This window comes from Oncorhynchus nerka, linkage group LG19 (assembly GCF_034236695.1).
Source record: "Oncorhynchus nerka isolate Pitt River linkage group LG19, Oner_Uvic_2.0, whole genome shotgun sequence".
NCBI lineage: Eukaryota > Metazoa > Chordata > Actinopteri > Salmoniformes > Salmonidae > Oncorhynchus > Oncorhynchus nerka.
In genome coordinates, this window is record NC_088414.1 from 38,618,266 (window position 1) to 38,690,354 (window position 72,089).

At 44.0% G+C, this 72,089-nt stretch overlaps 1 protein-coding gene across 2 annotated transcripts; it reads left to right on the plus strand.

Moving 5' to 3' along the window:
- Positions 1–4,861: 4,861 nt before the first annotated feature.
- Positions 4,862–44,076, plus strand: LOC115146862 (globoside alpha-1,3-N-acetylgalactosaminyltransferase 1-like). Of its 2 annotated transcripts, XM_029688879.2 has the most exons (11): positions 4,862–5,103; positions 17,556–17,610; positions 17,705–17,740; positions 21,768–21,839; positions 22,128–22,163; positions 27,362–27,496; positions 32,583–32,634; positions 39,901–40,056; positions 41,279–41,403; positions 42,631–42,793; positions 43,010–44,076. In XM_029688879.2, exons 1-11 carry the CDS (start codon positions 5,094–5,096, stop codon positions 43,208–43,210), a joined length of 1,041 nt encoding a protein of 346 aa, XP_029544739.1. In that variant the 5' UTR covers positions 4,862–5,093; the 3' UTR covers positions 43,211–44,076. The 2 variants fall into 2 exon arrangements, with proteins under 2 accessions (XP_029544739.1, XP_064861003.1); XM_065004931.1 differs by lacking the exon at positions 17,705–17,740.
- Positions 44,077–72,089: the final 28,013 nt, after the last annotated feature.

Here is a 72,089-nt window from a genome sequence, read left to right on the forward strand (position 1 = left end):
TCACATACTATGAACTTACTAATACTTTTCAATGTATAACAGGCTATGAATATGTCCTTTAACCTGTCACACTCTCCCCGACAAAATAAATGTTGTCCCAACATTACCAACATTGTCTTCTTCAACAGTTCGTATGCACTGGACCTAGAAAATCCTCTTCTGTAAGGTAGTACTTGAGCAGAAGTCACGGGTCACAGTTCAAATATAACTAACAAGTTATATTCACAGTCCATATCTGTTGACCAGCTATATAACATAAGCAGTATTTTCTCATACTATTGATCAACAGTCCATCAATTTTAATGATCTATATGCATAGTCTGTAAATTGTCTCTTTTGACAGTCTGTGAAATCTGACAGTAGTCCATGGTCAAACATGTCAACTCTGTAGCCTCATGTTTGCTGAAGCCCATACATGTAAGGTGGCTGAAAGTAACATTGCTGTAGTGATGGCAGCCATGGAACCAGTCCTGGTGCAGAGTAGACAGGGAACAACTGTGGCTGTGGCTGTATACTGTAGCAGGAAGGGATACCAAGCTGATCATAGGTGATACGTCTTGGAGGGTGTCTCTCTCTTTGTGGCAGCTGGTAGGCTGGTTCCTCAGGTTCAGCAGCATCAGTATATGAAGGAAAGGCACTTGGTGGACGATCATCAGGCAAATTTTCAGCAGGCAAGTTCATCTCCTCAGCAGGTAGGTCTTTAACTGTTGTCTCCTCCAGCCGCTTTTCAACAAGAGGCTGTGCTGGTAGTGTATAAGGGACTGGCACTGAAACTGTCTGTTTCACTGTTGGGGGTCTGTGTTCCCACTCTCTCGCTGGTTCAGCATTCCTCTCCTCAGGTACTGTAGGAGATGTGGGAACCTGTAGCGGATCATGATGAAGGTCATATTCATCCCCACTGTCTTCATCAGAATCTAGAGTCTGTGATGCAGGCTGGTGTCTCCTCGTTTTCTGACTTTTGTCCACTTTGGTCATTTCTGGTTGTGTCTCAAAAGGTAAGTGGTCACAGGACATGAGCAGATTTCTGTGCAGGACCCTGGAGCGTCCCCTACCCTTTTCTGGTCTCAATTCATAAATCGGCAGGTCTGAACCCATTTGTCTCACCACTGTGTGAATTGTATCTTCCCAATAGTTACGGAGTTTTCCTGGTCCTCCTCTTGGTGTCAGGTTTTTAATCAGAACTCGCTCGCCAGGCTGTAGCACTGAACTCCTAACTTTAGTGTCATAGTACTTCTTACTTCTTTCAGCGGCTTTCTGAGCATTTTCATTTGCAATGGCGTATGCTTCTTCCATCCCTCGTTTCCAGTTCTCCACGTATTCTCGCTGGTTACTGGAACCTGCCTCTGTGCACAATCCAAAGAGCATATCAACTGGAAGCCTGGGTGATCTCCCAAACAGAAGATAAAATGGTGAATAGCCAGTCACTTCGCAACGGGTGCAGTTATAGGCATAAACCAGTTTGTTCAGAGACTCCTTCCAATTTGACTTTTGTGTCTCAGTTAGTGTCTTTAACATTTGCAACAATGTTCTGTTCATGCGTTCCGCTTGACCGTTTCCCATCGGGTGATAGGGTGTTGTCCTGGACCCCGCCATGCCACTGAGTTTCTTTAACTGATGGAACAACTGATTTTCAAATTCTCCCCTTGGTCATGGTGGATGCGGGACGGAACCCAAACTTCAGGGCAAAATCATTGAAGATGAGATTTGCAGCAGTTTTACCTGACTTTGATGTGGTGGCGTAGGCTTGAGTGAAACGTGTAAAATGATCAACAATCACGAGGATGTACTCATATCCTCCTTTGCATCTGTCGAGATGAAGGAAGTCTATACATACCAGTTCAAATGGCTGTGTTGTCACAATGTTTGTCAGAGGAGCTCTTGTTGCATGGGCTGGCCTTTTCTGCTTGACACAGCTACAAGTTTTAGTCACATAGTGCTCGATGTCAGATTGCATATATGGCCAGAAGAAGCGGTCACGTACTAGTGATACAGTGCGGTCAGTACCTTGGTGTCCCATGTTATTGTGCAACTCTTCCATCACTTTACCTTTGTACTGCTCTGGTAGAACTAACTGCTTGCGGGCTGTAGTGATTCTGTACAAAATGCAATCACTGTCTATTGTCAATTTGTCCCATTCTCTGAATAGGCATTTTGTCTTTGGACTGAATTTCTTTTGCTCTTTAACTGGCGGTTTGGAACCCGACAGTTTGAAATTGAGCACAGGACGGATGACTGGATCAGATTCTTGTGCTTCTCTAATCCCATCTTTTGGGATCGAGCTGGTTGTTGCAGTGGTTGTCTCACCTTCAGCTGATACTGACATAGATGCAGCTGAAAATGACCAAGGTACAACAGCCTCTTTCTGTACCTCAACTGCTTGTATCGTGGCGGCGATGGTGTCTGGTGGAAGCTCCTCAGAACATTCTCTCATCAGTGACTCTACATCCAGTGGCATCCTTGACAAAGCATCTGCATCACCGTTCTCTCTGCCTGGCCTGTACTTTATTGTAAAGTGGAAATCAGCCAAGTCTGCAACCCACCTGGAAGTGGTTGCGTTCAGTTTTGCAGTAGACAGAATGTAGCAGAGCGGGTTGTTATCGCTGTATACAGTGAAGGTGGGAGCATAGTACAAATAGTCATGGAACTTATCAGTGATTGCCCATTTTAGAGCTAGAAATTCTAGCTTGCTCGAGTGGTAGTGATAGTTCTTCTCAGCTGCTGTTAAGGTTCGAGAGCCATAAGCAATGACCCTAAGCTTCCCCTCTTGCTTTTGATAAAGAACTGCTCCCAAGCCTTGGTGTGACGCATCAGTGTGTACAACAAATGGCTGAGTGAAATCAGGGAAACCTAAAACTGGTGGGTGAAGCAAACACTCAATCAGCTGTTCAAGTGCCTGTTGATGCTGGTCAGTCCACAGGATTGGCTTGTTTGAGGGCACCACATGACTTACTTTCTTTGTTTTTGTTTTCCGTGGGTGGTCAGGTAATTTCTCTGAATCTGCTTTCAGGAGGTCATACAGGCAGCTGGCACTCCTAGAAAAGTCTTTGATGTACTGTCTGTAGTACGTGAGTAAACCAAGCATTTTTCTGAGCTGGCCCACAGTCTCTGGTCTGATTTCTTTCAATGCTCTTACTGCTTCAAAATCAGCTGGGTCAACTCGGCTGCCCTCTGCAGACACTATTCTGCCCAAATAACGGACCTGGGGTTTAAAGAGATCACACTTACTTGGTTTGAGTTTAATGCCATACTCTCTGAGACGCTGCAAAACTTTTCGCACATCATTCACATGGCTGTTTTTTAACACCAACCACTATATGAAGAAGTTTAAGGAAAACAAACAAACTCAAATTGTACATTTTGTAATGACCACCCAGAAACGGTGTTGCATCTTTTTTGGCATTGTATTCATGTAAGGAAACTGTGGCAAGACTCAGTAGATTTATAATTGAACACATTTATGACGATTTTACACTATTGTGGGGAGATGTACTGCTTGGATTCTTTACCTATGATCGAAATATGCTGAAAATGTATGTAATTCATTTCATTATTCTTTTGGCCAAATTTCACATTCACAAATGTAAATTTACAAACAAAACACCACATTGTCTTTCCTTACAAAAATAAATTGAACTATTTTAGTATTTATCCTAACAAAAGAGCTGTTAGAATAATACGTGTATGTATGGTCCTTGTGTCACGTGATATTGTACCCCCTAGCCCAATTGTCCTTTGTATAATATTGTAGCGACCCGCACAGACAGCTGTGTGTTATGTGCTAGGCTAGGAGGTGGTTGTGTTGTACTGACCAGTACCCGGTGTTCGCGGGGTCCGACATGTCAATCAACCTGCTATCTGCCAATCACGGGAATGCCTGGAATGTTCTGATGCCAGGCATCCTGGTGGTTGGCGGAGTGGCGTGGAGGGGGGTTGGGCATTGGAAGTTAAGACCAGGGCATTGGAAGTTAAGACCAGGTTCAGCCTTTGTTCTCTCTCTCTTACGTCTGGGCTTCACAAGAGAAGGTCACGATTGGCTTGTGGGTTATCTGTCATCTATTTGGCGTGTGCTACGGCCCAAACAGTAGCCTGTGTAAAGTTGGTTTAATAAACCGTCAATTCGCAAACTTAAGCCTCTGTCTGGACAATTGTTCATTTATGATCTAGTCAGGTCATTACAATATTTATATATAACAAATATTTGTTGATATTATTTTCAAGTAAAAAAAGCGACGAGGAAGGAATGATTTTGGTAGGAAATTCGTCACTCAATTCAATCTGCGATGACTGTTTTCAGCCATCGGTAGCTTGTGGGCTCTATGTGCTACAGTCAATTATGAGTGCATGTCTACTTATATTAAATATATAATGTATGATAGCTAGCAAATTAATTAGCGAACTGACGTTAGCCTGCCTAGCTGGAACTTCTGATGAAGGAAAATGTTTTATTTCTACAATTTCCAAAAGATAACCAAACAATTGCTTTTTACGTAGTAGCAACATTTTAATTTATTTGCATTCGTTTTTACTTACACTTGTATGTTGTCTTCTCCATTGATGTAGTTTTTAAGTTTTCGCTGACTTTTCTTACGGGGAGTTTCAGGCCTCTGAGTGAACATGATTGTACACTCGCAAAGCCGACTAAAAACTAGGGCTGAGGGGCTTACGTTGCAAATTTCTCTTGCTTGGCTAATCATTTGGACCACCCTCCAAGATGGCGACGGGGATTCCCCAAGGGCATAAGGTGAGGGTAAGTGGACGAGGTTGTCTTTTAAGTGTTTGGACCGTAAGCATAAGACCGCACCATAGGCTCTATAACGACATTCTATCCTTTTGCACACGCCCCCCCCCTCCTCCTTTTAAATGAACTGAATGGTGTGAGAGTTGAGGAGTATGGTGGAACCTTCCTCCAGCCATGCTTTCACTAATCCAATGTTTCTAAATGCATAACGGGGCGTGAACAAGTGCACACTCCTGGAGACCGTGGGCGCTCAATGGAAATATAGAGTTTGTGTAAAGTGAGGTATAGATAGCTATATGCACCTTAAACTATACAGACAACTGGGACCAGGTGATTCTCAGGAGCATCAGTAAAAATGATACGAAGTGAGTACAAATTAATTGAAAAAATAAATATTTAATGTCCTTACATGTAGATATGATACGTTTGAGTAGATAAGTTTAATGAGTGAGTGTTTATCTATTTAATTGAATGTATTTTGTTAAATCTATATTACATTCATGTATTGAGGTCAGTGAATTTCAGAAATCCATGTCTGTTAACCCTATTGTCTGCTAATTAGGTATCAATAACACGTATATTATTAAATGTATATAATATGTACATAATACAATTGAGATATTATACAAGAAAATAGATTTCAGGTTTGGTGCAAATAGGAACCATCTGGGTGTAAACCCTTTAATGAGCTACACCTGAGCGTATAGCCTATTCTACGCTTAGTCGGGATCAGGCGTAGGGTGATGGGCACAGAAAATAATAGCAATCTATATTTTCAAAAGTATTTAAGTCTTGTGTTAATAATTCACATCCTCCGGGGCTTTTCGAGTTGCCGATACGCAAATCAATAGTAAAATAATACACTTGATATATGCTACATATAGCATGCTAAATGTGTCTGATCAGTGATGCATTAGCAAACGAATAGATTGGCTACCTCGTACTTCCACTTATTTGCCCAGCCAGAGATCAAATAACGAAATATACCGACGAGACTGATTCAGTTAAACAAAATCACATTGATTGATGATTAGACAGGTGAAGGGCTTTTGGTCGGGATAGGCTACTACGTGAGAAGGGCAAAATAATCCACACAGCCTGGTAAAGGTCGCTGGCAATCAACCATGATTATGAAGCATCAAATCTCACGAACGTGCATTGTTTACACCAGATTTAGCCACGACCAGAGTCATACAGTGAGTTCCAAAAGTATTGGGACTGTAGGTAGGTTTCCATCCAATTGGCAACATATTTTCATACGAATATTCTAAATTCCGCATACGTTTGTTCTTTTCATTATACCACTAGTGGTGTGTTTCCACCAAATGGACTTGTTGCGGATATAAATCGGTGCTTGATGACGTGGCACACAACATGTAGCCTACAGAATAAAAATCTTAAATTCAATGGGTTTCCGTCGCATTTGAATTTCTATTGAATTAAGTAGCAAATGTGCTCACGCTGGTCTTGGCACATGGCTAGAGTGCAACAGTTTGCAGATACAGTGTGGGTAGACTAGTCTACATGATGATATTATTATGGATAAGTGTCAAACGGCAGTCAAGCACTGACCATCATGTCACAATATGTCACCCTCGATATTAATTGGAAAGGAGCATCAAGATCACCGTGCACTTTTCCCGCCTTGTAAAGTTCATCATAACTATTTGATCTGTAGCCTAATAAACTGCATGTTTTCCCGAGTCATAGTGGGAGGAGCAAATACCGTATCATCGCGTGACTCCAAGTTTACTTCGATATTTTATTTGATTTAACTAGGCAAGAACAAATTCTTATTTACAATGTTGGCCTAGGAACAGCGAGTTAACTGCCTTGTTTAGGGGCAGAACGACAATGTTTACCTTTCGTTTACTGGCCTAACACCCTAACCACTAGGCTACCAGCCGCCCCTATAATGATATGATGGTATCAATATTCGATGCGTGAATAAACAGTGTGCCTATTCGAAAATAATGTGTAATTACCAGCGGTTGGATTGATCAGTCCATATATCATAAAGACACGTTTTGGATCTATCTAAAATTGCATCAGGGACCTGATTATAATACGCCCCTAGGATCAAAGGAAAATAACCGAAATCCAATATTATTTTGTTAAATTGAAGGAAGAAGTCTGGGTCCTCTTCATTCGGAGGATAAATATTTCCATATATAATATTTTGTCCCGAAACCTTTCCAAGTAAAATCAAGACTGGCCCCTATTTGTCTTAACTCTTTTTCAACGTGAACATGTATACTTTTGGAAAATAGAATACACCTCTTTTTTTTGTTAGGTATGCAGTACTTACTATAAAACATATGTCTCCCTCCCACGAAGCCTCCTTTTCTAACAGGCGGGTATCTTGGAGCATACTTACGTTTGAGTGTTTTTAAGATAATTCAATACCTTCCGTCTTTTAGAACATGAACCCAATCCGTTCACATTCTACTAGGTCATTTTACTTACATTGTCTGAAATCTTTTAAATATACTATGACCAAAACGTGACGGACCTGTCAGAATATTTTAAATCAATGCGTTTCGTATAGTCTTTGCTTATCAAATCAAAGAAAGTTAACGGCTGGTAGAGCACCCCAAATAGAACGCTAAACTTTAGAACAAATATGTCATAAACGTATTCCAACCCCACATGATCAAATAAAAAAAAATCTCCCTCCTCCCTAAACCAGACCTTCATCCGTGTGAAGTGTCCCGAAGTCCTTCCGAGCACTGACGCTCCAACCAGAATAAGAACGTTTTACCAACACCAAATATAGGCATGACCATATACATTTTGATACGACAGCGATGACATGTCATAAATGACAGAGCAACCAAAAACATCCAAGACAGGCTGATCATTATACTCGTAAAGAGAAGAGGTGACCTTTTCTCATGAACTGTCTAATTCCACAAAGCAGGAATATATGCAGAGAACAAACACCAAAGGGAGACCGTTTGTCATCATTATTATGACTTATACCAAAGTAACACTTTGAGTTGTGCCCATCACGCATCGCACGAACACACCTGTTGAGGCCTATATTGACCAACTATTGCGGTTATAAAAGTGAAAACAGAATGATAAACTTGGACTATAAATCTGCTCAATCTAGGACGATAATGATATTAACTGTAAACCAGAAAGATAAATTGTAGGCAACATTTGTAGCATAAACACTCAGTGAGACTGTCACTCACAACATAGGAAGTTTTATTAGCTTAGAGAAATGGTCTATCCGTGATCACCGCCATCATGTGGATCCTCCATAGCCTACCACACTACTCAGATTGTTTGGCCTCATTGCTGTCCGCAACACACTTCTTTGGGTCTCTGAATCGATGTAGTGAACCTCACAGTAATCCAGAACGCGGCAGGGTATTGCAAGGAGTATTTCAGTCACCGTTTCATGCACATGTCTCACCTCCGTGAATGCACTACTATTGTCCTGAACCTCATTGGAAAAGTCAGGGAAAACTCCACCTTTGTCCCTTTCCAGTGAAAAGTCTTAAATTAACTCATTAATCTCCCTGTCAGTGTATGGTAAGAATTTAATCAGGACAATCGGGGGGTTGCGTGGGGCTGGTACTGGGCGCATTGTCCGTTGTGTTCTCTCAATGGTCATGTTGTTAACATTCTCTGGCGTGTCCTAAAATAGGTTGCGTAAAATGTCTTTCACACAATCCACTGTCTTTATGTGGATTTCAATTTTGTCAAGTTTCGTTTAGGCGGGTGTTCTTGTCCTCCAATGTTGATATCCTCTCTTCGGCGTTTGTCGAGTGTCCACTTTTGTTTTCAGGCCCACTGTTTTATTTCAGCCCACTTTCGCAACTTTCTCTTCTAGATTTTTGTTAATTTTGAAAATCTCCTTTAGAAGTGGGTCATCATCAGGCTGTTATTCTCCGCCATTTTCCTAGCTAGCAGAAGCTGCAGGCATAAACAATGTTTTCGTTAAAAGTGTCTGCTTTTGTGCGTTTCTAAGTCGTTTTCCATGTAACCGATATCTTGGACAATTAGTTAATTAACAAAATGTGTAACTAGGCGTTGAATAGTTAAAATCTGTTAAAATCGGGTTGGAGCTACACAGCCTCGTTAGTTTGCTGCTCCTCCACATCGTCACCGGAACTCCTGTATGATTTTACTTTTATAAAGACTAAAAACAGTTACAGACGCACAAATATAATACCCCCAAGACATGCTAACCTCTAAGCATTATAACAGGGGAGGGTAGCATTTTTGGGGGGAGGGGGATGATATTTGTGTATCTAACTTTCTCACTCATCAGTATTAACGATTCATTCAGGACTATCCATAATGATGGTGGCATAGACATGAATACAGAAGTGTTTAGAAACATATTCTTATTTACAATAAGTGACTCCAAAATGACACGACACTATTTACGATAATAACCCGAAACACAAGCAAAACAGACAGCAAATGGATCTAACAAGTTTGTAGAGTCACAAGCTTGATGTAGTCATTGCATGCTAGAAATATGGGACCAAATACTAAACTTTTGACTACTTTAATACACAGAGTACCAGTCACAAGTTTGGACACACCTACAGAACTCATTCCAGGATTTCTTTATTTTGACTATTTTATACATTGTAGAATAATAGTGAAGACATCAAAGCTATGAAATAACATATATGAAATCATGTAGTAACCAAAACAGTGTTAAACAAATCAAAATGTATTTGAGATTATTCAAAGTAGAAATCCTTTGTCTTGACGAAAGCTTTATCTCCTGTCATTCTTTCAACAAGATTGATGAGGTAGTCACTTGGAATGCATTTCAATTAACAGACGTGCCTTGTTTGTGGAATTTCTTTCCTTCTTAATGCATTTGAACCAATCATTTGTGTTGTGACAAGGAAGTGTTGGTGTACAGAAGAGAGCCCTATTTGGTAGGAGACAAAATCCATATTATGACAAGAACAGCTCAAATAAGCAAAGAGAAATGACAGTCCATTATTTTAGACATGATGGTAAGTCAATGTGGAAAATGTCAAGAACTTGGAGTTTCTTCAAGTACAGATGCAAAAACCATCAAGCGCTATGAAGAAACTGGCTCTCATGAGGACCGCCACAGGAAAGGAAGACCCAGAGTTACCTCTGCTGCAGAGGATACGTTCATTAGAGTTACCAGCCTCAGAAATTGCAATCCAAATGATTGGTTCACAGAGTTCAAGTAACAGACACATCTCAACATCAACTGTTCAGAGGAGACTGGTTTTTGCTTAATAATGGTGCAGAAGGATATGGTCACCGTTTTACGATCCCGTAACTAATTATGCTAATGTGTACGTTTTTTGCGCGTTATTTGTAACTCATTTTGTACATAATGTTTCTGCCACCGTGTTTTATGACCGAAAAGATTTTCTTGATATCAGGGCAGCGATTACTCACCCCGTACTGGAGGAATTCTTCTTCAACGAGTCGGACAGGAAGGATTTACTCCAGACACTTGACCAGGCCCTCATCAGTCATTCGTAGGCGGTGAACGACGGTCCGGGTGCCTTGTAAGGATCCGTCGCTGAGAGGGTAATCTACCTTTACCATCAGTACTATTAGCCAACTTACAATTAATCGATTAATTAAATAGACGAACTACAAGCACATAAATCCTATCAACGGGACACTAAAAACTGTAATATCTTATGTTTCACAGAGTCGTGGCTGAACGACGACATGATTAACCTCTTCAATCTATGGGTGCGCTATGTCATTATTGGATAAAAAGACGTGCCCGTTTTAAGCGCGATATTTTGTGACGAAAAGATGCTCGACTATGCATGGAATTGACAGCCTTGGAAAGACAAAACTCTGACGTCTCCAAAACTGCAAAGATATTATCTGTGCGTGCCCCAGAACTAATGCAACAGGCGAAACCAAGATGAAGTTTCATACAGGAAATGCCCCAGATTCTGAAGGCGCTGTGTTCCAATGTCTCCTTATATGGCTGTGAATGTGCCAGGAATGAGCCTGCGGATTCTGTCTATTCCCCGAGGTGTCTGCAGCATTGTGACGTGTTTGTAGGCATATCATTGGAAGATTGACCATAAGAGACTACATTTACCTGGTGTCCCGCCCGGTGTCCTGTGTGCGTAATCTGTAGGTCCATGCGCGTTACATTTCTTCAGAAGAGAAAGTAAACTGCCACGATGGATTTTATCGTCGATAGATATGTGAAAAACACCTTGAGGATTGATTCTAAACATCGGTTTGCCATGTTTCTGTCGATATTATGGAGTTAATTTGGAAAAAAAGTTAGCGTTTTAATGACTTAATATATATATATTTTTCCCTCCCCAAATGTGATGAACAAAACGGAGCGATTAGTCGACACAAATAATATTTTTTGTTAAAACGGAACATTTGCTATCTAACAGTCTCCTCATTGAAAACATCTGAAGTTCTTCAAAGGTAAATTATTTTATTTGAATTATTTTCTGTTTTTTGTGGAAAATGTTGCATGCTGAATGCTAGGCTTAATGCAATGCTAGGCTATCAATACTCTTACACAAATGCTTGTTTAGCTATGGTTCAAAAGCATATTTTGAAAATCTGAGATGACAGTGTTGTTAACAAAAGGCTAAGCTTGAGAGCAAATAGATTAATTTCATTTCATTTGCGATTTTCATGAATAGTTAACGTTGCGTTATGGTAATGAGCTTGAGGCTGTAGTCACGATACCGGATCTGGGATGGCTCGACGCAAGAAGTTAACATACAGTTGGCGGGTTTTACGCTTTTTCGGCAGGATAGAACAGCTGCCTCTTCTAATACATGGTTGCGGTCTATGTATATTTTATAAACAACAACTGGTGCATGAAATCAAAGGATGTCTCAAGGTTTTGCTCACCTGAGGTAGAGTATCTCATAATAACATGTAAACTCTCTTGGTAAATAGTGTGGTCTACATCTATATTTTTCGTAGCTGTCTATATACCACAGCATACCGACGCTGGCACTAAGACTCACTCAATGAGCTGTATAGGGCCATAAGCAAACAGGAAAACGTTAATCCAGAGGCGGCGCTCCTAGCGGCCGGGGACTTTAATGCAGGAAAACTCAAATCAGTTTTACCTAATTTCTATCAGCATTTTAAATGTGCAACCAGAGTGGAATACAACTCTAGACCACCTTTACTCCACACATAGAGATGTGTACAAAGCTCTCCCTCGCCCTCCATTTGGCAAATCTGACCATAATTATATTCTCCTGATTCCTGCTTACAAGCAAAAGCAGGAAGCACTAGTGACTTGGTCAATAAGAAAGTCGTCAGATGAAGCAGATTCGAAGCTACAGGACTGTTTTGCTAGTACAGACTGGAAAATGTTCCGGCCTCAACACTGCCCTTTCCCACCTGGACAAAAGGAACACCTATGTGAGAATGCTATTAATTGACTACAGGCTCAGTGTTCAACACCATAGTGCCCTCAAAGCTCATCACTAAGCTAAGGACCCTGGGACTGAACACCTCCCTCTGTAACTGGATCCTGGACTTTCTGACAGGCCGCCCCCAGGTGGTAAGGGTAGGTAACAACACATCCGCCACGCTGATCCTCAACACGGGGGGCCCCTCAGGGGTGCATTCTCAGTCCCATCCTGTACTCCCTGTTCACTCATGACTGCATGGCCAGGCACGACTCCAACACCATCAAGTTTGCCGATGACAGTGGTAGGCCTAATCACAGAGAACAATGACACAGCCTATAGGGAGGAGGTCAGAGACCTGGTCGTGTAGTGCCAGGACAACAACCTCTCCCTCAACGTGATCAAGACAAAGGAGATGATTGTTGACTACAGGACAAGGAGTACCGAGCACGCCCCCATTCTCATCAGGCTGTAGTGGAAAAGATTGAGAGCTTCAAGTTCCTTGGTGTCTACATCACCAACAAACTATCATGGTCCAAACACACCAAAACAACACCAAGACTGTCGTGAAGAAGGAACGACAAAGGCTATTCCCCCTCAGAAGACTGAAAAGATTTGGCATGGGTCCTCAGATCCTCAAAGGTTCTACAGTTGCACCATCGAGAGCATCCTGACTGGTTGCATCACTGCCTGGTATGGCAACTGCTCGTCCTCCGACCTTAAGGCATTAGAGGCCAGTACATCACTGGGGCCAAGCTTCCTGCCATGCAGAACCTCTATCAGGCTGTATCAGAGGAAGGCCCTAAAAATTGTCAGACTCCAGCCACCCTGGTCATAGACTGTTCTCTCTGCTACCGCACGGCAAGCGGTACCGGAGCACCAAGTCGAGGTCCAAAAGGCTACTAAAACAGCTTCTACCCACAAGCCATCAGACTCCTGAACAGCTAATCAAAGGGCTAACCAGACCCCTTTTACGCTGCTGCTACTCTGTTTATCTATGCATAGTCACTTTAACTCTACCTACATGTACATATTAACTCAACTAACCCCGCACATTGACTCTACCGGTATCCCATGTATATAGCCTCACTTTTTATTTTACTGCTGCTGTTTTAATTATTTGTTACTTTTATTTTCAAATGTTTTCTTATCTATTTTTTACTTAATTTAAAAAATAAATAAATCCTAACTTCTAAAAGCATTGTTGGTTAAGGGCTTGTAAGCATTTCACTGTAAGGTCTACACTTATGACAAATACAATTTGATTTGACTGCGTGAATTAAACCTTAATTTAAAAAAAATAAATATATATATATATAATTTTATTTAACCGGGTAAGCCAGTTGAGAACAAGTTCCCATTTACAACTTCGACCTGTGCAAGATAAAGCAAAGCAGTGCGACAAAAACAAGAGCAGAGTTACACATAAATGATCGGTAGGATGGTCAGTTTTACAAGGGTATGTTTGGCAACATGAGTGAAGGAGGCTTCGTTGCGAAATAGGAAGCCGATTCTAGATTTAATTTTGGATTGGAGATGCTTAACGTGAGTCGAAGGAGAGTTTACAGTCTAACCAGACACCTAGGTATTTGTAGTTGTCCACATATTCTAAGTCAGAACTGTCCAGAGTAGTGATGTTAGGCGGGCGGGAGGGTGCCAGGATTCAGACACGGCTAGGACATCCAGGTTGGCGGAGTGTGCTAAAGCAGTGAACAAAGCAAACTTAGGTAGGAGGCTTCTAATGTTAACCTCTCTGAGATCGTTCAGGACGTGAGCGTCCCACCTCGCCAACAGCCAGTGAAATTGCAGGGCGCCAAATTCAAACAGAAATCTCAAACATACAAGTATTATACAGCATGTTAAAGACAAACGTCTTGTTAATCCAGCCACAGTGTCCAATTTCAAAAAGGCTTTACCGTGAAAGCACACCATGCGATTATGTTTGGTCAGCGCTTAGCCACAGAAAACCATACAGCCATTTTCCAACCAAGGAGGTGTCAGAAATAGCGTTAAAATTAATCACCTTTGATGATCTTCATCTGATGGCACTCCCAGGTCTCCATGTTAGACAATAAATGTTCTTTTTGTTCGATAAAGTTAATCTTTATGTCCAAATACCTCCTTTTTGAGCGTTTAGTCCAGTAATCCAAATGCACAAAGAGCGCTCACAAAGTCCAGACAAAGTCAAAATTCCATTAAAGTTCGTAGAAACATGTCAAACGATGAATACAATCAATCTTTAGGATTTTTTTATCATAAGTCTTAAATAACATTCCAACCGGACAATTCCATTATCATTAGAAAGGAAAGAACTACTGTCGTGCGAGACTAAACTAAAGGCTTTAAGCCTGACCACTTGTTGAAACGGCTCTTATTTGAACCCCTTTCACAATACAAGCCTGAAACAACTTCTAAAGACTGTTGACATCTATTGGAAGCCTTAGGAAGTGCAACCTGACCCCATAGACACAGGATATTGGATAGGCAATCACTTAAAAAAAACTACAAACCTCAGATTTCCCACTTCCAGGTTGGATTTTTCTCAGGTTTTTGCCTGCCATATAAGTTCTGTTATACTCAGACATTATTTTAACAGTTTGGGAAACTTTAGAGTTCTATCCAAATCTACCAAGAATATGCATATCCTAGCTTCTGGGCCTGAGTAACAGGCAATTTACTCAGGGCACGCTTTTCATCTAAACTTCCCAATGCTGCCCCCTATCCCAATGAAGTTATCATGCATGAAACCAAGGCTTTTACCATTACAGAAGTCAACAAATGAGAGCGCCTGGGGAATGGGATTAATACTGGGGGCTTCGGGGCCTGGGTTTACCTCTACATCACCAGAGTAGGATAAGGGTATGGCTAAAGACTATAAGAACTGGTCGTCTAGTGCGTTCGGAATAGAGAGTAAAAGGAGCAGATTTCTAGGGCGGAAGAATAGATGGTCGGATTGCTGCAAAAAAAACACTTCTAAAGGACACCAATAATAATAAGAGACTTGCTTGAGCCAAAAAACACAAGCAATGGACGTTCTGTCCTTTGGTCTGATGAGTCCAAATTTGATATTTTGGGTCACAACCGCTGTGTCTTTGTGAGACGTAAAGTAGGTGAACGGATGAACTCGGTATATGTGGTTCCCACTGTAAAGCATGGAGGTGATGGTGCTTGTTGGTGACACTGTCAGTGATTTTATATAGAATAAGGCACACTTAACTAGCATGGCTACCACAGCATTCTGCAGCGATACACCATCCCATCTGGTTTGCGCTTAGTGGGATGTTCATTTGTTTTTCAAACAGGACAATGACCCAACACACCTCAAGACTTTGTAAGGGCTATTTGACCAAGAAGGAGGGTGATGAAGTGCTCCATCAGATGACCTAGCCTCCACAATCACCCCACCCCAAACCAATGTATATTGTTTGGGATGAGTTGGGCTGCAGAGTGAAGGAAAAGCAGACAAGTGCTCAGCATATGTGGGAACTCTGTCAAGACTGTTGGAAAAGCATTCCAGGTGAAGCTGGTTGAGAGAATGCCAAGAGTGTGCAAAGCTGTCATCAAAGCAAAGGGAAGCTAAGGGAGGCTACTTTGAAGAATCTCAAATCTAAAATATATTGTGATTTCTTTAACCCTTTTTTGGGTTACTACATTATTCCATATGTGTTATTTCATAGTTTTGATGTCTTCACTGTTATTGCACAATGTATAACATACAAAAAAATTAAGAAAAACCCTTGAATGAGTAGGTGTGTCCAAACTCTTGACTGGTACTGTAAGTATTCAGACCCTTTGTTATAAGACTCAAAATTGAGCTCAGGTGCATCCTGTTTCCATTGATCATCCTTGATGTTTCTGCAACTTGATTGGTGTCCACCTGTGGTAAATTCAATTGATTGGATATGATACACACCTGTCTATAAAATGTTCCACCGTTGACAGTGCATGTCAGAGAAAAAACAAGTCATGTTGCGAAGGAATTGTCCGTAGAGCTCTGTGACAGGATCTGGGGAAGGGTACCAAAATATTTCTGCTGCATTGAAGGTCCCCAAGAACACAGTGGCCTGTGGCCTGGACTTGAACCTTATCAAACATCTCTGGAGAGACCTGAAAATAGCTGTTCAGCGATGCTCCCCATCTAACCTGGCAGAGCTTGAGAGGATCTACAGAGAAGAATGGGAGAAACTCCCCAAATACAGGTGTGCCAAGCTTGTAGCGTCATGGGGCCCCCGAGTGGCGCAGCGGTCTAAGGCACTGCCTCAGTGTTAGAGGCGTCACTACAGACACCCTGGTTCGAATCCAGGCTGCATCACATCCGGTAGTTAGTGTGAGTCCCATAGGGCAGCGCACAGTTGTCCGGGATTGGCTGGTGTAGGCTGTCTTTGTAAATAAGAATTTGTATTGAACTGACTTGCCTAGTTAAATAAAGGTTACATAAAACAAATAGGAAATACCCAAGAAGATTTGAGGCTGTAATTGCTGCCAAAGGTGCTTCAACAAAGTACTGAGTGAAGGGTCTGAATTTGTATGTAAATGTGATATTTCAGTTTTATAAATCAAATAAATTGCAAACATTTAGAAAAACCTGCTTTTGCTTTGTCAATATGGGGTATTGTGTGTAGATTGATGAGGGGGGAAAACGAAGGCTAAGTAAATTTGAGAAATGTCAATGGGTCTGAATACTTTCCGAATGCACTGTATCTGTTGCGTTCTATCACTGAGTTGTAAAAGCAAGCAGAGCAGGAACTGGCTATTTAGATGACAGATGTAACTGGCAAAATAAATGCTGTTTAACAGAACAATGAATTTAGGGTATATTCAGTGCTGAGCTAGTATTGTAACTGACATGTAACATTAATGTTTCATCCACTCTCTACTGTGGTGAATGATGTGGAGATCATCTGTTCACCTACTCTGCATCTCACAAAGACAGGGTGGTTGCAAGCAAAAAATCTCAAATTTGGACTCATCAGACCAAAGGACAGAGTTTCACCGGTCTTAAAGTAATAATGGACTGTCGTTTCTCTTTGCTTATTTGAGCTGTTCTTGCTATAATATGGACTTGGTCTTTTACCAAATAGGGATATCTTCTGTATACCACCCCTACCTTGTCACAACACAACTGATTGGCTCAAATGCATTAATAAGAAAATAAATTCCACCAATTCACTTTTAAAGCTGCAAAGCTATCATCAAGGAAAAGGGTGGCTGCTTTGAAAAATTTCAAATGATTCCATATGTGTTATTTTATAGTTGATGTCTTCACTATTATTCTACAATGTAGGAAATATTAAAAATAAAGCTCTGGAATGAGTAGGTGTCCAAACTTTGACTGGTACTGTAGTTACAGTACTACTTATTTAGCAGAAATTAATTTTCCTTCATCTCATATTGTTGGTTGTTAATGACAGTATGTTTTTCTTCTTCTCCAGAGCGTGAACACTGGTTACTTGCTTTAGTAATCGCTGGGGGAATGGTTCTCTGCTGGTAATGACATTTGAGAAGCTGTAGCCTACATTTCAACTTTTTAAATGTTTTTATTGTCATCACTATTGTTTCATTTTTAAAATTCTCCTCAAAGGCTTGTCTTCTCACACTGCACATCTGTCTCTCTCAAGTAAGAAAACATGTATTACAATGCTGGATGAATGCTGTACTGTAAGGTGTTGCTAACGCTGGGTGGATGCTGTACTGTAAGGTGTTGCTAACGCTGGGTGGATGCTGTGCTGTAAGGTGTTGCTAACGCTGGGTGGATGCTGTACTGTAAGGTGTTGCTAAAGCTGGGTGGATGCTGTGCTGTAAGGTGTGGCTAAAGCTGGGTGGATGCTGTGCTGTAAGGTGTGGCTAAAGCTGGGTGGATGCTGTGCTGTAAGGTGTGGCTAAAGCTGGGTGGATGCTGTGCTGTAAGGTGTGGCTAAAGCTGGGTGGATGCTGTGCTGTAAGGTGTGGCTAAAGCTGGGTGGATGCTGTGCTGTAAGGTGTGGCTAAAGCTGGGTGGATGCTGTGCTGTAAGGTGTGGCTAAAGCTGGGTGGATGCTGTGCTGTAAGGTGTGGTTAAAGCTGGGTGGATGCTGTACTGATGCTGTACTGTAAGCTTGATGTAGTCATGGCATGCTATGAATATGGGACCAAATACATAACTTTATACTGCTTAAATACACAAGTGAATTTGTCCCAATATATTTTTTTTCTCCCCTAAAATGGGGGACTATGTACAAACCGTCTTTAAAGGGGAATGGAAACACTATGAAATAGAACGCCGGCTAACTGTAACTGTACATCGCCATATTGGCATTGTTGCGTCACTGGCAGGAGAGAGCATTTTGGAACACCACAAAATGGCTGAATTTACAGAGTAGCTCCAAGTCTGAGAGAAGTTTATTACAGAGAATGAAATAATTGTTAGTTAGGGAGCCAATAAACCTACTGAAGCCGTTCATGTTTGCGCCGATCGTTGCCCCAGATCAGAGTTCGTTCTCGTAGCAGTCACAACACAGATATGCCGCATGAAACACCTCAGCTAGAGGGTTGGCATAGGTAAACACAAAATGGTGTGAGTGGGGATACTGCCAGGTAATGGCTAGAGTATGAGTGTGTGTGTTGGAGAGATGGTAGCGATACAGTGCAACATCCCAGTGGATGTTGGCTGTATTACATCCAGTCAGAGGTTCCTGTCAGTCTGTTTTGCGATGTATTTATTGTGTTACTAATCCTTATGAAGGACTTCCTGGCAGAAGAGGTTACACAACCAGTCAGCAGACGATATGCCAGTTAAATAATTGGTGAAAATTGTATTGTTTGGACTAGTAACCGAAATGTTGCTAGATTGAATCCCCGAGCTGACAATGTACAAATCTGTCGTTCTGTCCCTGAACAAGGCAGTTAACCCACTGTTCCTAGGCCCTGGGAATGTATTTATAATGAGCACGCCCCATTATTGTTTAAAATGAGATTTCATTAATCATGATGCTGTCTGCGATTCCAACTGGTCGTCGAAACGTAAATGTGTTACCAAAGTGCCAACAGCGCTGACGATAAACAACTTTATATGATATATATTATGTACAAACAAACATCTTTATATGATGTATATATATATCTATGATGTTTATCGTCAGCGCTGTTTGGCACTTTGGTAACACATTTACGTTTAGACGACCAGAGTTGGAATCGCAGACAGCATCATGATTAATGAAATCTCATTTTAAACAATAGTGGGACGTGCTCATTATAAATGCATTGTGATTTAGTTTCGGTATCAGGCACATTTTTCTTGTGATTTTTTTTTTTTTTGGCAAAGCATACAGGCTGACAGTTGGACGAGGTGTACGGAGTCTCATCCCTGCGTGTGCCGTTTCTTCCATAAGGCGCGGATAGCCGTAAACAAAGGCACTGAATACAAGTAATTTAGTAAATCTAGCCTAGCCTAAGACATAGATCAAATGCCTGGGTTGTATGTCAAAAATAGTGTTAGTTAGCTTGTCCACTATTACAACAGGTTCAAGTGTAACCAGTGTAACCAGATAAACTTGCTTCGTAGTTAACTACTTTCGGTGCGCACTAATCCCATGTCCCTGTCGCTAGAGTAGTGACTTCAACTAGCTTTGGCTGCCATCTATTGGAAAGGAATGGTACACACACGGGCAACTAGTTGGCAGAGTCAAAGTAGACTTTAATAATATGCCATTTAGCAGACACCTTTATCCAAGGAGAACTGGGTACATGGTAGTGGAAACAGATCATAGAAACAGGATTACAATGTTTATATTATATAATGTTTATATTTCTATATTAAAACAGCAGAACCCGGACAAGGTAGGACATCCATTAAAACAGCAGAACCGGGACAAGGTAGCACATCCATTAAAACAGCAGAACCGGGACAAGGTAGGACATCCATTAAAACAGCAGAACCCGGGCAAGGTAGGACATCCATTAAAACAGCAGAACCGGGACAAGGTAGGACATCCATTAAAACAGCAGAACCGGGACAAGGTAGGACATCCATTAAAACAGCAGAACCGGGACAAGGTAGGACATCCATTAAAACAGCAGAACCCGGACAAGGTAGCACATCCATTAAAACAGCAGAACCGGGACAAGGTAGGACATCCATTAAAACAGCAGAACCCGGACAAGGTAGGACATCCATTAAAACAGGTTAAAAAAAAATCAATGGAAAAACTATTCCACTCCGATTCCCTTTATGGGAGGGTGAATCTTTGATTTCGCTGTCCATTTTTGGGAACACCAGCCCGCTCCCCCAAAGTGATCAATAGTATATCTTGACTCAAACTGTTATGATTGTGATTCTGAGCTCTCAGGTTCATACAGCGAGTTCTGGTCTTCACTGATCTCACTCTCCGTCAGCTCCATCTGTGGCATATAGGGGCAGGACTCGGTTGTATACTGATGGTCGTGAGCGCAATCTAGCTGGGCCCTGAGCTCTTTAGTGATGGTCCAAGTGGACCTCTTCTCCACTGCAGCACAGGAACACTCTGGCACCTTAGGGGTCAGTTTGGCATGCTGTACTAAACGTTCTTTCCTGTTGGTAGAACACGATTAAGGCATCTATTAGGCTATAGTTATATTCAATAATCTCGTCATATACTTGAAATAAACAATAGCCTTAGAAATAACATGTATTTGCATGTATCACCTGCCTCCTGCAGTCTCCTCCAGGATGAAAACATTTTCCGAGATGGAGATGTCATCCTGAAAACAAACACACGTTTTCTTAAGACAACTGAACCCAAATATATCAGTTGTCATAAACAGGCTACCTGTTCTATGCTTTGTACACACACACATACACCACACACACACAGCAAATACAGGGTCATTTATTTTTCAGCAAACAGCTATGTCAACTTCAGTCTAACTAAACGAGGTGGAGTTAACAAAACATTACAACAAAAAAATCTGTAAACTAATGTTACCTAATAACAGGAGTACACGGATAAATTGTGTTGCAGTTTTAGTTGCAGTTAGCAATGTTATTTGCTGGGGGGTGTTACACAAAACACTTCAGACACAATTAGCTAGTTACCTTCAACTAGAGTTGCAACAAAGCTGTCCAGTGTCTAACGCTATCCTAGTCAACAACAGTCATGACTGGTTAGCGTTACCTCAGGCTCCATTGCATTGACTCGCATCGCCACCTCCAGTCAGTCACTTTTGCTTGACTCCAAAGTCAGCGATGTTGATGATGGTCGGTCAGTAACCCCTACACCATAACCCTCAATGTCAAGGGTGGGTAATTGTAATTCCCCTCCGTTCAAAGATGAACAAAGTACAGCGATCCTTAATGGAAACCTGCTCCAGAGCGCTCAGGACCTCAGACTGGTTTGAAGGTTCACCTTCCAACAGAACAATGACCCTAAGCACACAGCCAAGACAAAGCAGGAGTGGCTTTGGGACAAGTATCAATGTCCTTGAGTGGCCCAGCCAGAGCCCGGATTTGAACCCAATCGAACATCTCTGGATAGATCTGAAAATAGCTGTGCAGCAACGCTCTCCATCCAACCTGACAGAGCTTGAGCGGATCTGCAGAGACGAATGGGAGAAATCCACAACCCTGGTGTTGCAAGCGCCATGCTCTACTAACTGAACCACTCTCTCTCTCTCTCCTTTCTGTCTGTCAGTGAGGGTCTCAGTGAGTATGTGGAGGGGTTAACATGGCGCCAGGTGAATCACCAGGTTGTGCTGAATCACAGGTGAGTGAGTACGTGTGGATACTGACTGTACACACCTGTTGAACCTGTACTGCACTGTGCTCTTTATACTATTAATAACATTTCATTACATCATCAACCAACCATAGCCGGGTCAGTGATCTGTCCGTGCAATCGTGCCACTCCTTTTCATCCCAAACATGACAAGAAGTGGCATGATGGAACAAACAGACTGGTACCCCAAACAAGTCTTAGCCTTCAACATTTGTATTATTATATCAGTGCCAGTCTGTTTCTGCAAAAAGTAAACCTGCTCTTCGTGTTTTTCAGATTACAGAGCAATCAAGCCAAGCTTATGGAACCAGTGTAAGTGGCAGCACATGCAGAATACAGCATTACAATAGAGCTGTATTCTATTGTTTGAATTCTATATCATATTATATTATAAACTGGGTGCTTCGAGCCCTGAATGTGCAAACTGACTATAACCAGAATAGAAAGAGGAGTGGGAGGCCCCAGTCCACAACTGAGCAAGAGAACAAGTACATTAGTGTCTAGTTTGAGAAAAGTGTCTAGTTTGAGAAACAGACACCTCACAAGTCCTCAACTTGCAGCTTCATTAAATAGAAGGCCAGTTTTATTGCTTCTTGAATTACCACAACAGTTTTCAGCTGTGCTAACATAATTGCAAAAGGGTTTTCTAATGATCAATTAGCCTTTTAAAATGATAAACTTGGATTAGCTAACACAACATGTGGAACTCAGGAGTGACGGTTGCTAATAACGGGCCTCTGTACGCCTATGTAGATATTCCATTAAAAATCAGCCGTTTCCAGCTACAATAGTCATTGACAACATTAACAATGTCTACACTGTATTTCTGATCATTTTGATGTTGTTTTAATGGACAAAAAAATGTGCTTTTCTTTCAAAAACAATGACATTTCTGAGCGACCCCACATTTTTGAATGGCAGTGTACATATTCTCATTCTCCTTTTTGGATTGGTGTGTATTAGGTAGTTGTTGGGGAATTGTTAGATATTGCTGCACTGTCGGAACTAGAAGCAGAAGCATTTTGCTACACTCACATTAACATCTGCTAACCATGTATATGTGACTCATTTAATTTCATTGGAGTAAAAAAGTTGCTCATATCAATCAATATATAATTCATGGCTGACTCAGGGCCTGGCCAACTTCCCATCATTAAGGTAGCAAAGCAGCCCCAAACTATATTGCCACAACCTTCATGCTTTACGATTGGTATGAGTTTCTTCTGTTCAAAGGCAGTGTTTCATTTTCGTCAAACATGGCGTCTGGTATTGCGACCAAACACCACCTTTGTCTCATCTGTCCAGATTGTTCCAGTTGTTTTGGTCTTTACCCAGGTGTTGTCTGGCAAACGTCAGTTGTGTCTTGATAGTCTTTTTGAAGAGAAGAGGCTTCTTCCTTTCTGACCTCCCCATGTAGGCCAAGTTTGTGCAGTCTCTTTCTGACAGTTGACTCGACATTGATTGTGGCAAGAGATGTCTATAGATCACTTAATGCTACCCTGGGGTTCTTGGAGACTACGGTGAGCATCTTTCGGTCAGCTCTGGGGCTGAATTTGGTAGGATGACCTGTCCTAGGTAGATTGCGGTGGTCTGGAATTTTCTCCATTTATAGATGATCCATCAGAATGATGTACTTCAAATTGCTTGGAATATGTACAAAAAAACACTTTCCAGGGGTGTAGTTTATCACATGACTGTATATATAGTGCATTCAGAAAGTATTCAGACCCCTTCACTTTTCATCTCTCCAGTAATGTTTGATTGGGTTCAAGTCTGGGCTCTGGCTGGGCCACTCAAGGACATTCAGAGACTCATCTCGAAGCCACTCCTGTATTATCTTGCCTATGGGGGCGGCAGGTAGCCTAGTGGTTAGTGTTGGGCCAGTAACCGAAAGGTTGCTAGATCGAATCCCAGAGCAGACAAGGTAAAAACCTGTCATTCTGACCCTGAACAAGGCACTGTTCCTAGGCTGTCATTGTAAATAAGAATTTGTTCTTAACTGACTTGCCTAGGTAAAATAAAGGTAAAATAAAAATGTGCTTAGGGTCATTGTCCTGTTGGAAGGTGAGCCCCAGTCTGAGGTCCTGAGCGCTCTGGCGCAAGTTTTCATCAAGGATGAAAGCGTTCATCTTTCCCCCGATCCTGACTAGTCTCCCAGTCCCTGCTGCTGAAAACATCCCCACAGCATGATGCTGCCACCACCGTGCTTCACCGTAGGGATGGTATTGGCCAGGTGATGAGCGGTACCTGGTTTCCTCCAGATGTGACTCTTTGCATTCAGGCCATAGATCTTCCATCTTGGCTTCATCAGACCAGAGAATCTGGTCAGAGTCTTTTTGTCATGTGCCTTTTACTGAGGAGTGGCTTCCTTCTGGCCACTCTACCATAAAGGCCTGATTGGTGGAGTGCAGCAGAGATGGTTGTCCTTCTGGAAGGTTCTCTCATCTCCACAAAGGAACTCTGGAGCTCTGTCAGTGACCATCGGGTTCTTGGTCACCTCCCTAACCAAGGCCCTTCTCCCCCTATTGCTCAGCTTGGCCGAGCGGCCAGCTCTAGGAAGAGTCTTGGCGGTTCCCAACTGCTTCCTTTTAAGAATGAGGCCATTGTGTTCTTCGGAACCTTCAATGCTGCAGACATTTTTTGGTACCCTTCCCCAGATCTTTGCCTTTTACACAATCCTTTCTTGGAGCTCTACGGACAATTACTTTGATCTCATGGCTTGGTTTCTGCTCTGACATGCATTGTCAACTGTGGGACCTTATATAGACAGTTGTGTGCCTTTCCAAATCATGTCCAATCAATTGAATTTACCACAGGTGGACTCCAATCAAGTTGTAGAAACATCTCAAGGATGATCAATGGAAACAGGATGCACCTGAGCTCAATTTCGAGTCTTATAGCCAAGGGTCTGAATAATTATGTAAATGACATATTTATGTTTTATATTTTTTTTATACATTTGCACAAAAAAAAAAGTTTTTTGCTTTGTCATTATATGGTTTTGTGTGTAGATTTCTGAGGAATAAATAATTTGTAGACTGCAAATTGACCGCAAGAAGCCGAAGTCGATATCATGTTTGACTAAAACACAATTTCAAACCTTGCTTACATTTCTATACAATCACGTGTCTCTCTATTAAAACCTGTTGTGGCTAGGGGACAGCATTTTCACTTTTGGATGAAAGGCGTGCCCAGAGTAAACTGCCTCCTACTCTTTCCCAGATGGGAATATATGCATATTATTATTACTAGTGGATAGAAAACACTCTGAAGTTTCTAAAACTGTTTGAATTATGTCTGTGAGTATAAGAGAACTCATGCCAGACAAAAACCTGGGAAGAAATCCAAACAGGAAGTGAGAACTCAATTTTGAAAACAGTGCCATTTGATGTCCATCTTAGATATGGATGAGCATGCACTACCTAGGGCTTCCACAAGATGTCACCGTCTTTAGATTCTGGTTGTATGATTCTACTATAAAGGAGGGGTTCATAATAGGTCTTTGAGTGGGTGGTCTGGCAGAAAGCCTCGGTCTCATTGCACGCGGTCACGAGAGAGTCTTGCGTTTCTTCAGACAATGAAATTCTCCGGTTGGAATCTTATTGCTGATTAATGTTTAAAACATCCTAAATATGGATTGCATACATCATTAGACTTGTTTCTACGACCTGTAACGGAACTTTGAGTTTGTCTGGAGGAATTGCTCGTGCTTTTTGAGGATTGAATGCTGGCCTGAACAAGCTAACAAGTGGCTAAATGGTGGGCTTTATGGAACAAATCAGTCATTTGTTGTCGAACTGGGATTCCTTGAACTGCCTTCTGATGAAGATATTCAAAGGTAAGTGAATATTTAGTGTTTTTTTTTTGTAGCTTCTGACGCTTCTTTTTCCGTAAAGTTTTAAAAAACAATCTGACACAGCGGTTGCATAGAGGATACGTTTATCTTTCATTCTGTGAATAACACTTGCATCTTTTATCAATGTTTATTGTGAGTATTTCTGCAAAATCACCGGATGTTTTGGAATCAAAACATTACTGCACGTAATGCGCCAATGTAAACTGAGATTTTTTTATATATATCAAAGGTTAGTGATTCATTTTATCTATATTTATGCTTTTGTGACTGAAATCGCTGTGTGTTTTTGAATTTGGTGGTCATCTAACATAAATACATGTTTTCGCTGTAAAACATTTTAATCAGACACGATGGGTAGATTAACAAGATGTTTTGCTGTATTGGACTTGTTAATGTGTGAAAGTTAAATATTTCGAAAGAATATTTTTTTCAGCTGAATGGGAGGGGGTGTTCCCTTTAGGGAAATCCTTGTGCCCCCTAGCCCCAACAGGTTTAAAGCATGGGAATACCTGGGATCACATTTCTTAAATTAAAATCACTTCGAGCTGATTTCCTGTTTGTTTTTTTTACGGTATTTTATGTCCAACAATGAAGGTAAAAAAATAATATATTGATTGATTTATTTTTGTCAGAGAACCTGCGGGCCAAATTCGGCCCATGGGCCACGAGTTGTGGAACCCTGTTCTAAGGTGCAGTGTTTAGTAACTGGGTGGTAGCCGGCTAGTGACAGTGACTTTGTTCAGGGCAGGGTACTGGATGGATGCCGACTAGTGATGGCTATTTAACAGTCTGATGGCCTTGCCAGTCTCTCAGTCCCAGTTTTGATGCATCTGTACTGACCTCGCCTTCTGGATGATAGCGGGGTGAACAGGCCGTGGCTGTTGATAATGCGACATCCGTTCCTGGTCAAGAATGTGTTATTATCTGAAGCTGGGAAACTGGCAATTTGTTTTTGTCCATACAATCTAACTGAGCAGCTCAACCAGTCTCCACCTAAACATCAAGATGAGATTTTTCTACCTCCAAAAGCTCTAAACAAACTTCAGATTTGCATTCAATAACCCGCTGGTAATGGTAACTGTTCAAGCGTTCCATCTATCTATACCTTTTCAAATATAACCATTTAAAATGCTCCTTGGCCATTTAAGCTACAATATCAACTTTAAAATATCCAGGCTATCCTAACCTTTAAATATTATAAACAATGTACATTTTCATAAATTATCATGTCATTTCATGGATTCAATGCTAAACATAAGAACACAGTGGTAGACATTTTGAATGCTACTGCTGCCATTTCAACATTTTCAAAACTATATAATTATAACTATTTAAATGTGCGTAAATTAGCATATAAACCCACCATCAATAATTGTCACTCTTAAACTGGGAAGCTAGACACCAAACCAACTTTCACATGTTCAGGCTATAATTTCTTATCAACCAACCAATCAATCAATCAATTAATGTTTTCATTAACCTACTTTTTCAACTATCATTTCTACTGCAGTCACTACCACTACTATAACTTATTGCAAATCCATAAATACTTTAAAACAAGGTAGTAAGCACAGTTTCTTCAGGAAATGTAATATTCTAGTTATTATTACTATTATTATTATTTTTATTATTTTTTATTATTATTATTATTCAGGAGGACTGACGTGCTGACTGTAACCCCATGGCTGGCTCCTATAGTCTGGGAGGGGACCTTCGACCCCCTGGTCATAGACGAGGCCTTCAGGTCCCACAACCTCACCATTGCTACCACTGTGTTTGCTGTAGGGAAGTAAGTCACATATTCCATGTGTAGAAACTTGTTGCCAAGGCAATGTTTACATCACTTCCTATGTGTGTATGTATCACCTACAAGAAATGTCAAGACTGCTGCCACTAACACAAGCATGCACCCATCCACAAGCGTTCACCATGCACCTCTCCACATGCGTTCACCATGCACCTCTCCACATGCATTCACCATGCACCTCTCCACATGCATTCACCATGCACCTCTCCACATGCATTCACCATGCACCTCTCCACATGCATTCACCATGCACCTCTCCACATGCATTCACCATGCACCTCTCCACATGCATTCACCATGCACCTCTCCACATGCATTCACCATGCACCTCTCCACATGCATTCACCATGCACCTCTCCACATGCGTTCACCATGCACCCATCCACAAGCGTTCATCATGCACCTCTCCACATGCGTTCACCATGCACCTCTCCACATGCATTCACCATGCACCTCTCCACATGCGTTCACCATGCACCTCTCCACATGCGTTCACCATGCACCTCTCTACAAGCGTTCACCATGCACCTCTCCACATGCGTTCACCATGCACCTCTCCACATGCATTCACCATGCACCTCTCCACATGCATTCACCATGCACCTCTCCACATGCATTCACCATGCACCTCTCCACATGCATTCACCATGCACCTCTCCACATGCACCTCTCCACATGCATTCACCATGCACCCATCCACAAGCATTCATCATGCACCTCTCCACATGCGTTCACCATGCACCTCTCCACATGCATTCACCATGCACCTCTCCACATGCACCTCTCCACATGCATTCACCATGCACCTCTCCACATGCATTCACCATGCACCTCTCCACATGCATTCACCATGCACCTCTCCACATGCATTCACCATGCACCTCTCCACATGCGTTCACCATGCACCCGTCCACAAGCATTCATCATGCACCTCTCCACATGCGTTCACCATGCACCTCTCCACATGCATTCACCATGCACCTCTCCACATGCGTTCACCATGCACCTCTCCACATGCGTTCACCATGCACCTCTCTACAAGCGTTCACCATGCACCTCTCCACATGCGTTCACCATGCACCTCTCCACATGCATTCACCATGCACCTCTCCACATGCATTCACCATGCACCTCTCCACATGCATTCACCATGCACCTCTCCACATGCATTCACCATGCACCTCTCCACATGCACCTCTCCACATGCATTCACCATGCACCCATCCACAAGCATTCATCATGCACCTCTCCACATGCGTTCACCATGCACCTCTCCACATGCATTCACCATGCACCTCTCCACATGCGTTCACCATGCACCTCTCCACATGCGTTCACCATGCACCTCTCTACAAGCGTTCACCATGCACCTCTCCACAAGCGTTCACCATGCACCTCTCCACATGCATTCACCATGCACCTCTCCACATGCATTCACCATGCACCTCTCCACATGCATTCACCATGCACCTCTCCACATGCATTCACCATGCACCCATCCACAAGCATTCACCATGCACCTCTCCACATGCGTTCACCATGCACCTCTCCACATGCATTCACCATGCACCTCTCCACATGCATTCACCATGCACCTCTCCACATGCATTCACCATGCACCTCTCCACATGCATTCACCATGCACCTCTCCACATGCACCTCTCCACATGCATTCACCATGCACCTCTCCACATGCGTTCACCATGCACCCATCCACAAGCATTCATCATGCACCTCTCTACAAGCGTTCACCATGCACCTCTCCACATGCATTCACCATGCACCTCTCCACATGCATTCACCATGCACCTCTCCACATGCATTCACCATGCACCTCTCCACATGCACCTCTCCACATGCATTCACCATGCACCTCTCCACATGCGTTCACCATGCACCCATCCACAAGCATTCATCATGCACCTCTCCACATGCGTTCACCATGCACCTCTCCACATGCATTCACCATGCACCTCTCCACATGCGTTCACCATGCACCTCTCCACATGCGTTCACCATGCACCTCTCTACAAGCGTTCACCATGCACCTCTCCACAAGCGTTCACCATGCACCTCTCCACAAGCGTTCACCATGCACCTCTCCACATGTGTTCACCATGCACCTCTCCCCATGCGTTCACCATGCACCTCTCCCCATGCGTTCACCATGCACCTCTCCCCATGCGTTCACCATGCACCTCTCCACATGCGTTCACCATGCACCTCTCCACATGCGTTCACCATGCACCTCTCCACATGCATTCACCATGCACCTCTCCACATGCGTTCACCATGCACCTCTCCACATGCGTTCACCATGCACCTCTCTACAAGCGTTCACCATGCACCTCTCCACAAGCGTTCACCATGCACCTCTCCACAAGCGTTCACCATGCACCTCTCCACATGTGTTCACCATGCACCTCTCCCCATGCGTTCACCATGCACCTCTCCCCATGCGTTCACCATGCACCTCTCCCCATGCGTTCACCATGCACCTCTCCACATGCGTTCACCATGCACCTCTCCCCATGCGTTCACCATGCACCTCTCACCATGCGTTCACCATGCACCTCTCCCCATGCGTTCACCATGCACCTCTCCACATGCGTTCACCATGCACCTCTCCCCATGCGTTCACCATGCACCTCTCCACATGCGTTCACCATGCACCTCTCCACATGCGTTCACCATGCACCTCTCCACATGCGTTCACCATGCACCTCTCCACATGCGTTCACCATGCACCTCTCCCCATGCGTTCACCAAGCACCTCTCCACATGCGTTCACCATGCACCTCTTCACATGCGTTCACCATGCACCTCTCCCCATGCGGTCACCATGCACCTCTCCACATGCGTTCACCTCATGTGTTAATATCTTTGGTTGATGTTATCTACATCAAACATTTGTTGCCTGTCTGCATTTTTCAAACCGTTCGCAAGTGGGGATTATGATTGTGTCTCAACTCCTTATGCAGTGCACTACTTTTGACCTGAGTCCCATATAGAGAATAGGTTAATGTTTGGGACACACACTACAACTCAACATGGAATTCATATTTCTGAATAAGGCCATCTCATGTCACAAGAATGCAGTCTCTCTAGCTGTGTTTTTTACATACACATTTCCCCCTGCAGGCACGCTTGCTTGTCCTACCTGAATGTTTCACATTAATTATTTACAACCTGAATGTTTCACCTTGTTTTCTCCATGTCAAATTTTTTTTATCCATCATTGAAGATATAGTAACTTTAGTTCTGTCATTTCACATATATGTACAGTACCACTCAAAAGTTAGGACAGACTTACTCATTCAAGGGTTTTTCTTTATTTGTACTATTTTCTACATTGTAGAATAACATAAACTATGAAATAACACGTGGAATCATGTAGTAACAAAAAAAGGGTTAAACAAATCCAAATATGTAATATTTTACATTCTTCAAAGTAGCCACCCTTTGCCTTGATGACCGTTTCATGAGGAATACTTTTCCAACAGTCTTGAAGGAGTTCCCACATATGCTGAGCACTTGTTGGCTGCTTTTCCTTCACTCTGTGGTCCAACTCATCCCGAACCATCTGATTTTGGGTTGAGGTTGGGTGATTGTGGAGGCCAGGTCATCTGATGCAGCACTCAATCACTCTCCTTCTCAATCAAATTGCCCTTACACAGCCTGGAAGTGTGTTGGGTCATTGTCCTGTTGAAAAACAAATGACAGTCCCAGTAAGTGCTAACCAGATGGGATGGCGTATCGTTGCGGAATGCTGTGGTAGTCATGCTGGTTAAGTGTGCCTTGCATTCTAAATAAATCCCTGACAGTGTCACCAACAAGCACCCCCACACCATCACTCCTCCTCCTCCACACTTCACATTGGGAACCACACATGCAGAGATCATTCGTTCACCTACTCTGCATCTCACGAAGACACGGCGGTTGGAACCTAAAGCCTAAAGTTTGGACTCATCAGATCAAAGGGCAGATTTCCCCTGGTCTAACGTCCATTGTTCGTGTTTCTTGGCCCAAGCAAGTCTCTTCTTCTTAATGGTGTCCTTTAGTAGTGGTTTTCTTGCAGCAATTCGACCATGAAGGCCTGATTCACGCAGTCTCATCTGAACAGTTGATGTTGAGATGTGTCTGTTTCTTGAACTCTGTGAAGCATTTATTTTGGCTGCAATTTCTGAGGCTGGTAAACCCTAATGAACTTATTCTCTGCAGCAGAGATACCTTTGGGTCTTCCTTTTCCTGTGGTGGTCCTCTTGAGAGCCAGTTTCATCATAACGTTTGATTGTTTTTGTGACTGCACTTGAAGAAACTTTCAAAGTTCTTGACATTTTACGGATTGACTGACCTTCATGTCTAAGGATCCATCCCTTTTTTTTCTTTCAATTTTGACCTAAATCCAAATCTAACTGCCTGTAGCTCAGGACCTGAAATAAGGATATGCATTTTGTTGATACCATTTTACAGGAAACACTTTGAAGTTTGTGGAAATGTGAAATTAATGTAGGCGAATATAACACATTAGATATGGTAAAAGATAATACAAAAACTATTTTTTTATATATATTTTTTTGTACCATTTTTGAAATGCAAGAGAAAAGCCATAATGTATTATTCCAGCCCAGGCGCAATTTAGATTTGGGCCACTAGATGGCAGCAGTGTGTGTGCAAAGTTTTAGACTGATCAAATGAACCATTGTATTTCTGTTCACATTGTTGTATCAATACTGCCCAAATGTGCATAATTGGTTTATTAATAACTTTTCAAGTTCATTAGTGCGCACTCTCCTCAAACAGTGGCATGGTATTCTTTCACTGTAATAGCTACTGTATATTGGACAGTGCAGATAGCTTAAATTCTTGTTAATCTTTCTGCCAATATCAGATATGTCGATGTCCTGGGAATGTTTTTGGTTACTACATGATTCCATATGTGTTATTTTATAGTTTTTATGTCTTCACTATTATTCTACAATGTAGAAAATAGTACAAATAAAGAGTAGGTGTGTCCAAACCTTTGACTGGTACTGTATATGTTTTTCATCTCTATTCTTCCTTACAGATACACTCGTTTTCTCCGTGACTTCTTAGAGTCATCTGAGAAGCACTTCATGGTGAGAATCCAGAACTATCTATCAAATGGATTGACTGGTATAATATAAAGAAGGTCCAGGGATAACAATGTGTGTGTGTGTGTTTATACAGTGGGGAGAACAAGTAGTTGATACACTGCCGATTTTGCAGGTTTTCCTACTTACAAAGCATGTAGAGGTCTGTAATTTATCATAGGTACACTTCAACCGTGAGAGACGGAATCTAAAACAAAAATCCAGAAAATCACATTGTATGATTTAAGTAATTAATTTGCATTTTATTGCATGACATAAGTATTTGATCACCTACCAACCAGTAAGAATTTCGGCTCTCACAGACCTGTTAGTTTTTCTTTAAGAAGCCCTCCTGTTCTCCACTCATTACCTGTATTAACTGCACCTGTTTGAACTCGTTACCTGTATAAAAGACATCTGTCCACATACTCAATCAAACAGACTCCAACCTCTCCACAATGGACACCATCCCAACCGTGAAGCATGGAGGTGGAAACATCATTCTTTGGGGATGCATTTCTGCAAAGGGGACAGGACGACTGCACCGTATTGAGGGGAGGATGGATGGGGCCATGTATTGCGAGATCTTGGCCAACAACCTCCTTCCCTCAGTAAGAGCATTGAAGATGGGTTGTGGCTGGGTCTTCCAGCATGACAACTACCCAAAACACACAGCTAGGGCAACTAAGGAGTGGCTCCATAAGAAGCATCTCAAGGTCCTGGAGTGGCCTAGCAAGTCTCCAGACCTGAACCCAATAGAAAATCTTTGGAGGGAGCTGAAAGTCTGTATTGCCCAGCGACATGCCCGAAACCTGAAGGATCTGGAGAAGGTCTGTATGGAGGAGTGGGCCAAAATCCCTGCTGCAGTGTGTGGAAACCTGGTCAAGAACTACAGGAAACATATGATCTCTGTACCAAATATTAAGTTCTGCTTTTCTGATGTATCAAATACTTATGTCATGCAATAAAACGTAAATTAATTACTTAAAAATCACACTGATTTTTTAAGGATTTTTTTTAGATTCCGTCTCTCACAGTTGAAGTGTGCCTATGATAAAATTACAGACCTCTACATGCTTTGTAAGTAGGAAAACCTGCAAAATTGGCAGTGTATCAAATACTTGTTCTCCCCACTGTGTGTGTGTATGTATATATATATTACACACACAGTGCTGCTTGAATGTATGTGAACCCTGCAGGGCTGGTCATTATTTAGCTATAAAAAATGTAAATACATGTAAAATCCTTATCTAATCCCCAATTTGTAATAACATTCAAAGTAAATGACAGATCATTTAAATGTTTGTTAACAGGAGTGGTTTATTTAACAGAAACTCAGATTTGATGGGTGAAAAAAACATGAACCCCTTCAGTCATAAGCTTGTGGCACCTCCATTAGCAGCGATAACTTGGAGGAAACATCTCCTATAGCTAGTAATCAGTCTCTGGCATCTGTTTTCAGAGATTACAGAACTCAGCCAATTGAGTTCGGTTCGAGGGGTGTCTGCCATGAACTGCCCGCTTCAGGTCCTGCCACAGCATCTCGATTGGATTTAGGTCAATCCAAAACACATTCTTTGGTAGATTTGCTTGAATGCTTTGTGTCGTTGTTTTGTTTGTAAGACCCATTTTCGGCCCAGCTTTAGCTCCTTGACTGATGGCCTGACGTTCTGTTCAAGAATCTCCTGGTATACCTCGGAATTCATTGTCGTACAGGTCCAGAGGAGGAAAAGCAGTTCCAGGTCTTGACATTCCCAGCACCATGCTTGACTGTTGGGATAAGGTTATTTTGGTGGTAGGCAGTGTTGGGTTGTCGCCAAACATGGTGGTGTTGATTGTGAACAAAAAGGTTAATTTTGGACTCATTAGTCCAGAGAATGACTTTCACAAACCTTCAGGCTTCTTCCTAGCAACACTCCCATGAATGGCATTTGGATTCTGTGTTCTTCTTATTATTGAACCATGCACAGTTACCTGAGATGCAGCAAGGTAGATGTTATGTTTGGGTTGGCTTTCACCTGATTTCTCATTGTTTTAGTGTCACTTGGGGATATTTTGGAAGGGCGTCCACTTCTAGGCAGAGTTACTGTCATGTTAAATGCTTTCCATTTGTAAGTGATTTGCCTCACATTGGACTGATGGAGCTCAAATCATTTTGAGGTGATTTTATAGGTTTCTCCAGACTGTTGTCCTCTCACTATCCTCGTACTAGTTGAGTAACTGGAGCATCAGCATTTATGGGTTCGATTACAGGCTCAGAATGGCAACAAAGGCCTTTTTTTCTGAAACTCGTCAGTCTATGATGGCTATTCCATGTGAGAAATTGCCAAGAAACTGAAGATCTCGTACAACGCTGTGTACTACTCCCTTCACAGAACAGCAGAGTTGCAAAGAAAAAGCCGTATCTCAGACTGGCTAATAAAAAGAAAGACAAGCAAAATAACAGTCACTGGACTTTTTCCTCTGCCTAGAAGGCCAGCATCCCGGAGTCGCCTCTTCACTGTTGACGTTGAGACTGATGTTTTGCGGGTACTATTTAATGAAGCTGCAAGTTGAGGACTTGTGAGGTGTATTTTTTCTCAAACTAGACACTCATTTACTTGTCCTCTTGCTCAGTTGTACACTGGGGCCTCCCGCTTTACATTTACATTTACATTTAAGTCATTTAGCAGACGCTCTTATCCAGAGCGACTTACAAATTGGTGCTTTCACCTTATGACATCCAGTGGAACAGCCACTTTACAATAGTGCATCTAGGTCTTTTAAGGGGGGGGGGGAGAAGGATTACTTTATCCTATCCTAGGTATTCCTTAAAGAGGTGGGGTTTCAGGGGTCTCCGGAAGGTGGTGATTGACTCCGCTGTCCTGGCGTCGTGAGGGAGTTTGTTCCACCATTGGGGGGCCAGAGCAGCGAACAGTTTTGACTGGGCTGAGCGGGAACTGTACTTCCTCAGTGGTAGGGAGGCGAGCAGGCCAGAGGTGGATGAACGCAGTGCCCTTGTTTGGGTGTAGGGCCTGATCAGAGCCTGGAGGTAGTGAGGTGCCGTTCCCCTCACAGCTCCGTAGGCAAGCACCATGGTCTTGTAGCGGATGCGAGCTTCAACTGGAAGCCAGTGGAGAGAGCGGAGGAGCGGGGTGACGTGAGAGAACTTGGGAAGGTTGAACACCAGACGGGCTGCGGCGTTCTGGATGAGTTGTAGGGTTTAATGGCACAGGCAGGGAGCCCAGCCAACAGCGAGTTGCAGTAATCCAGACGGGAGATGACAAGTGCCTGGATTAGGACCTGCGCCGCTTCCTGTGTGAGGCAGGGTCGTACTCTGCGGATGTTGTAGAGCATGAACCTACAGGAACGGGCCACCGCCTTGATGTTATTTGAGAACGACAGGGTGTTGTCCAGGATCACGCCAAGGTTCTTAGCGCTCTGGGACGAGGACACAATGGAGTTGTCAACCGTGATGGCGAGATCATGGAACGGGCAGTCCTTCCCGGGAGGAAGAGCAGCTCCGTCTTGCCGAGGTTCAGCTTGAGGTGATGATCCGTCATCCACACTGATATGTCTGCCAGACATGCAGAGATGCGATTCGCCACCTGGTCGTCAGAAGGGGGAAAGGAGAAGATTAATTGTGTGTCGTCTGCATAGCAATGATAGGAGAGACCATGTGAGGTTATGACAGAGCCAAGTGACTTGGTGTATAGCGAGAATAGGAGAGGGCCTAGAACAGAGCCCTGGGGACACCAGTGGTGAGAGCACGTGGTGAGGAGACGGATTCTCGCCACGCCACCTGGTAGGAGCGACCTGTCAGGTAGGACGCAATCCAAGCGTGGGCCGCGCCGGAGATGCCCAACTCGGAGAGGGTGGAGAGGAGGATCTGATGGTTCACAGTATCGAAGGCAGCCGATAGGTCTAGAAGGATGAGAGCAGAGGAGAGAGAGTTAGCTTTAGCAGTGCGGAGCGCCTCCGTGATACAGAGAAGAGCAGTCTCAGTTGAATGACTAGTCTTGAAACCTGACTGATTTGGATCAAGAAGGTCATTCTGAGAGAGATAGCGGGAGAGCTGGCCAAGGACGGCACGTTCAAGAGTTTTGGAGAGAAAAGAAAGAAGGGATACTGGTCTGTAGTTGTTGACATCGGAGGGATCGAGTGTAGGTTTTTTCAGAAGGGGTGCAACTCTCGCTCTCTTGAAGACGGGAGGGACGTAGCCAGCGGTCAGGGATGAGTTGATGAGCGAGGTGAGGTAAGGGAGAAGGTCACCGGAGATGGTCTGGAGAAGAGAGGAGGGGATAGGGTCAAGCGGGCAGGTTGTTGGGCGGCCGGCCGTCACAAGACGCGAGATGTCATCTGGAGAGAGAGGGGAGAAAGAGGTCAGAGCACAGGGTAGGGCAGTGTGAGCAGAACCAGCGGTGTCGTTTGACTTAGCAAACGAGGATCGGATGTCGTCGACCTTCTTTTCAAAATGGTTGACGAAGTCATCTGCAGAGAGGGAGGAGGGGGGGAGGGGGAGGAGGATTCAAGAGGGAGGAGAAGGTGGCAAAGAGCTTCCTAGGGTTAGAGGCAGATGCTTGGAATTTAGAGTGGTAGAAAGTGGCTTTAGCAGCAGAGACAGAGGAGGAAAATGTAGAGAGGAGGGAGTGAAAGGATGCCAGGTCTGCAGGGAGGCGAGTTTTCCTCCATTTCCGCTCGGCTGCCCGGAGCCCTGTTCTGTGAGCTCGCAATGAGTCGTCGAGCCACGGAGCGGGAGGGGAGGACCGAGCCGGCCTGGAGGATAGGGGACATAGAGAGTCAAAGGATGCAGAAAGGGAGGAGAGGAGGGTTGAGGAGGCAGAATCAGGAGATAGGTTGGAGAAGGTTTGAGCAGAGGGAAGAGATGATAGGATGGAAGAGGAGAGAGTAGCGGGGAGAGAGAGCGAAGGTTGGGACGGCGCGATACCATCCGAGTAGGGGCAGTGTGGGAAGTGTTGGATGAGAGCGAGAGGGAAAAGGATACAAGGTAGTGGTCGGAGACTTGGAGGGGAGTTGCAATGAGGTTAGTGGAGGAACAGCATCTAGTAAAGATGAGGTCGAGCGTATTGCCTGCCTTGTGAGTAGGGGGGGAAGGTGAGAGGGTGAGGTCAAAAGAGGAGAGGAGTGGAAAGAAGGAGGCAGAGAGGAATGAGTCAAAGGTAGACGTGGGGAGGTTAAAGTCGCCCAGAACTGTGAGAGGTGAGCCGTCCTCAGGAAAGGAGCTTATCAAGGCATCAAGCTCATTGATGAACTCTCCGAGGGAACCTGGAGGGCGATAAATGATAAGGATGTTAAGCTTGAAAGGGCTGGTAACTGTGACAGCATGGAATTCAAAGGAGGCGATAGACAGATGGGTAAGGGGAGAAAGAGAGAATGAGCTTTCTATTCTGGTTAGAGCCCGTTTGCAATGTTACTCAACTGGTCTTAAGAAGGACAGTTTTATTGCTTCTTTAATTACCACAACAGTTTTCAGCAGTGCTAACAATTGCAAAAGGGTTTTCTAATGACCAATTAGCCTTTTTAAAATGATAAACTTGGATTAGCTAACACAACATGCCATTGGAACACAGGAGTGATGGCTGCTGATAATGGGCCTCTGTAGATAGAGTGGGGAGAACAAGTATTTGATACACTGCTGATTCTTGCAGGTTTTCCTACTTACAAAGCATGTAGAGGTCTAATGTTTATCATAGGTACACTTCAACTGTGAAAGACTGAATCTAAAACAAAAATCCAGAAAATCACATTTGTATGATTTTTAAGTAATTAATTTGCATTTTATTGCATGACATAAGTATTTGATACATCAGAAAAGCAAAACTTAATATTTGGTACAGAAACCTTTGTTTGCAATTACGGAGTTCATATGTTTCCTGTAGTTCCTGACCAGGTTTGCACACACTGCAGCAGGGATTTTGGCCCACTCCTCCATACAGACCTTCTCCAGATCCTTCAGGTTTCTGGGCTGTCGCTGGGCAATACGGACTTTCAGCTCCCTCCAAAGATTTTCTATAAAAGCATCCCCAAAGAATGATCTTTCCACCTCCATGCTTCACGGTTGGGATGGTGTTCTTGGGGTTGTACTTATCCTTCTTCTTCCTCCAAACACGGCGAGTGGAGTTTAGACCAAAAAGCTCTATTTTTGTCTCATCACATGACCTTCTCCCATTCCTCCTCTAGATCATGCAGATGGTCATAGGCAAACTTCAGATGGGCCTGGACATGCACTGGCTTGAGCAGGGGGACCTTGCGTGCGCTGCAGGATTTTAATCCATGACGGCGTAGTGTGTTACTAATGGTTTTCTTTGAGATTGTTGTCCCAGCTCTCTTCAGGTCATTGACCAGGTCCTGCCATGTAGTTCTGGGCTGATCCCTCACCCTCCTCATGATCATTGATGCCCCACGAGGTGAGATCTTGCATGGAGCCCCAGACCGAGGGTGATTGACCGTCATCTTGAACTTCTTCCATTTTCTAATAATTGCGCCAACAGTTGTTGCCTTCTCGCCAAGCTGCTTGCCTATTGTCCTGTAGCCCATCAGCCTTGTGCAGGTCTACAATTTTATCCCTGATGTCCTTACACAGCCCTCTGGTCTTAGCCATTGTGGAGAGGTTTGAGTGTGTGGACAGGTGTCTTTTATACAGGTAACGAGTTCAAACAGGTGCAGTTAATACAGGTAATGAGTGGAGAACAGGAGGGCTTCTGAAAGAAACTAACAGGTCTGTGAGAGACGGAATTCTTACTGGTTGGTAGGTGATCAAATACTTATGTCATGCAATAAAATACAAATGAATGATTTAAAAATCATACAATGTGATTTTCTGGATTTTTGTTTTAGATTCCGTCTCTCACAGTTGAAGTGTACCTATGATCAAAATTACAGACCTCTACATGCTTTGTAAGTAGGAAAACCTGCAAAATCGGCAGTGTATCAAATAGTTCTCCCCACTGTATTCCATTTAAAAAATCTGCCGTTTCCAGCAACAATAGTCATTTACAACATTAACAACATTAACAATGTCCACAATGTATTTCTGATCAATTTGATATTATTTTAAGACAAAAACTTGCTTTTCTTTTAAAAACAAGGAAATTTCTAAGTGACCACAAACTTTTGAATGGTTGTGTGTGTGTATGGATATAGATGATGTAGGATTAGATCTTCCTGCCCGTGTGATGTTATTCATTGGTCCAGATTCAATTAAATGTACTAAATGTAACTCAACTCATTACAAATTCCATCCCTTTCAATTGAAGTGAAATGTGATTCCAGGTGGGGCTGGATGTGCACTACTACGTGTTCACCGACCTGCCCGGCGATGTGCCTAGCAACATGACTCTTGGTGTCGGCAGGCTGCTCAGCATCGTGAGCGTGCCGAAGTTCGACCGCTGGCAGGAGATATCCCTCCGCCGCATGGAGCTCATCCAGGTCACACTTTATTCATATTAATACTACATTATGAGTTCTTTAGTTTATTATTGATCAGTAGTAGTAGCAGTAGTAGTAGCAGTAGCAGTAGTAGTAGCAGTAGCAGCAGTAGTAGTAGTAGTAGTAGCAGTAGCAGTAGTAGTAGCAGTAGCAGTAGTAATAGTAGTAGCAGTAGCAGTAGCAGTAGCAGCAGTAGTAGCAGTAGTAGCAGTAGTAGTAGTAGTAGTAGCAGTAGTAGTAGCAGTAGTAGTAGCAGTAGCAGTAGTAGTAGCAGTAGTAGTAGCAGCAGCAGCGTTTATGAGTTCTTTAGTTTATTATTGATCAGTAGTAGTAGCAGTAGTAGTAGCAGTAGCAGTAGTAGTAGCAGTAGCAGTAGCAGTAGCAGTAGCAGTAGCAGTAGTAGTAGCAGTAGCAGTAGCAGTAGCAGTAGTAGTAGCAGTAGCAGCAGTAGTAGCAGCAGCAGTAGTAGCAGCAGTAGTAGTAGCAGTAGCAGTAGTAGTAGCAGTAGTAGTAGCAGCAGCAGCGTTTATGAGTTCTTTAGTTTATTATTGATCAGTAGTAGTAGCAGTAGTAGTAGCAGTAGCAGTAGCAGTAGCAGTAGCAGTAGCAGTAGCAGTAGCAGTAGTAGTAGTAGTAGTAGTAACAGTAGTAGTAGTAGTAGTAGTAGTAGTAGTAGCAGTAGCAGCAGTAGTAGCAGTAGTAGTAGCAGTAGCAGTAGTAGTAGCAGTAGCAGCGTTTAAGAGCGTTGGGCCAGTAACTGAAAGGTCATTGGTTTGAATCCCCAAGCCGACTACATTAAAAATCTGTCTGTGCCTTTGAGCAAGGCACACAACCCTAATTGCTCCTGTAAGTTGGTCTGGATAAGAGCGTCTGCTAAAGTTTATTTTATAAAAAAGTCAAACCTTTATTTAACTAGGCATTAAATGACTAAATGTGAAAATTTAGTAGTATTAGTAGCTCCCTACAGATGTCCCAACTATCAACAAAATATCAACTGTTGATAATTGGCAACATATTTCTAGTGTTACAGTTAAGAGGTTATGCCTATAGGGTTAGTGCATACCAGTTAGTTTAAATATTGTTGACAGTAGATTGTATGGACTGTGTATTTTTTAAATAATTTTAACCCTGCCTGAAACCAAATTTACATCTGAGGACAATCAACTTTGATTGATTGATTGAAGTTCTACTGAACATCCACCAACCATCTACTTGGAAGCAGACTGCCATTGAGGATCACATCCACCGGGAGGCGCACTACATCTTCTGCCTGGATGTAGACATGAGGTTCCATGGCCGTGTGGGGTCTGAGGCGCTGGGGAGACTGGTGGCCGCCATCCACCCCTGGTAATACTTACTTACTTACTTACTTACTTAAAGGGCCAGCATCCACCCCTGGTAAAACTTACTTACCTACTTACTTAAAGGGCCAGCGTCTACACCTGTTAATACTTACTTAAACACTTAATAGTTACTTAAAGAGGAAAAAAGTAAATATTTTTTCCCCTGTAACGTAACAAAATGTGTAAAAAGGGAAGGGGTCTGAATCATTCCCGAATGCACTTTATATACAAACATATGTGGACAACCCTTCAGATCATTCTTATAACTGTATATACAAACATATGTGGACAACCCCTCAGATCATTCTTATAACTGTAGATAGAAACATATGTGGACAACCCTTCAGCTCATTCTGATAACTGTAGATACAAACATATGTGGACAACCCTTCAGATCATTCTTATAACTGTAGATAGAAACATATGTGGACAACCCTTCAGATCATTCCTATAACTGTAGATAGAAACATATGTGGACAACCCTTCAGATCATTCCTATAACTGTAGATAGAAACATATGTGGAGAACCATTCTGATAACTGTAGATACAAACATATGTGGACAACCCTTCAGATCATTCTTATAACTGTATATACAAATATGATCATATTTAGTAACAGTACAAATTAGTCTCCATTTCATATAACTGACGACAGAGCATTTTCTACCCAGAGTCCTCTGAGTGACGCAGAAACACCATTTGTATGTCTGCAGACTCCTCACAACTTCAGCTTTCGTCCCTCTGTGACCACGAGAATTGTGGTTGTGTTTTCAAATCTACTAAATTATTTCAGATTTTTTTTTCATGTTGAGAGCTCTAAATCCAGCTGGGAATTCCACAGCTAGATAGAACCACATTTGCTGAATTCGCTAGACTATCCCTTTTAATATACAGTCCCCTAGGCTGGGCTCATCACTCAGAGGCAGTTTGAAATCAATTCTTTGTCTGGAAAAGGCCAGAAAATGTGACACGGAGTGGCAACAAGATTTTCGATCTGTTGATGCTCTACAGATGGTCAAACTATCAACAAATCTGTTGCTAAGCAAGGGTTGAGGTTAGGGTAAGGGCTACGATCAGGGTTAGGGTTAGTAGATAGTTAGTTTAAATGTTACTGATAGTACATTTGTAGATGCTCTACAGACTATCCAAATAAAGTTTTACCGTGACCTCAGTAAGGGTATGTTCCTGGTTAAATAAAGTAACAATACAAAATGGTCTTGTATCTTGCAGGTTCTACATGTACCCCCGGAGCCAGTACCCCTACGAGCGGAGGGCCGTGTCCACAGCCTCTGTACCTCAGGACCAGGGAGACTTCTACTACCAGGCCAACATATTCGGAGGAGTGCTGGAGGATGTTCATAGGCTGACCAAGACGTGCAGGGAGAACCTGGAGGTAGGCTCTCAGGCACTCAGGCAGGCAAAATGCACAGTCAACACATTCATACCTGACAGACAGTCATGCAGACAGAAAGGCATGCATTCTGAGACGTACGCACAGACATATGCACGCATGCAGGCAGTCACTCACTCTCTCCCCCTATATCCACCCCTCCCTCCCTCCCTCTTCCTCCTCCTCTCCACCCGCCCTTCTCCCCCCCCCTCCCTCTAGGTGGATAAGTCTGTGGGTGTTGAGGCTGTGTGGCAGGAGGAGAGTCACCTGAACTGGTACCTGGTGAAGAATAAGCCCACCAAGCTGCTGTCACCTGAATATGTGTGGGACGACGCTAGAGGACGGGACACCAAGGAGATAAAACTCGTCCGCTTCTCCTCTGTCATCAAGAACAAGGCAGAGGTCAGGGAGAACCCATGAGATGCAGCCCATGCAAAACCCAGATAGATATCTATAGCTTAAACAACAGATTTCTATAGCATAAACAACAGATTTCTATAGCTTAAACAACAGATTTCTATAGCATAAACAGATTTCTATAGCATAAACAGACAGATTTCTATAGATTAAACAGACAAATTTCTATAGATTAAACAGACAGATTTCTATAGCATAAACAACAGATTTCTAGAGCATAAACAACAGATTTCTAGAGCATAAACAACAGATTTCTAGAGCATAAACAACAGATTTCTAGGGCATAAACAACAGATTTCTAGGGCATAAACAACAGATTTCTAGGGCATAAACAACAGATTTCTAGGGCATAAACAACAGATTTCTAGAGCATAAACAACAGATTTCTAGGGCATAAACAACAGATTTCTAGGGCATAAACAACAGATTTCTAGGGCATAAACAACAGATTTCTAGAGCATAAACAACAGATTTCTAGGGCATAAACAACAGATTTCGATAGATTAAACAGACAGATTTCTATAGCATAAACAACAGATTTCTATAGATTAAACGGACAGACTTTGATCAGAAATGTTTTAATATGCTATTTAGACTTCCGCCCGAGGTGATGACATTGACGCTAGAGTTTTAAAGACTCAAGAGCGAACTATATTTCATCTCTTGAGTCTTCCTCGTCTCTGAGAACTGCCACAACAAAAGAATGATGTTCAAGACAACTGAGCGTGTTGTTGGTGCCCACCCTAACAGCGACATGTTAGCCTCCCCTGATCTGTGAACAGTTTTTAACATTATTATGATGTGAAGCCCTTTAATACTTGTATTGAAAAGCGCTATACAAATAAAGTTTATTATTATTATTAAGTTGACATTTTATACATGAAATTACATTTATTTCTCTGGCATCGTGGTCGTCGTGTCTGACATTGTCCAAACCAGTAGTGGCGCAAGACTGCTTGAAAATGATGCATGGCCAACGGAATTCTGTCCTGATGTTAATGAGGTGAGTATGCGTAGCAATGGCTTTGTCTTGTGCTACTCAATGATGGACTTAGGGGAGCAGTTAACTGCTAGCTAGCTACGTTTCGTCACTGTGAACACCGACAACTCAAGGAGCGTTATTATTGTCTGGGAAATAATCTCTCCTGTTAACTCTGACAATGTTAAAGCACTTCTGACACCACGTTATGATCTTAGTCAGACATGACTGTACTGCGCAGCAGAGCACGAGCAAATGGCTCGGCATCAAAATGTTAGTGATCAATTTAGTGATGCCCTGCCCATACCCTAGTTATTGCTGAAAGACCAGGCACTAACCTGATGTATAGAGTTGTGGTCTGTCAGGGTCAGGGAGCAGAGCTCCAATAGGGAGGGACCATCTGTATAAAGGTATACCTGTTGCACCTGTGTGCTAAAGTTATGTTCTAGCCATAGAGAATGATAGATAGCTCTAGTGGCCAAAAAGCCATTGTAGCAACGGCAGCGCCATTGAGGGCTCCCTCCATGCTTCCACCATTTTTAAGTAGTCAAATGGAAGGAGATATTCAACGATCAGGTGTCCACATACTTTTGTGTATTAAATGGCTTCATTGCCAAAAACTCGAACTATCTCTTTAATACGGAGGAAATTAGTCATTGGAGCCCATTACAGGGTTTTCTCTGTGTAGAATATTCTTCTGCATGGTCGTCTAAGTGGTCATTTTCAGGATGGAAAAACAGTGTGTTAACATGAACAATTATAACAACTATAACCAGATAGAAAGCATGCAGAAAATATATTTTGTAATAATACCATCTTTGAGAACTAACAATCAATAATAATAAATAATAATTTTAATAATAAAAATAAAAATATAAGCTAGAGAGTCAGGAAGAAATAGAACATTCCAAAAATTGGCTATTCAGGAAACATGCCCATTGATTTTGTTCTAATGTTTGAGCAGAGGAACACAGCATTAGCCATGGCAAAATGCATAGAATTACTGGAAATTAGCTTTAAAACTGCAAAACGGTCTCTTAGCTCCATGCCAAACTGTGTAGAATTTATTGAAATTTGCTTCAAAACTGCAAAATGTTCTCTCAGTTCAATGAAAAAATGTGTAGAATTTTTTTTCAAACTTTGCTTTACAAAATCCAAATGTTATCTACGCAGCCAAGATGCCTTCCTTGTTAATTAATTCTCCTTCTTTATTCTAAATTAATCTGTCAGATTATGGCGTTTGTGAGCACACTGGAAGCCGTGTTGAGGCCACGGCCATTTTGAAGCAGTCCATTTTCTTCTTCTACTACTTCTATGAGTTGGTAAACAAACTGAACGCATCCTTACTGCCCATCCTCGCAAATTGAATCATGGGGGAGTTTCAGGCCTCGGAGTGAACATAATTGTACACTCGCATAGCCGACTAAACAAGGGCTGAGGGGCTTACGTTGCAAACTCCCCTTGCTTGGCTCATCATTTGGACCTCCAAGATGGTGACGGGGATCCCCCAAGGGCATAAGACGAGGGTAAGTGGACAAGGGTGTGTCTTTTAATGAGTTTAAACCGCAGCCATAGAATGTTTGAGCATCAAAACTGTGATGTATCCTGGGTAAATTGTGGCTGACTGATCTACAAATAATTATAACGAGTCGTTATTTATGATGTAAGGTGATTTGTAGATCAGCCAGTTGGCAGTCGCATGCTCTGTCGGCTGCTCTGTCGGCTGCTCTGTCGGCTGCTCTGTCGCCTGCTCTGTCGGCTGCTCTGTCGGCTGGAACGTTGGCTGCAATGTCCAACAAGCCCATTAGCTTAGCCCTCCTGATGACCTGGGTAGAATTATGTGATTCTTCCTTAACCAGAGATACTATATTTGTCACGTTCTGACCTTAGTTCCTTTGATTTGTCTTTGTTTTAGTATGGTCAGGGCGTGAGTTCGGTGGGTTGTCTATGTTCTGTTTTCTATGTTGTGTTTTGCGTTTGGCCTGGTATGGTTCTCAATCAGAGGCAGGTGTCGTTCGTTGTCTCTGATTGAGAATCATACTTAGGCAGCCTTTTCCCACCTATGTTTCGTGGGTGATTATTTTCTGTTCTGTGTTTTGTTTCACCGTTCAGGACTGTTCGTTTTGTCGTTTTATTGTTTTGTTCAGTGTTCAGTATTTCTTATTAAAACAAGATGAACACTTTCCACGCTGCACCTTGGTCCTTCTCTCTTTCTCCCAACGACGAACGTTACAATATTTAATGATGAGATGGTCTTGTCTTGAACAATTAGATGTCTGTTTCCTTTGAAAAAAATTATGTATTAATTTAAAAAGAGTTCAGTTCATGTAAGCGTTGACCTTAAAATGAGGGGCAGATGTAAATGACTCATTAATCAGATGAAATAAATCAATCTTCATAAAAAATAACTAGGGCTTTAGAATGACGGTGAAATCCCAGACCGAGTGCAACGGCACTAGATCTGGGAATCATGTCTGATTTCTGTGGCCAGTTTGGAGAGGGTCCTTTTCAGACAGGCAACTCTCCCAACAAATCACCAGTTTTGGGTAGGCGGGTAAGGTGACCAGACATCCCTGATTTCTGGTGACCTTTCCCTGGCTAGAGCTGTACCCCAGAAATGTGCCTGATTAGCACTCGGAAAGAACAAAGCAACTATGAAGTTAAATTTAGGCTGATTTCAAAAATCAAACTCTCTATGCAATCAGAATACCATGTAAAAAAACATCCGGAACACACAATGAGGGGGAGAGGGAGGGGGGGTCTATCCAGGGTCTGAGCTCTGAGATATCGGAACACATTGAGGGAGGGGGGGTCTATCCAGGGTCTGAGCTCTGAGATATCGGAACACATTGAGGGAGGGGGGGTCTATCCAGGGTCTGAGCTCTGAGATATCGGAACACATTGAGGGAGGGGGGGTCTATCCAGGGTCTGAGCTCTGAGATATCGGAACACATTGAGGGAGGGGGGGTCTATCCAGGGTCTGAGCTCTGAGATATCGGAACACATTGAGGGGAAAAAAGTGTCCATCACAACATAACAGCCCAGTAGCCTTCCATCTATGGTGGTGAAACGGACAGCACTCTCCAAGTAGCCTACAGCACTCTCCAAGTAGCCTAACGTCTATGGTGGTGAAACGGACAGCACTCTCCAAGTAGCCTACAGCACTCTCCAAGTAGCCTACCGTCTATGGTGGTGAAACGGACAGCACTCTCCAAGTAGCCTACCATCTATGGTGGTGAAACGGACAGCACTCTCCAAGTAGCCTACAGCACTCTCCAAGTAGCCTACCGTCTATGGTGGTGAAACGGACAGCACTCTCCAAGTAGCCTACCGTCTATGGTGGTGAAACGGACAGCACTCTCCAAGTAGCCTACAGCACTCTCCAAGTAGCCTACCGTCTATGGTGGTGAAATGGACAGCACTCTCCAAGTAGCCTACCGTCTATGGTGGTGAAACGGACAGCACTCTCCAAGTAGCCTACCATCTATGGTGGTGAAACGGACAGCACTCTCCAAGTAGCCTACAGCACTCTCCAAGTAGCCTACCGTCTATGGTGGTGAAATGGACAGCACTCTCCAAGTAGCCTACCATCTATGGTGGTGAAACGGACAGCACTCTCCAAGTAGCCTACCGTCTATGGTGGTGAAATGGACAGCACTCTCCAAGTAGCCTACAGCACTCTCCAAGTAGCCTACTATCTATGGTGGTGAAATGGACAGCACTCTCCAAGTAGCCTACCATCTATGGTGGTGAAATGGACAGCACTCTCCAAATAGCCTACCATCTATGGTGGTGAAACGGACAGCACTCTCCAAGTAGCCTACCATCTATGGAGGTGAAACGGACAGCACTCTCCAAGGTGCTGATTAACTCAAAACATTATAGACGGCACTGCAGCATGCCCACATGCTTGAGTATAGCTGCAGGGCTTTACACAAGTCTGAATTTCTTATAGCTCCATTTTCTAGACATCAATGTACAGCAGCAGTATTAGATGACACTGCAGAACACCTGCCATATGCACACATACTCAGCTGTGGGGTTTACAAGACCCACATTTTATGTCATTTTCAAGACATCAATGTAACAGTAGAGCAAATATCACAGTTTCGGAATATAACTTGAAATAAAATAAATCAATGTAGGCTACAGCAGAACACACACATGATAATATATAAGCCTCCTGCCTATGTGATAATATGAAGCACATATTCAAATTACAAACATGTTATGTGAAGGTAAAGAAAAAAGAAATGTCCTAAAATAAACCTCCCCCAATGACTCTCCCCATGTAAAGTCAATTTAACTCCTGAGACTCAACTTCTTGCTCAAAGCCATGACTGGGCATATGGCTGTGATGTTTAACCTCCTTCTAAGGCTGTTCTGAAGACTGGCTGGGCCTGTGGCTGTGATGTTTAACCTCCTTCTAAGGCTGTTCTGAAGACTGGCTGTAGTGTAAAAAAGAAAAAAGTATACGTTTTTGTTCATTTTGAGTGTTAACCTGGGTGTCTTCTTTAGCCTTGTCTACCAGGCTTGTTGCCACCAAATGTGCCTTGGTTCACGCATGTTCAAAAATGTTTTTTTTTCTTTCTGAGGGCTCTTTGTTTTTTGTTTTTACATCTCATTCATAGGATGTTAATTTAATGTACATTCCACTCACTCTTTTGCTAGTTTAATCCCTCCAGTTGTTTCTAGACCCAAACTCCCGACCTTTTTACATGTTGTACAGCCCAACTTTAAATTCTGCATGACCAGCCAGGGGTTATACGTTTGCTTGTTCTTGAACTGCAAATTGCACCTGCTCCGAGCACTTTGTCGGTGGATGAACTATATGGAAATGTAGACTACATAGGTTGAACAGGGTAGTGTGCAGTGTGATGGCGATTGCATCGTCTGTGGACCTATTGGGGTGGCAGGTAGTCTAGTGGTTAGCGTGTTGGACTAGTAACCGAAAGGTTGCAAGATCAAATCCCCGAGCTGACAAAGTGAAAATCTGTTGTTCTGCCCCTGAACAAGGCAGTTAACACACCGTTTCTAGGCTGTCATTGAAAATAAGAATTTGTTCTTAACTGACTTGCCTATAAATAAATGTGTATGTGTGTGTATATATATGTATATATATCAGTGTTAGAAGAGTTCAGGAGTGCAATTCAAGCAGACAGACAGCAGGGGGAGACATTGTCCTGCTCTACTGTGGCAAGACTGAACACTACAGGCTTTTAATATAATTTGGTGGCGTTGTTATATTTGTAAAAGTGTGTATTGGAAATGTGTTTCTTCCAGTATCAGCTAATGTATAGAATTCATTATCCAAGAGACTAAATTCACAAATTCTATAGCACAACGGCAGAGTCATGTCTTAAGTGCACAACTAATGAAGACTCCATAATCCATGCTTTCTAGGAACACTATAAAATCCTGAAGTTGTGGGCGGAGCTAGAATGTTGTCTGTCAGAAGTATTACAATGTAAACATACTTTTTAATTCCGTGTCTGTCTGCATATTCCAAGACATGGCATGTGGGGGGGGGGGGGGGGGGGTGTAATGAGATACCCAATGGGCTCATCTTGAAAAAATGTATACTAAATAATGGAAATCAATCAATCCGCCATCATTAACACAATGGAAAAAATCAAATGATTTATTATTTTAATATTGAAAGTGTGTGGGCTACGGAGAGAAACAAAATGGTTCGAGATTCAGGCCATGTGGCTGAAAGTGATGCTGGAGCTGGAGCTGGAGCTGGGGTGTGGGTGTGGGTGTGTGCGCGTGCGCCTGGGCAAGTGTGATGTAGTTGATGTTTGTATAATGTTGTCGTTTCTTTGTGTATGTTTTGTATTGTTTATAAAATATTTTAAAAAAGGAAAATAAATAAATGTGTTTCTTGCATGTATCAACTCTCCACTCCTCACTGGTGTAAACACTAGTTGCTGAATTATTCCCTTAGAAATCCGAGCTTTAGCACTATAAAAGGCCACAGATGAGCTCTCCTGTTTTAGAGGAAAATGGAAGTCAATGGTGAAGCAAGAGCTAGAGGTGAAGGAGTGAGACGAGGACTGTTGTCTCAGATGAGATCAGGGCCACATTGTGTGACCATGTGCTCTACTATGGATTGAGTATGAGGGAGGCTGGGCAGAGAGTTCAGCTACAAGGTTGCATCTATCATCCATACATTCAGAAATGAGAACCGGTAAGTTACCTACCATCTACACTATGCTCTTTATGTATGTATACTGTAGTCTGACATATCAGTAGGCCTATGTTACTCAGTGATTGTTGGCCAATGTTACAGTAATGTCATTTCACATAGAAAGAAAATAGATTATTTTAGCTTACAGTAACCAATCATATCCTATTTGTGGATCTTCTGCAGAACTGAGAGACGGCCAGGCCATGGTGGAAGACACCGTTCACACCAGAACAGGAGACAGCCAGGCCATGGTGGAAGACACCGTTCACACCAGAACAGGAGACAGCCAGGCCATGGTGGAAGACACCGTTCACACCAGAACAGGAGACAGCCAGGCCATGGTGGAAGACACCGTTCACACCAGAACAGGAGACAGCCAGGCCATGGTGGAAGACACCGTTCACACCAGAACAGGAGACAGCCAGGCCATGGTGGAAGACACCTTTCACACCAGAACAGGAGACAGCCAGGCCATGGTGGAAGACACCGTTCACACCAGAACAGGAGACAGCCAGGCCATGGTGGAAGACACCGTTCACACCAGAACAGGAGACAGCCAGGCCATGGTGGAAGACACCTTTCACACCAGAACAGGAGACAGCCAGGCCATGGTGGAAGACACCGTTCACACCAGAACAGAGACAGCCAGGCCATGGTGGAAGACACCGTTCACACCAGAACAGAGACAGCCAGGCCATGGTGGAAGACACCTTTCACACCAGAACAGAGACAGCCAGGCCATGGTGGAAGACACCGTTCACACCAGAACAGAGACAGCCAGGCCATGGTGGAAGACACCGTTCACACCAGAACAGGAGACCTGCTAATGGTGAACATGGTGTTGGTAAACGATACCATTAGACTAGGAGAAATCCTGAAGCACATAATTGCAGACAACACAATATTCAATAACATTCACCAGGTGGGCTTGTCTACAGGTGGGCTTGTCTACAGGTGGGCTTGTCTACAGGTGGGCTTGTCTACAGGTGGGCTTGTCTACAGGTGGGCTTGTCTACAGGTGGGCCGTGTGTTACAGCACAACCGAAGCCAGATGAAACCGGTCTACAGGTGGGCTTGTCTCCATTGGGCCGTGTGTTACAGCGCAACCGAAGCCAGATGAAACAGGTGTACAGGTGGGCTTGTCTACATTGGACCGTGTGTTACAGCGCAACCGAAGCCAGATGAAACAGGTCTACAGGTGGGCTTGTCTCCATTGGGCCGTGTGTTACAGCTCAACCGAAGCCAGATGAAACAGGTCTACAGGTGGGCTTGTCTCCATTGGGCCGTGTGTTACAGCTCAACCGAATCCACAGGAAACAGGTCTACAGGTGGGCTTGTCTCCATTGGGCCGTGTGTTACAGCTCAACCGAATCCACAGGAAACAGGTCTACAGGTGGGCTTGTCTCCATTGGACCGTGTGTTACAGCACAACCGAATCCACAGGAAACAGGTCTACAGGTGGGCTTGTCTACATTGGACCGTGTGTTACAGCTCAACCGAAGCCAGATGAAACAGGTCTACAGGTGGGCTTGTCTCCATTGGGCCGTGTGTTACAGCTCAACCGAATCCACAGGAAACAGGTCTACAGGTGGGCTTGTCTCCATTGGGCCGTGTGTTACAGCTCAACCGAATCCACAGGAAACAGGTCTACAGGTGGGCTTGTCTCCATTGGGCCGTGTGTTACAGCGCAACCGAAGCCAGATGAAACCGGTCTACAGGTGGGCTTGTCTCCATTGGGCCGTGTGTTACAGCGCAACCGAAGCCAGATGAAACAGGTGTACAGGTGGGCTTGTCTACATTGGACCGTGTGTTACAGCGCAACCGAAGCCAGATGAAACAGGTCTACAGGTGGGCTTGTCTCCATTGGGCCGTGTGTTACAGCTCAACCGAAGCCAGATGAAACAGGTCTACAGGTGGGCTTGTCTCCATTGGGCCGTGTGTTACAGCTCAACCGAAGCCAGATGAAACAGGTCTACAGGTGGGCTTGTCTCCATTGGGCCGTGTGTTACAGCTCAACCGAATCCACAGGAAACAGGTCTACAGGTGGGCTTGTCTCCATTGGGCCGTGTGTTACAGCTCAACCGAATCCACAGGAAACAGGTCTACAGGTGGGCTTGTCTCCATTGGACCGTGTGTTACAGCACAACCGAATCCACAGGAAACAGGTCTACAGGTGGGCTTGTCTACATTGGACCGTGTGTTACAGCTCAACCGAAGCCAGATGAAACAGGTCTACAGGTGGGCTTGTCTCCATTGGGCCGTGTGTTACAGCTCAACCGAATCCACAGGAAACAGGTCTACAGGTGGGCTTGTCTCCATTGGGCCGTGTGTTACAGCTCAACCGAATCCACAGGAAACAGGTCTACAGGTGGGCTTGTCTCCATTGGACCGTGTGTTACAGCACAACCGAATCCACAGGAAACAGGTCTACAGGTGGGCTTGTCTACATTGGACCGTGTGTTACAGCACAACCGAATCCACAGGAAACAGGTCTACAGGTGGGCTTGTCTACATTGGACCGTGTGTTACAGCTCAACCGAAGCCAGATGAAACAGGTCTACAGGTGGGCTTGTCTACATTGGACCGTGTGTTACAGCTCAACCGAAGCCAGATGAAACAGGTCTACAGGTGGGCTTGTCTACATTGGGCCGTGTATTACAGCTCAACCGAAGCCAGATGAAACAGGTCTACAGGTGGGCTTGTCTACATTGGGCCGTGTGTTACAGCTCAACCGAAGCCAGATGAAACAGGTCTACAGGTGGGCTTGTCTACATTGGGCCGTGTATTACAGCTCAACCGAAGCCAGATGAAACCGGTCTACAGGTGGGCTTGTCTACATTGGACCGTGTGTTACAGCTCAACCGAAGCCAGATGAAACAGGTCTACAGGTGGGCTTGTCTCCATTGGACCGTGTGTTACAGCTCAACCGAAGCCAGATGAAACAGGTCTACAGGTGGGCTTGTCTACATTGGGCCGTGTGTTACAGCGCAACCGAAGCCAGATGAAACAGGTGTACAGGGTGCCATTTGAACTCAGAGAGGATTAAAGAACAGCACTATGAATATGTGCAAGTAAGTACTATATTGTGAATCTACTATCATATCAGCACTGTATAGACACATCACAGTACTGTAATCCAGTGTATTGTGCCTCACCATATTGACTGCTCTGGGTCTATGTCACATATTGTCTTGTCTGTTTCAGAGTCGTGGTGCTGGATGCCGCTGAAATTACATTGATGAGGCTGGCTTCAACCGAGCCAAAAGAAGGGGACGAGGACAGAACCTTATTGGCCACAGTGCCATTGTGAATGTCCCTGGACAGCGTGGAGGGAATCTCACCATGTGCTCAGCCGTTAGCCAGCAAGGTGTCCTCTATCACCATGCCAACCGTGGTCCCTAAAACACCGCCTTTCTCTTCACATTCCTGGACACTACATGGCTTCCTCCTTCCAGCTGAGCAGAGGGGTGGACCAGAGCAGCCCAGGTGTGTTGTCATCTGGGACAACGTGAGTTTCCACCGGGCTGCTCTGGTCCGCAACTGGTTCATCGACCACCCACAATGAATTGTTCTATACCTCCCACCATTTTCCCCTTTCCTAAACCCGGTTGAATAGTTTTTTCCGGCATGGCGATGGAAGGTGTATGACCGCCATCCCCTCCCACGCCTGTCTCTTCTCCAGGCAATGGACGATGCATGTGGTGAAGTTGATGTGGGGGCTTTCGGTGGCTGGATCTGTCACTCCAGAAGATTCTTTCCCTGCTGTTTAGCCAGGGACAACATGGCTTGTGATGTAGAAGAGGTGCTGTTTAGCCAGGGACAACATGGCTTGTGATGTAGATGAGGTGCTGTTTAGCCAGGGACAACATGGCTTGTGATGTAGGTGAGGTGCTGTTTAGCCAGGGACAACATGGCTTGTGATGTAGATGAGGTGCTGTTTAGCCAGGGACAACATGGCTTGTGATGTAGATGAGGTGCTGTTTAGCCAGGGACAACATGACTTGTGATGTAGATGAGGTGCTGTTTAGCCAGGGACAACATGGCCTGTGATGTAGATGAGGTCCTGTTTAGCCAGGGACAACATGGCCTGTGATGTAGAAGAGGTGCTGTTTAGCCAGGGACAACATGGCTTGTGATGTAGATGAGGTGCTGTTGAGTCAGGGAGAACATGGCTTGTGATGTAGATGAGGTGCTGTGGCCAGACCAAAATAGGAGGCAGAATGCAGCCTCATGTCTTATCTTACATTTTGTACGTGTGTTTGTCTTTTTGTGTTTAGAGTTTTGAAAGAATGAGCCAGTTTCATTTTTATTTTTTGTACAGAAAACCCTTTATCTGTCTGAATGTTTTTTCCTGGTTTTCTCCTGTTGGGTTTGGAAAGTGTTACATCCAAAACACTGCATTTTGGAAATGACAATGTTTTTGTTACTGTATTGCATTTGTGTGTGTTTATTTATGCATGTTTGAGCAAGGTAGAGAAAAACATATCTAATAAATTGAGGGAGAGGATGAAGGAAGAAGAGAAGAGCAAGAAGGGAGAAAGAGGAGGAGAAAGGGAAAGAAATGGAGAGGAGGAGAAAGGGAAAGAAATGGAGAGGAGGAGAAAGGGAAAGAAATGGAGAGGAGGAGAAAGGGAAAGAAATGGAGAGGAGGAGAAAGGGAAAGAAATGGAGAGGAGGAGAAAGGGAAAGAAATGGAGAGGAGGAGAAAGGGAAAGAAATGGAGAGGAGGAGAAAGGGAAAGAAATGGAGAGGAGGAGAAAGGGAAAGAAATGGAGAGGAGGAGAAAGGGAAAGAAATGGAGAGGAGGAGAAAGGGAAAGAAATGGAGAGGAGGAGAAAGGGAAAGAAATGGAGAGGGGGTGACAAAGGGGGAGGAAATGTGATAAAGTTGGCAGTTAGAGAGGTGGCGATGCGGAGAGGGAGAGGTGGCGATGCAGAGACAGAGAGGGAGAGGTGGCGATGCAGAGACAGAGAGGGAGAGGTGGCGATGCAGAGACAGAGAGGGAGAGGTGGCGATGCAGAGACAGAGAGAGAGGTGGCGATGCAGAGAGGGAGAGGTGGCGATGCGGAGAGGGAGAGGGAGAGGTGGCGATGCGGAGAGGGAGAGGTGGCGATGCGGAGAGGGAGAGGTGGCGATGCAGAGACAGAGAGGGAGAGGTGGCGATGCGGAGAGGGAGAGGTGGCGATGCGGAGAGGGAGAGGTGGCGATGCGGAGAGGGAGAGGTGGCGTGCGGAGAGGGAGAGGTGGCGATGCGGAGAGGGAGAGGTGGCGTGCGGAGAGGGAGAGGTGGCGATGCAGAGACAGAGAGGGAGAGGTGGCGATGCAGAGACAGAGAGGGGAGAGGTGGCGATGCAGAGACAGAGAGGGGAGAGGTGGCGATGCAGAGACAGAGAGAGGTGGCGATGCAGAGAGGGAGAGGTGGCGATGCGGAGAGGGAGAGGGAGAGGTGGCGATGCGGAGAGGGAGAGGTGGCGATGCGGAGAGGGAGAGGTGGCGATGCGGAGAGGGAGAGGTGGCGATGCGGAGAGGGAGAGGTGGCGATGCGGAGAGGGAGAGGTGGCGATGCGGAGAGGGAGAGGTGGCGTGCGGAGGGGAGAGGTGGCGTGCGGAGAGGAGAGGTGGCGTGCGGAGAGGGAGAGGTGGCGTGCGGAGAGGGGAGAGGTGGCGTGCGGAGAGGAGAGAGGTGGCGTGCGGAGAGGGAGAGGTGGCGATGCGGAGAGGGAGAGGTGGCGATGCGGAGAGGGAGAGGTGGCGATGCGGAGAGGGAGAGGAGACGGAGAGGGAGAGTGGCGATGCGGAGACGGAGAGGGAGAGGTGGCGATGCGGAGACAGAGAGGGAGAGGTGGCGATGCGGAGACGGAGAGGGAGAGGTGGCGATGCAGAGACAGAGAGGGAGAGGTGGCGATGCAGAGACAGAGAGAGAGGTGGCGATGCAGAGACAGAGGGAGAGGTGGCGATGCGGAGAGGGAGAGGTGACGATGCGGAGAGGGAGAGGTGGCGATGCAGAGACAGAGAGGGAGAGGTGGCGATGCAGAGAGGGGAGAGGTGGCGATGCAGAGAGGGAGAGGTGGCGATGCAGAGAGGGAGAGGTGGCGATGCAGAGAGGGAGAGGTGGCGATGCGGAGAGGGAGAGGTGGCGATGCGGAGAGGGGTGAGGTGGCGGAGAGGGAGAGGTGGCGTGCGGAGAGGGGAGAGGTGGCGTGCGGAGAGGGAGAGGAGGCGAGAGGGAGAGTGGCGTGGGGACGGAGAGGGAGAGGTGGCGTGCGGAGACAGAGAGGGAGAGGTGGCGTGCGGAGACAGAGAGGGAGAGGTGGCGATGCGGAGACGGAGAGGAGAGGTGGCGATGCAGAGACAGAGAGGGAGAGGTGGCGATGCAGAGACAGAGAGAGAGGTGGCGATGCAGAGACAGAGGGAGAGGTGGCGATGCGGAGAGGGAGAGGTGACGATGCGGAGAGGGAGAGGTGGCGATGCAGAGACAGAGAGGGAGAGGTGGCGATGCAGAGAGGGAGAGGTGGCGATGCAGAGAGGGAGAGGTGGCGATGCGGAGAGGGAGAGGTGGCGATGCGGAGAGGGAGAGGTGGCGTGCGGAGAGGGAGAGGTGGCGTGCGGAGAGGGAGAGGTGGCGATGCGGAGAGGGAGAGGTGGCGATGCGGAGAGGGGAGAGGTGGCGTCACGGAGAGGGAGAGGTGGCGTCACGGAGAGGGGAGAGGTGGCGTGCGGAGAGGGAGAGGTGGCGTGCGGAGAGGGAGAGGTGGCGTGCGGAGAGGGAGAGGTGGCGTGCGGAGAGGGAGAGGTGGCGATGCGGAGAGGGAGAGGTGGCGTGCGGAGACGGAGAGGGAGAGGTGGCGATGCGGAGACGGAGAGGGAGAGGTGGCGTGCGGAGACGGAGAGGGAGAGGTGGCGATGCGGAGACGGAGAGGGAGAGGTGGCGATGCGGAGACGGAGAGGGAGAGGTGGCGATGCGGAGACGGAGAGGGAGAGGGAGAGGTGGCGATGCGGAGACGGAGAGGGAGAGGGAGAGGTGGCGATGGCGATGCAGAGAGGGAGAGGTGGCGATGCGGAGAGGGAGAGGTGGCGATGCGGAGACAGAAAGAGAAGGAATGGAAAAGAAAAACAGAGAGAGGTAATGCTGAAAATATTTAGGCCAATACCTGTAAATCAAACCAGTATGCATCACTCATACACAGTGCCCAAGTCCTGACCTGATCATCTCTCTCTCTGTGTGTGTGTGTATCCATTGCTGATGATGGCCCTAATTACCTTTTATCAGTAGAGCCACATGAAGGAGAGGAGAGTGGGAAATAAGGTGGAAGAGAGGGAGGGGAACGAAAAAATGTTTGCATGGAGCAACTCTCCTTTCTTCGTTGTTCAATCAGAATTTGCCCACACACACACACACACACACACACACACACACACACACACACACACACACAACTACAACCAGCTCTCCCGGTCTCACGTCAGAATCAGACGTTCATCTGTTTCTCAAACATCCCATTTTGAGGTTGTTGCATACGTCAACGTTCAACGTGCTTAAGGTTAAGTTTAACTCTGAACTGGTAAGGTTTGGGATAGGCTTAAAAAAATATTTGTTTTATAGCTGGATTCAAACTTACAACCTTTGTAATCAGAGACATGCTTACACCAATCTGCCATCCCCGTCTATCCACAACACCCTAGCAAAACCGAAATCTACAGAGCTCACTGTTACCCTTAGTGCTCGGTTTTCACGTCATCTCATCAAACCGAAATCTACAGAGCTCACTGTTACCCTTAGTGCTCGGTTTTCACGGCATCTCCTGATGTCCTCAGACATGGACGTCGAATACTGGCTTCTATCACGGGGTGGCCCTGGCTGATTATTGACGATATTTGTGTTGCGGACGTATGTGGTCATCACACTAATGTACACACACACCACACACACCACGCACACACACCACACCACACACACACACACACCACACACACACACAGATAGTTTAAAACCAATTGTCAGCTCTTGAGGATGGATAGGCAGGTGGACACATGGTCATTCACAGCCCAGCCTTGATGCCTCCTACATAGCCGTGGCTGGTGAGTTGAGGGGAGAGCGAAGGAGTGAAATGAACGGGGGAAGAGCAGCGATTTAGCTAAAGGAATTAGCATGCTCTAATCATTCTCATTAGCTGCTATCAGATTGGGTTAGAGGAGAGAGAGATAGCAAGAGAGACAGAGAGGGCCTCTGCTACCATGATAGGGCCTCTCTGCTACCATGATAGGGCCTCTCTGCTACCATGATAGGGCCTCTCTGCTACTTGATAAGAGCTCTTTGATACTTGAAGAATTTTAGTCCTTGCATTTTGCGTTCTCTTGAGATCTATGGGCCATATAACTCTATAGGGCCTCCTTGTAACATTTTCACCAAAAGTGCTTCCTTGTAACGTGTCTTATTTCATGTCTATTTGCAAATCCCATGTGAACCATTAATGCTAGAAAAACGTAATTTGGTTGGCGCCCCCCCTTGGGTTGTGCCGTGGTGGAGATCTTTGTAGGCTATACTCGGCCTTATCTCAGGATGGTAAGTTGGTGGTTGAAGATATCCCTCTAGTGGTGTGGGGGCTGTGCTTTGGCAAAGTGAGTGGGGTTATATCCTTCCTCTTTGGCCCTGTCCAGGGATGTCCTCGGATGGGGCCACAGTGTCTCCTGACCCCTCCTGTCTCAGACTCCAGTATTTATGCTGCAGTAGTTTATGTGTCGGGGGGCTAGGGTCAGTTTGTTATATCTGGAGTACTTCTCCTGTCCTATTCGGTGTCCTGTGTGAATTTAAGTGTGCTCTCTCTAATCTCTCTTTCTCTCTTTCTCTCTCTCGGAGGACCTGAGCCCTAGGACCATGCCTCAGGACTACCTGACATGATGACTCCTTGTGGTCCCCAGTCCACCTGGCTGTGCTGCTGCTCCAGTTTCAACTGTTCTGCCTCATTATTATTGGACCATGCTGGTCATTTATGAACATTTGAACATCTTGGCCATGTTCTGTTATAATCTCCACCCGGCACAGCCAGAAGAGGACTGGTCACCCCACATAGCCTGGTTCCTCTCTAGGTTTCTTCCTAGGTTTTGGCCTTTCTAGGGAGTTTTTCCTAGCCACTGTGCTTCTACACCTGCATTACTTGCTGTTTGGGGTTTTAGGCTGGGTTTCTGTACAGCACTTTGAGGTATCAGCTGATGTTTGATTTGATTTAATTTAAGTCAAAACATGTTACTGATTTGACAAATGGTCCCTCAAAATGTTCCATGTTCCATTCATCCATATGGAATGACCCCTGAAGAATTAGTTGTAGAGACATGTGGTTTGGATATGTCAACCAGGAACTCGTCCTGAAATTGTGTTCAAAGTAGCTTAACTATCTCTTTCAAAGATCAAGATAAATATCTACTAATTACTGGTCCAAATCGCCATACCACTTCAAAGTACTACAGCCCAAGGCTTTGACCTCCACACTTCTCCTTTGCAAGGTGTTATCACTTTAGGTACAGTGTGCATGCAAAAGGATTTGGCTGTGGACTAATGCACTCCAGAAATACAGTCCTTTTAAACTATCCGATTTCCTGCAATAAATCCCCTATGAGACGATCAGTAATTAGTAGATTTTAGAAAGCTTAGAAAGATACCGTTAAGCTTCTTTAAATACCATTTCAGGACTAGTTCCCAGTTGACAAAGCACATGTCTCTACGAGTAAGTCTTCATATTGTACACAGTCAGTGGTCGTTCAATATGGATGAATGGAACATTTTAAAGGGCCATTTGCCGTATCAATAACTTTACATTTCCACAGTAAAAATGCTGTTATAGATAGAAGTGTGTAGTTGCTAAGTGACAATGTTTCAGAATGTTTCAAAGAGGCCCTTTTGGGATGTAAATGTATGACTAGCATGTTCTAACATATACATCAACATTAGACTACAATGATACTGTTAAGATATAGTTTGAGTTCATTTTGTAAAACTGGGTTAAGGGTCAGGTTTTTAAAGATTATCTTCAGTGTTTAAAAAAATAAAATAACATATCCACAGTTGTTTGCCATGAACATGGAATGTGTCTAGTAATTTCTGACAAAAAGTTAATGAACAGATAAAGCATGACAGTTAAATGATCTATTTTTGGTACATCCAACAGGACTCATAGTTTGAAATTATTATAACGCCAAGAATAAATGAGAAAACATTGTAAAACTGCATACAATTAACAGAAGAGGTTGTTTACTCCATGTGTAACTCTGTGTTGCTGTCTGTTCACACTGCTATGCTTTATCTTGGCCAGGTCGCAGTTGTAAATGAGAACTTGTTCTCAACTAGCCTACCTGGTTAAATAAAGGTGAAATAAAAAATAAATAAATGGACAGATAAAGATATAGAAAGATAAAGAGATAAGGGAGTAGACTGAAAGAGATGGACAGATAAGGAGAGACAAAGAGATGGAGAGATATAGATATGGAGAGATAAAGAGATGGAGAGATAGAGATGGACAGAAAGAGATGGACAGATAAAGAGAGACAAAGAGATGGAGAGATATAGATATGGAGAGATAAAGAGATGGAGAGATAGAGATGGACAGATAAAGAGAGACAAAGAGATGGAGAGATAAAGATATGGAGAGATAAAGAGATGGACAGAAAGAGATGGACAGATAAAGAGAGACAAAGAGATGGAGGGATATAGATATGGAGATAAAGAAATTGAGAGATAAAGATATGGAGAGATAAAGAGAGGCAATGAGATGGAGAGAACAAGAGATAAAGAGATGGACAGAAAGAGATGGACAGATAAAGAGAGACAAAGAGATGGAGAGAACAAGAGATAAAGAGATGGACAGAAAGAGATGGACAGATAAAGAGACAAAGAGATGGAGAGATAAAGATATGGAGAGATAAAGAGATGGACAGAAAGAGATGGAGAGATAAAGAGAGACAAAGAGATGGAGAGATATAGATATGGAGAGATAAAGATATGGAGAGATAGAGATATGGAGAGATAAAGATATGGAGAGATAAAGAGATGGAGAGATAAAGAGATGGACAGAAAGAGATGGACAGATAAAGAGAGACGAAGAGATGGAGAGATATAGATATGGAGAGAAAGAGAGACAGATAAAGATATGGGAAGATTGAGAGATTTAGAGAAAGAGATAAATAGATACAAATCTAGAAATAGATACAAATCTGAAGAGATAAAGAGATGTACAGAGAAATATATTGAAAGAAAGAGATATAGAGACACAAATATGGAGAGATAAATATATGGACAGATAAAGAGATGGACCGATAAAGAGATGAAAAGATTAAAAGATAAAGACGTTGAGAGATAAATAGGTGGAGAGAAAGAGATGGACAGAAAGATACAGAGATAAAGAGATACAAATATGAAGAGATAAAGACATGGACAGAAAGAGATGGAGAGATAAAGAGATACAAAGATATGGAGAGATAAAGAGATACAAAGATATGGAGAGATAAAGAGATGGAGAGATTTATTAGAGAAGAAGCAAGAGACATGGAGGAAAAGAAAGAGTAGATAAAAAATAAAAAAAATTAATAGATATTTAGGAAGAGAAAGAGCAAAATTCTGTCCTGCATTTAGAGTTAGTATCAGTGGGAGGAATATATATGTTAGCAATGATGTACTGTATGATAATGTAGAATAGCAACATACTGTGAGAAGTAGGAGAGAACGGTGAGGCTGTGTCCCAAATGGCACAATATATCCTATATAGTGCACTACTTTTGACTGGAGCCCTATGATTCCTGGTCATAAGTAGTGCACTGGAAAGGGAATAGGGTGCCATTTGGACGCGGGTTAGGAGAGTGCAGTAAGATGGGAGGGAGCACGGGTGAAATGTAGGAGAGCACAGCTACAAATTTGCTGTGGTTAACAACACAGTGGTCGATAAGGTTCATTGTGTTAACCCTTCAGAACCAAAACGAGGATGGAAGAGGAGGAGAGGATAGGGGATAGAGAGAGAGCAAGCTGAAGCAAGAGAGGAAGGGAGAGAGAGAGAAAAGGGGAAAGCAGGATGAAGAATGGTGAGGTGTGAGGGAGGGAAGGAAGGAGAGATGGAGGAGAAGGAGAGAGAGCAGGATGTGGGAAGAGGGAGAAAAGAGCTGGAGGAAGAAGGGATGATGGAGTTAGGAGAAGAGAGGTAGGAGGGTGTGGAGTGGACCTTTCCAATGAAAAGGTCGACCCAATTGGCCTTCGTTTCGACCAATCAGTGTGAGACACAACTGGACCCTAATCACCTGGGCAGAAGGTCATTAAAAGGTAATTGAAAGGTCATCTGAAGGTTAAACAGGTCACAATGCACTCGGTCAGATCACCTGTTATTCAAACTCTCAGATGTACCTAGTCTTACAAGACCATAACGGCAAGGATATTATAGTTCCAGTTCATTTGCCATTTGTAATAAATACTGTACCTTTTCACGACCATGGATAAGAACCAATCAACTCATTTTAGTCAATTAGGACCATGGACAAGACCCATCAATGCCTCTTAGCCAATCAGCACCATGGGCAAGATACAGTTTTAACCGCCCTTAGCAATCACGTGAGTAAGATTAGATTTCCAATGTATTTATTACATATGGCAAATACACTTAACCCCCCCCACTTGAGTTATCTCATGACTTAACCCCCCCACTTGAGCTATGTCATGACTTACCTGGACCACCTATTGAGATGTGCCGTTTGTAAAAGTTGATTTTCGCTCCTATTTAGCTGTACCTGACTAGTTTTTCTGGAGCCATAACTACTAGTATGTGTTTGTACCTATTTAGCTGTACCTGACTAGTTTTTCTGGAGCCATAACTACTAGTATGTGTTTGTACCTATTTAGCTGTACCTGACTAGTTTTTCTGGAGCCATAACTACTAGTATGTGTTTGTACCTATTTAGCTGCACCTGACTAGTTTTTCTGGAGCCATAACTACTAGTATGCGTTTGTACCTATTTAGCTGTACCTGACTAGTTTTTCTGGAGCCATAACTACTAGTATGTGTTTGTACCTATTTAGCTGTACCTGACTAGTTTTTCTGGAGCCATAACTACTAGTATGTGTTTGTACCTATTTAGCTGTACCTGACTAGTTTTTCTGGAGCCATAACTACTAGTATGTGTTTGTACTTGCCTTTAGTCAGTGTCAAATTGTTTTAACTCTGAAGTTCACAAGCAACGTTATTCAATTCAAAATGTTGGCTAGATATTTCAACGCTGTATGGCAAGTGTGAATGTCTGACTGAAAACATTTATGAGGCAGCTTTGAGCCACAGCTCGTTCCAGCTACATTGACACTCTATTCACATCATCACATCATTGTTTGGCGAGATAGCGTGGCATCGAGAATCCTCAAGACCAAGTGCCACATCGTTTTGTGTGCACACCACTACGTTGGCAAGACAAAAAACAGCTATGTTAGGATTTTTTAAGTTATGTAGTGTAAACCTGGCATAAGTAAATGAGGTGAAAAGGAGACTGGAGCTCCACTTTAAGGCTGTTAGGGGACTAGTCCTGTGTGTCAGGTTATTGCAGTCCTACAGACTGGTTTACCCGCCTGGCTGACTGGTGAATGAGTGATCAGACAGAGAGGCAGACAGAGAGGCAGACAGAGATGCAGGTAGACATACAGACAGGTAGACATACAGACATCTAGATAGATTTTATTTTATTTTTATTTCACCTTTATTTAACCAGGTAGGCTAGTTGAGAACAAGTTCTCATTTGCAACTGCGACCTGGCCAAGATAAAGCATAGCAGTGTGAACAGACAACACAGAGTTACACATGGAGTAAACAATAAACAAGCCAATAACACAATAAACAAGTCAATGACACAAAAGGAAGAAAGAAAAGGGGAGTCTATATACATTGTGTGCAAAAGGCATGAGGTAGGCGAATAATTACAATTTTGCAGATTAACACTGGAGTGATAAATGATCAGATGGTCATGTACAGGTAGAGATATTGGTGTGCAAAAGAGCAGAAAAGTAAATAAATAAAAACAGTATGGGGATGAGGTAGGTAAAAATGGGTGGGCTATTTGCCGATAGACTATGTACAGCTGCAGCGATCGGTTAGCTGCTCAGATAGCAGATGTTTGAAGTTGGTGAGGGAGATAAAAGTCTCCAACTTCAGCGATTTTTGCAATTCGTTCCAGTCACAGGCAGCAGAGAACTGGAACGAAAGGCGGCCAAATGAGGTGTTGGCTTTAGGGATGATCAGTGAGATACACCTGCTGGAGCGCGTGCTACGGATGGGTGTTGCCATCGTGACCAGTGAACTGAGATAAGGCGGAGCTTTACCTAGCATGGACTTGTAGATGACCTGGAGCCAGTGGGTCTGGCGACGAATATGTAGCGAGGGCCAGCCGACTAGAGCGTACAAGTCGCAGTGGTGGGTGGTATAAGGTGCTTTAGTGACAAAACGGATGGCACTGGGATAAACTGCATCCAGTTTGCTGAGTAGAGTGTTGGAAGCAATTTTGTAGATGACATCGCCGAGAGGCAGATAGACATGCAGAAAGACAGACAGAAATGCAGACAGACAGACCTACAGTTGAAGTCTGAAGTTCACATACACTTAGGTTGGAGTCATTAAAACTAGTTTTTCAACCACTCCACAAATGTCTTGTTAACAAACTGTAGTTTTGGTAAGTCGGTTAGGACATCTATTTTGAGCATGACAAGTAATTATTCCAACAATTGTTTACAGAAAGATTATTTCACTTATAATTCACTGTATCACAATTCCAGTGGGTCAGAAGTTTACATACACTAAGTTGACTGTGCCTTTAAACAGCTTTGAAAATTCCATAAAATGATGTCATGGCTTTAGAAGCTTCTGATAGGCTAAACCTTCAAACTCAGTGCCTTTTTGCTTGACCATTTTTGCTTGATCATAGGAAAATCAGCCAAGAACTTAGAAAAATAAATTGTAGACCTCTACAAGCCTGGTTCATCCTTGGGAGCAATTTCCAAATGCCTGAAGGTACCACATTCATCTGTACAAACAATAGTATGCAAGTATAAACACCATTGGACCACGCAGCCGTCATACCGCTCAGGAAGGAGACGCATTCTGTCTCCTAGAGATGAACGTACTTTGGTGCGAAAAGTGAAAATCAATCCCAGTACAACAGCAAAAGACCTTGTGAAGATGCTGGAGGAAACAGGTACAAAATAATCTATATCCACAGTAAAACGAGTCCTATATGAACATAACCTGAAAGGCCGCTCAGCAAGGAAGCACAAAAAAAGACAGACTACGTTATGCAACTGCACATGGAGACAAAGATTGTACTTTTTGGAGAAATGTCCTCTGGTCTGATGAAACAAAAATGGAACTGTTTGGCCATAATGACCATCGTTATGTTTGGAGGAAAAAGGGGAAGGCTTGCAAGCCAAAGAACACCATCCCAACCGTGAAGCACGGGGGTGGCAGCATCATGTTGTGGGGGTGCTTTGCTGTGGGAGGGACTGGTGCGCTTCACAAAATAGATGGCATCATGAGAGAGGAAAATTATGTTGAACATCTCAAGACATCAGTCAAAGCCTAGCATGGACAAAGCTTGGTCACAAATGGGTCTTCCAAATGGACAATGACCTCAAGCATACCTCCAAAGTTGTGGCAAAATGGCTTAAGGACAACAAATTCAAGGTATTTAAGTGGCCATCACAAAGCCCTGACCTCAATCCTATAGAACATGTGTGGGCAGAACTGAAAAAGCGTGTGGAGGCAAGGAGGCCTACAAACCTGACTCAGTTACACCAGCTCTGTCAGGAGGAATGGGCCACAATTCACCCAACTTATTGTGGGAAGCTTGTGGAAGGCTACCCGATACGTTTGACCCAAGTTAAACAATTTAAAGGCAATGCTACAAAATACTAATTGAGTGTATGTAAACTTCTGACCCACTGGGAATGTGATGAAATAAATAATAGCTGAAATAAATCATTCTCTCTAGTGTTATTCTGACATTTCACATTCTTAAATAAAGTGGTGATCCTAACTGACTTAAATCAGGGAATTTTAAAAATGATTAAATGTCAGGATTTGTGAAAAACTGAGTTTAAATGTATTTGGCTATGATGTATGTAAACTTCCAACTTCAACTGTAGGTAGGTAGACATACAGCTAGACAGACAGACAGACAGACAGACAGACAGACAGACAGACAGACAGACAGACAGACAGACAGAGAGGCAGATAGACAGGCAGAAAGACAGACAGACAGACATATTAACAGACAGAGAGGCAGACACAGATAGGCAGACAGGGAGAGAGACAGAAAAACAGACAGACAAAAAAACAGTCAGAAAGCCAGGCAGACAGAGAGACAGTGGGAGAAAGACAGATAGGCAGACAGACAAATTGACAGGTGGACAGACAGGCAGCTATTCAGAAAGGCAGTTAGAAAGGCAGCTAGACAGGCAGACAAAGGGGCAGTCAGACAGACAAGCAGATAGGCGCACAGACAGATAGGCAGACAGACAAAGACAGACAGACAGCTAGATAGACAGACAGACAGACAGACAGACAGACAGACAGACAGACAGACAGACAGACAGTAAAGATTCAGACATACAGTAAGACAGACAGAGTTTAGACAGACGGGTGGATGAATGGACAGACAGGGAGGCAGGCAGAGAGGTAGAGAGGCAGCGAGGTAGAGAGGCACAGAGGCAGAGAGGTAGAGAGGCAGCGAGGTAGAGAGGCAGACAGACAGCTAGATAGACAGACAGGCAGGCAGGCAGGTAAGATAGAAAGACAGAGATTAGTCAGACAGAAGGACGGACAGACAGGGAGGCAGGCACAGAGGCAGAGAGGGAGAAAGGCAGACAGACAGACAGGCAGGCAGACAGACAGCTAGATAGACTGACAGAAAAAGCAACAAACAGACAGACAGAAGGAGGTAGGCAGATAGGCAAACAGACAGACAGATAGGCAGACAAACAAACACATAGATAAACAGAGAGCCAGACAGTTAGAAAGAGGCACAAAGACAGACAGTTAGGCAGACAGACAGACACACAGATGCATAGACAGACAGATAGGCAGACAGAAAGACAGGCAGAGAGACAGACACACAGATGCACAGACAGACAGACAGACAGGCAGATAGGCTGACAGACAGATTTACAGGCAGACAGACGTACATATTGACAGACATATTGACAGGCAGTCAGACCGAGGCAGAAAAACAGACAGATAGGCAGCAGACAGACAGACAGACAGACAGACAGACAGACAGACAGACAGAGAGGCAGAAAGACAGAGAGAAAGGTAGACAGAGAGACTGACAGGCAGGCAAACAGACAGACAGAAAGAGAGGCAGACAGGCAGAAAGAGAGGCAGAAAGACAGACAGACAGACAGACACACAGACACACAGACACACAGATGTACAGACAGACAGGCAGGCAACAGACAGACAGACAGACAGACAGACAGAAGGAAATGCAGAATGAGAGGCAGACAGACAGGCAGGCAGACAGAGAGGCAGACAGACAGAAGGAAAGGCAAAATGAGAGACAGACAGGCAGAAAGACAGACAGGCAGGCAGACACAGGCAGGCAGACAGACAGACAGACAGACAGACAGACAGACAGACAGACAGACAGACAGACAGACAGACAGACAGACAGACAGAGAGAGAGAAAGGTAGACAGAGAGACAGACAGGCAGGCAAACAGACAGACAGACAGACAGGCAGGCAAACAGACAGACAGAAAGAGTGACAGAGAGGCAGACAGGCAGGAAGAGAGGCAGACAGGCAGAAAGAGAGACAGACAGACAGACAGACAGACAGACAGACAGACAGACAGACAGATGGGTGGATTAATGGACAGACAGGGAGGCAGGCACAGAGGTAGAGAGGTAGAGAGGTAGAGGCAGAGAGGCAGAGAGGCACAGAGGCACAGAGGCAGAGAGGCAGAGAGGCAGAGACGCAGCTAGATAGACAGACAGACAGGCAGGTAAGATTCAGACAGACAGAGAGTCAGGAAGACAGAGATTAGACAGACAGATGGATGGACAGACAGGGAGGCAGGCACAGAGGCAGAGAGGTAGAAAGGCAGATAGGCAGACAGACAGACAGACAGCTAGATAGACTGACAGAAAAAGCAACAAACAGACAGACAGAAGGAGATAGACAGATAGGCAAACAGACAGACAGATAGGCAGACAAACAAACACATAGATAAACAGAGAGCCAGACAGTTAGAAAGGGGCACAAAGACAGACAGTTAGGCAGACAGACACAAAGATGCATAGACAGACAGACAGACAGACAGACAGACAGACAGACAGACAGACAGACAGACAGACAGACAGACAGACAGACAGGTAGATTTGCAGACAAATTTGCAGACAGACAGAAAGGTATGCTGACTGACAGGTAAACAGACAGACAGACAGGCAGACAGATAGGCAGACAGGCAGACAGAGATGCAGAAAGACAGACAGACAGAAAGACAGGTAGACAGAGAGACAGACAGGCAGGCAGGCAAACAGACAGGCAGAAAGGCAGACAGGCAGAAAGAAAGACAGACAGGCAGAAAGAGAGGCAGACAGGCAGAAAGACAGACAGACAGACAGATAGGTTGATAAAGGAATTTGTATGTTTAAAGTAATGACTAGAGAATTCCACTCTGAAATGTATTTAACTGTGTGAAATGTATGAGAATTATAAGATGATGTGAAATGTATTTAACTGTGTGAAATGTATGAGAATTATAAGATGATGTGAAATGTATTTAACTGTGTGAAATGTATGAGAATTATAAGATGATGTGAAATGTATTTAACTGTGTGAAATGTATGAGAATTATAAGATGATGTGAAATGTATTTAACTGTGTGAAATGTATGAGAATTATAAGATGATGTGAAATGTATGAGAATTATAAGACTATAATCCAATAATGTGTATGTAAGGCAAGTTCAGACAAAAAAACATTGTGTTACTATGTAGCAAGGTGAGAAATGTATAGGTGAGACAACTCTGAAAACTGAAAAGAGGCCCCTTCCAAGGCCCCTTTAATCTAGGGAGGAGAGGAACGGCTAGACTTGCAGAAGAGAGAGAGAGAGAGAGAGAGAGAGAGAGAGAGAGAGAGAGAGTGTGTGTGTGTGTGTGTGTGTGTGTGTGTGTGTGTGTGTGTGTGTGGAAGTATAAAATGACTGTGTTCTCATTTTGGACTTCAGAGTACTCTCTGAATAAAGGATTGATCTATTGCAGACTGTGGGCTTTGTCTAATTCTTCATTAATCAGGGTCTTACAAACTTCTGGGAATTGGTCAAAGCTATAGTGATAGTTGAGTTCAACCACTGGGATACAAATTCTCGTGAATTTGACAGACATTGAGATAGATAGAGAGGCAGATAGACAGGCAGAAAGGCAGACTATATATACACAGACAGACAGAGAGGCAGATAGACAGACTATATATATATATATATATATATATATATATATATATATATATATATATATATATATATATACAGAGACAGAGACAGAAAGACAGACTATATAGACAGACAGACAGACAGACAGACAGACAGACAGACAGACAGACAGACAATATATATATATATATATATATATATATATATATATATATATATATATATATATATATACAGACAGACAGACAGACAGAAAGGCAGACAGAGAGATAGGTAGGTAGGTAGACAGACAGACAGACAGCTAGATAGATAGACAGGCAGAAAGACAGACATACATATAAACAGACAGAGAAGCAGAAAGACAGACAGATAGAGAGGAAGAAAGACAGACAGGTAGGCTGACTGAAAGGCAAACAGATAGTCAGACAGACAGATAGGAGCAGAGGAGCAGAGAGACAGGCAGACATACAGACAGAGGGGCAGACAGACATACAGATAGGTGGGCAGGTAGACAGACAGGTAGGCAGACAGAGATGCAGAAAGACAGACAGACAGACAGACAGACAGACAGACAGACAGACAGACAGACAGACAGACAGAGAGACAGACAGACAGACAGACAGACAGACAGACAGACAGACAGACAGACAGACAGACAGAGAGACAGGTAGACAGAGAGACAGATTAGACAGGCAGGCAGACAGAGGGGCAGACAGACAAACAGACAGGCAGATATACAGCCAGAAAGGGAGACAGACAGGCAGATAGGCACACAGACAGAAAGACAGATAGGAGCAGAGAGACAGGCGGACAGACAGACAGACAGACAGACAGACAGACAGACAGACAGACAGACAGACAGACAGACAGACTGACAGAGAGTCAGACAGCCAGACAGACAGAGAGACTGACAGAGAGTCAGACAGCCAGACAGACAGACAGACAGGCGGACAGACAGACAGACAGACAGGCAGACAGACAGACAGTCAGATAGACAGACAGACAGACAGACAGACAGACAGACAGACAGACAGACAGACAGTCATACAGAGGAGCAGAGAGACAGGCAGACAGACAGGCAGAGAGACAGAGGTGCAGACAGAAAAACAGACAGGCAGATATACAGCCAGAAAGGGAGACAGACAGGCAGATAGGCACACAGACAGAAAGACAGATAGGAGCAGACAGACAGTCAGACAGACAGACAGACAGACAGACAGACAGACAGACAGACAGACAGACAGACAGACAGACAGACAGATACATAGTCAGACAGAGAGGCAGACATCTAGATAGGCAGACATCTAGATAGATACACAGAAAGACAAAGAGGCAGGTAGACAGACAGGCAGGCAGAGAGAGAGAGAGAGAGACGGATCCACTGGTTGCCCTCTAGGTTAAAGAGAGCTGGTAGTCCCATCCACCAAACTACCAGGTGTGAAACAGGGAAGGGACTCAGGGGGTATGCTAATTTGGTATAGAGCAGACCTAACTCACTCCATTAAATTAATCAAAACAGGAACATTTTACATTTGGCTAGAAATTATCTTAACAGAGAAATGTCCTCCTGTGTGCCACCTATATCCCCCCACTAGAATCCCCATAATTTAATGAAGACAGCTTCTCCATCCTGGAGGGGGAAATCAATCATTTCCAGGCCCAGGGACATGTACTAGTCTGTGGCGACCTAAATGCCAGAACCGGACAAGAACCTGACACCCTCAGCACACAGGGGGACAAACACCTGCCTGCAGGTGACAGCATTCCCTCCCACATATGCCCCCCTAGGCACAACTATGACAACATAACCAACAAAAATGGGTCACAACTCCTGCAGCTCTGTCACACGCTGGGTATGTACATAGTCAATGGTAGGCTTTGAGGGGACTCCTATGGTAGGTACACCTATAGCTCCTCTCTTGGCAGTAGTACTGTAGACTACTTTATCACTGACCTCAACCCAGAGTCTCTCAGAGTGTTCACAGTCAGCCCACTGACACCCCTATCAGACCACAGCAGAATCACAGTCTAGTTGAACAGAGCAATACTCAACCATGAGGCATCAAAGCCAAAGGAACTGAGTAACATTAAGACATGCTATAGATGGAAGGAATGCAGTTTGGAAACCTACCAAAAAACAATTAGGCAACAACAAATTCAATCCCTTTTAGACAATTTCCTGGGTAAAATGTTCCACTGTTATAGTGAAGGTGTAAACTTGGCAGTAGAAAATCGTAACAGTATATTTGACCTCTCAGCTCCCCTATCAAATCTAA

Coding starts and splice junctions, on each gene's coding strand:
- LOC115146862 (XM_029688879.2), top strand. Junction 22,164..27,361: donor GCCAAGCTTATGGAACCAGT/GTAAGTGGCAGC, acceptor ATTATTATTCAG/GAGGACTGACGTGCTGACTG. Junction 27,497..32,582: donor ACTGTGTTTGCTGTAGGGAA/GTAAGTCACATA, acceptor TCTTCCTTACAG/ATACACTCGTTTTCTCCGTG.